The 70,477-nt window shown below is 32.0% G+C and overlaps 8 protein-coding genes and 1 pseudogene across 11 annotated transcripts in view; 5 read left to right on the top strand and 4 right to left on the bottom strand.

Annotated features, from left to right (window-relative positions):
- The window catches only part of LOC100778049 (oligopeptide transporter 4-like), a 4,170-nt pseudogene extending 1,512 nt beyond the window's left edge, over positions 1–2,658 (bottom strand).
- Positions 2,659–5,045: 2,387 nt separating this feature from the next.
- LOC100811003 (heat shock 70 kDa protein, mitochondrial) lies at positions 5,046–8,562 on the top strand. The gene is made up of 6 exons (XM_003530961.5): positions 5,046–5,243; positions 5,870–5,934; positions 6,049–6,127; positions 6,205–6,771; positions 6,864–7,484; positions 7,749–8,562. Exons 1-6 carry the CDS (start codon positions 5,166–5,168, stop codon positions 8,370–8,372), a joined length of 2,034 nt encoding a protein of 677 aa, XP_003531009.1. The 5' UTR covers positions 5,046–5,165; the 3' UTR covers positions 8,373–8,562.
- A 7,859-nt stretch (positions 8,563–16,421) lies between these two features.
- Positions 16,422–18,183, bottom strand: LOC100810467 (uncharacterized). Its single transcript, XM_003530960.5, has one exon. It carries the CDS (start codon positions 17,924–17,926, stop codon positions 16,496–16,498), a length of 1,431 nt encoding a protein of 476 aa, XP_003531008.1. The 5' UTR covers positions 17,927–18,183; the 3' UTR covers positions 16,422–16,495.
- A 5,217-nt stretch (positions 18,184–23,400) lies between these two features.
- On the bottom strand, positions 23,401–27,625 carry LOC100527095 (phosphoglycerate mutase-like protein 1). 2 transcript variants are annotated; one of them, XM_006584887.4, is made up of 9 exons: positions 27,391–27,625; positions 27,197–27,304; positions 27,024–27,103; positions 26,112–26,274; positions 25,072–25,146; positions 24,834–24,922; positions 24,113–24,232; positions 23,681–23,725; positions 23,401–23,602 (listed from the first exon to the last, which is right to left on the bottom strand). In XM_006584887.4, the coding sequence occupies exons 2-9, from the start codon at positions 27,245–27,247 to the stop codon at positions 23,503–23,505; spliced, it is 723 nt and encodes a 240-aa protein (XP_006584950.1). In that variant the 5' UTR covers positions 27,248–27,304; positions 27,391–27,625; the 3' UTR covers positions 23,401–23,502. The 2 variants fall into 2 exon arrangements, with proteins under 2 accessions (XP_006584950.1, XP_003531007.1); XM_003530959.5 differs by having other exon boundaries at positions 27,395–27,625.
- Positions 27,626–28,981: 1,356 nt separating this feature from the next.
- LOC102664482 (protein trichome birefringence-like 12) lies at positions 28,982–32,709 on the top strand. Of its 2 annotated transcripts, none has more exons than XM_041017979.1 (4): positions 28,982–29,655; positions 31,081–31,218; positions 31,484–31,733; positions 32,056–32,709. In XM_041017979.1, exons 1-4 carry the CDS (start codon positions 29,132–29,134, stop codon positions 32,344–32,346), a joined length of 1,203 nt encoding a protein of 400 aa, XP_040873913.1. In that variant the 5' UTR covers positions 28,982–29,131; the 3' UTR covers positions 32,347–32,709. The 2 variants fall into 2 exon arrangements, with proteins under 2 accessions (XP_040873913.1, XP_006584949.1); XM_006584886.4 differs by having other exon boundaries at positions 29,001–29,655; positions 32,079–32,245.
- Positions 32,710–36,675: 3,966 nt separating this feature from the next.
- Positions 36,676–39,481, bottom strand: LOC100777511 (glutamyl-tRNA reductase 2, chloroplastic). Its single transcript, XM_003532537.5, has 3 exons — positions 39,157–39,481; positions 38,773–39,014; positions 36,676–38,050 (listed from the first exon to the last, which is right to left on the bottom strand). Exons 1-3 carry the CDS (start codon positions 39,395–39,397, stop codon positions 36,926–36,928), a joined length of 1,608 nt encoding a protein of 535 aa, XP_003532585.1. The 5' UTR covers positions 39,398–39,481; the 3' UTR covers positions 36,676–36,925.
- Positions 39,482–42,318: 2,837 nt separating this feature from the next.
- LOC100806734 (K(+) efflux antiporter 3, chloroplastic) lies at positions 42,319–52,311 on the top strand. 2 transcript variants are annotated; one of them, XM_003530953.5, is made up of 19 exons: positions 42,321–42,763; positions 43,418–43,777; positions 44,506–44,607; positions 45,125–45,205; positions 45,437–45,538; positions 46,201–46,278; positions 47,149–47,217; positions 47,422–47,472; positions 47,982–48,095; positions 48,201–48,302; positions 48,401–48,535; positions 49,223–49,404; positions 49,498–49,633; positions 49,970–50,047; positions 50,128–50,229; positions 50,722–50,883; positions 51,330–51,419; positions 51,488–51,649; positions 51,819–52,311. In XM_003530953.5, the coding sequence occupies exons 1-19, from the start codon at positions 42,713–42,715 to the stop codon at positions 52,080–52,082; spliced, it is 2,421 nt and encodes an 806-aa protein (XP_003531001.1). In that variant the 5' UTR covers positions 42,321–42,712; the 3' UTR covers positions 52,083–52,311. The 2 variants fall into 2 exon arrangements, 1 of the variants encoding a protein (XP_003531001.1); XR_005892525.1 differs by lacking the exon at positions 51,819–52,311 and having other exon boundaries at positions 42,319–42,763; positions 50,722–50,953; positions 51,488–51,631.
- Positions 52,312–55,424: 3,113 nt separating this feature from the next.
- On the top strand, positions 55,425–63,306 carry LOC100776982 (probable sphingolipid transporter spinster homolog 2). The gene is made up of 16 exons (XM_003532536.5): positions 55,425–56,007; positions 56,335–56,463; positions 56,709–56,810; positions 57,880–57,984; positions 58,099–58,174; positions 58,854–58,928; positions 59,243–59,345; positions 59,424–59,486; positions 60,424–60,505; positions 60,772–60,863; positions 61,058–61,134; positions 61,345–61,458; positions 61,637–61,756; positions 61,940–62,068; positions 62,295–62,373; positions 62,989–63,306. The coding sequence occupies exons 1-16, from the start codon at positions 55,880–55,882 to the stop codon at positions 63,126–63,128; spliced, it is 1,614 nt and encodes a 537-aa protein (XP_003532584.1). The 5' UTR covers positions 55,425–55,879; the 3' UTR covers positions 63,129–63,306.
- Positions 63,307–68,261: 4,955 nt separating this feature from the next.
- The window catches only part of LOC100807263 (probable protein S-acyltransferase 23), a 9,877-nt gene continuing 7,661 nt past the window's right edge, over positions 68,262–70,477 (top strand). Inside the window, exons 1-2 of the mRNA XM_003530954.4 lie at positions 68,262–69,154; positions 69,665–69,805. Of these exons, the coding sequence (XP_003531002.1) occupies positions 68,918–69,154; positions 69,665–69,805 (378 nt within the window). The 5' untranslated portion in view covers positions 68,262–68,917. The remainder of the gene's footprint in view (positions 69,155–69,664; positions 69,806–70,477) is intronic.

The following is a 70,477-nucleotide window of genomic DNA, read 5'->3' as shown; positions in this document are numbered from 1 at the left end:
GTGCATATTCAGCCGCATTAAGGCATACACATCTTCCTAAGATTTGCCATAAGAAAACTTCTAATACTAGCTCATAAGAAAATTGTTCAAAAAACATCAGCTGTTCAATATGTTCTCTCTTTTCAACACAAACTTAAATCATATATCATGAATTTTCTCTGAATGATATTGGCATTCAACGCATTGGATGTCAGATAACCATTTTGTACATCATGCAACTGCAAAGTATCTCTAAATCCTACAAAATAATGTGGAACTCATAAAATTATAAAAGACTTGCATTTGCATTGTCTTGTGGATGGAGCACCGGTGTAAGTACCACAAATACCTAGAGCATGTAAGATCTAATACTCGTGGATGATAATAACTTCCACTCTAGGGGAAAGTTACCATGTGAAAGAAACTCACACTTGAGGGGGGGAAATTATTAGAATACAAGTGTGAGATAAAGTCCCACATCGAATAGAAGTAAAAAAGTTGAGCAGCATGATTTTGGGTTAAAATATGGTGTCAAATTTTCTTATGTGATTGATCATGACTCATTGGTGTAAATCTTTCCGGTGGTGTTTACACCCTGATAATTTTCTTGTGCAAAGACATTGACAATAGCAAAGAAGGGTGAGATAAGAGGGCTGAACAAGATGCCTGCAAAAATCTGCGCTCATCTTTCTCCTGCAAAGCTTTGCATATCAAGTTATCAACAAGGTTAATTTGTATGTAAGTAAATATATATAAACTTGAGAAGGCCACCACAACAACATTTTTTCCTTTTTGGCTACATCTGGCATGAGATGCATACTTAAATGACTGTGATAAGGAAATGAAAACATTGTTGTTATCAGAGTTTTGAGAGGTGATATGTGACACCAACTTGGTGTGGTGAATGGTGATAGGAAATCATGGTATTAGATTGGCATTGACCGAATAAGATGACATGAATATAGCAATACAGTATTTTTAGGAGATGAGTATGAGAATTAACTCTAACTGATCAATGATCCTAATAAATTGAAGCTGGTTGCTTAGCCAGCCTAACCACTTTGCTTATTTTTGTTACAAATATATATGACTCCTACTGAAAATTCTAAGGCTATTGCGCATTTTCTATCCGCTGTGATGCCAGAAATCATGTGAAATGAGACAGCAAAGAGACAATGCTATAGATTGCCACAACCATATTATGAGAAAAGGTGATGGGAGGCAATGATGGTGCATGCCACATTTCTCCTTTATATGGATTATTCCCAAACCCTCTAATTAAAATATAATAATTTAACAAGAAAAAATTGAAAATGACAACTGAGAAGAAATTGTTGTCTGCTACAACCCAATAAAGTTGTCTTTTAAGCTGAAGCACTTTGTTTCAATAAAGTTCCGCTTTTAATATTATACTATTTATTTTAAATTTTAATGAATTTTTTATCTCTTAAAAAGTTATATCAGTTTAAAACTAACTACAATAGTTTAAATTATTATTAGTTAAATTTTTTTTTTCTAAAAATAAAAAAAGTATAAAAATCATATAAACATGTTTTTCTATGTCATTTTACATTTGTTAACTAATTAATTATATGTACACCAAAAATAACTAATTGATTAATAACTAATTTTATGAAGCACTTCCAATTCAATAAATTTAGTTTAATATCTTTTAACTTTATATTTAAAATTAATTTTTTTAACCTTAAGCTTAAGCTTTATCAAGCATAACCTTATTGGGTTTTAACAAATTATAAATAAGTTTTAGTGCTTTATCACTAAACAGATCATAACTTTAATTTATAAGCAGAAAACAGCTTATAAAAAAATAACAACAAAACCTGTCTTGTGTGGGGAAAAAAATGCATACTTTTACCTTTAAAATTAAAAATAATTTAACGATGATGCATTAACATTTTATATTATTATTTAATTAATCATAAAAAGATAATATTTGATTGAATGATACTGAAAAATTATTTTACACTTGCATTGTCTTTTTTCTCAAATTAAAATACATCTACAGTGGCATGAATGAAAAGTATAGAACAGAAGAGCAAACAGGTAAAGCACATGCAAACAGGAAAAATAATATGAAAAATGTTGGGCACTACGTGAGTGAGAAGAAACCTATAAATAAGCCTTAAGTTAAATTCTCTCGTGTCTGTAAATCTTTTTGGTGTTTATTGTACTCGAATTCCCCGTGATGATGAGAAGCCATGAAGCAACCAACGATATCTTCATTCCATACAACGCCTTGACAATGGTAACAATCCCCACCGCGTAGGACGAGGCGGACCCAAAGCTTTAGCAAATATGGTAATTATAATGAGAACATGTTCCTTCATGTTGAAGGAGAATCGCTTCATCCGGAACCCGGGGATCCCGAACGTGGCCGAGGGGGAGCATGGCCACCTGCACGGTGATCTGAGTGATGAAGAGAGGCTCCGTTCGGTAGGCGAAGAACTGGTTGAGGAAGGACAGGAGGGAGCACGAGAGCAGCCCCGGGAACCACATCCGGAAGGTCCATACCGGCTGGGTCGGGTCGTCGGTGTTCTTCACTGTTAGCCCCTCTTCCTCTATTGGAGACTCCTCTTCTTCTTTTTCTCTCTTATTTGCATTTTCTGGGTCTTCACTCTTCACTTCCGCCATTTCTCTAGCTACCTGGTTGTTGTTGTTGAGTTTGTTGTGTTGTGTGTTACTATCTTAAGGAAAGAGAAGAAGGAAAATAAGAGTGAAAAGTAGCAGCAAAATGTTAGATATTAGTATCTATTTATTGATGGTTGAAACTGTTATGATTAACCGAAAATGTTGGGGTTGGACTATCCTAGTAACTTCCGAAACATGCACAAACAGATTGGTTGATATTTGGGAGCTAGCTTAGCTATACTAGTAACATATGCTTAAATGAAGGTTATATTACTTTATTATTATTATTATTATTACAAAATTAGAAAATGAAGATGGTTATTGATAAGCAACAACCTGACTTATAGGATTTGCCAAAATTTGGCAGCAGAACCATCGGAACAGGCGAGCTGAACTGATGTTGATTAGTGTGTTTGAATAACATACAAAAATTATTTTTATCTCACGAAATATGGGAATACTAAGAAAAAGTAAAAAAAAAAAGATTTTTCAATTGATTATTCTTTAGCATGAAGTTAATCCATACATATTTAAATATAAGAATAAGAATTAGGCAAATTATATGTATATGAAATTTCTATTTCATACTTGATTAATTTTTTTACCATGTCACCTTACTTTAGGGAGAGTTTAGTATGGGAGAAATTTTTTTTATGTCAAGAGATCACAAGCATCTAGTAGAGAAAAAGGTTTTTTATACCTGAAAATATCATAATCAATATGAAAATAAGACATTATGATTCTTGAGAATCATTAATATGCGTTTGGTTGATTATATATGTTTCTTGGAATTAAAGTTTTTCATATTTGATTATAGTAGAACTTGCATGGATGTATACGATTTTTTTTTTTTTACAAATATACCATTTTGTTAAAATAATTTTATTAAACTCTACTGTAAGGGAGGTCCTGCAACAAAATAAATATAATTGTTAAAGAGATTTTTTGAATTCATAGAAGAAATATTAGGTGGTTAATATAGAAATCATTTAATATTTACAAAATATTGTACAAGATGAAATAATAAATAATTAAATAAACTTAAATATAAAGTAGTTGGAGATTTACGTTTAAAAAAATATAAAATTATTTATAAAAAAAGAAAAATAGAGATTTTTTGCAAATTTCAAAATTAAAAAAAAGGAGATATAATCATGTGGATAAGTTGAATCACTGTTATACATATAACCTTTAATAATATTTTTTTCTAACTCTTAGTAAAAATATTGTTAAATTTTTTTAAAAAATATTTTAAAAATATTATTAAATATGAATAAATATTACTATTATATTTTCATGATATTTTATTAAATATTGTATATATCTCATGTTATGATGTTTATTAAATGCTATTAAAACTTTTTAATAATATTTTTACTATTAGATAAAAAAAATATTACTAAATGTCATAGGTCAAGTAAAGATGTTTAACCATGGAAATAAGCTTTTGGATAAAGAGGAAATCTATGTGAGGATATTTTATACTTAAAAAAGGGTAATGTAGTCTTGCCATATAAATAATTTTTTCCTAACCAGGAAAGTTAGAAATGATTCCGACCTCCCCTGTGGATTTTAAAAAAAAACTAACTAAAAACATTTCTAAAAGATAATATTTTCCAAAATTTTGAATTTTTAAAAATTAATATCAAACAAGGAGAAACTAAATTAAAATTCTCAAAAAATAAAAAACTTTTACCTTATTAAATGCGGCCTCGTAATAAAGTAATATCTCTCACGTCTGAACAACTACATGTTATTTGGCAGCCCTTGATAGCAGACTACTCTACCATCAACAAATTTTTGTGTCATGTTTTCCACTTACTGTAACAATATTATTACCAAGGAAACATTCTTTTTCTTATTTCATTAAATCAATTTTTTTATAAATATACTAAAATATAAATCATTATATTAATTTTTATATTATTATTCATTTTTTTACATAAACAATTAAATTAATATATAATTATAATTCAATAATTAGATGATGGATAAAAAACACGTTATATATAAAGTTATTGACGATGTGTTAGTGAGACCTTTTCAATATGATTTGATCTTGTTGAGATATGAAAGTTTTGATTAAGACAAAGTCATTGATATAAAAGTTTTGATAAAGATAAAGATAAGTGGAATGGAAGGAAAGAAGATATAAAAAAAATAAAGAAAGAGAATGAAAAAATAAATAGAAAAAAAAAAGATAAAAATGGTAAGATAATAATAATAATAATATACTTTTATCCAGAGTATTTTTTTTATTCAGAATAATAAATAATAATTCACTTATATATTGGGTATACATTTTTTTGGGTTGTTGTAAAAGAAAAACTTTTGTACGTCTTGAAGAACAGATACTTTCTTTAGAGAAAAGTATACTATACGAATACGAATACGATACCTTCATTTCCACCTCTCACGACCATCACTTCTTTCGTCAGCACAAAACCCTAAACCCTAATTTAAAGCCAAACCCTCCCATTCAGGCATTTCTCCAACGCCCAATTCCAAAGCCCTTGTTTCACTTTTTCCAATCCGATATGGCCGCCGCGACCGCCTTGCTCCGCTCTCTCCGCCGCCGCGACCTTCCCTCGTCTTCTCTCTCCGCCTTTCGTTCGGTACCGTCATCGCCCTCTCTTTCGCATCTCCATTTTCACTCGATTAACCTCACTTCTTATTTTCTGAGATGTTTGCTGAGTTATGTGACGAATATAGCGAATCGCTTTGTGTCTTGTGTTTAGAAACTGTAACTTTTTATTTAAATGATTGATTTTTAAGATCTGAGACGAGGCTCTATGTCCCGTGATTGTGCGACTTTGCTGCGAAGGTGAAATCTTATGTGAAATAAGAAATAAAATTTTAACCCGTCAATAATATTACTAGATCTTAGAATTTAACAGTTTTAGAAAGGTTCTGAGAACCGCACTTTATATAAGATTGAGAGATACTTGTTAACTTTGAATGTTACTGATTATTGGGTCATGTATTGGCTTGAAGTTTTGCTAGATTATCTGCGTTTTCTGTGCTTCTGACTTCATTGTAACTTGTATACAAGTACGAATGCTGTTTTTGATGTACGTAATCTATTTTTTTTTAGAACTGCTCATCTATTCGGGACCTAGTAAGTATATGAACAATTGTTGATATCATGGCATCATTTGTGGAATAATGATTGTTGAACTTGGTTGATCATGTCAGCATTGTTCTGAAGGTAATCTTAATTTTCTTTCACATTGTTGTGCAGTTGACGAGTGGCACAAAGACATCATATGTAGGGAACAAGTGGGCAAGTTTGTCTCGGCCGTTCAGGTGCCATTTGTTGTTCTGTTTTGATAATTGTTACACTTTATATAGAGAGAGATATGGGTAGTGGGTACTTCCAATCTCAGATTTATTCATTGTGAAATTCCATCCTCACTGCAGTTCAAAGCCTGCTGGTAATGATGTCATTGGAATTGATCTGGGTACTACCAATTCATGTGTTTCTGTTATGGAGGGAAAGGTAAGATTTCCTCTCTCTTAATTTGTTACGAATTTTTCAGTGGTGTCTGTGCTGACTAATATTTATTACATTTTCAGAATCCCAAAGTTATTGAGAATTCTGAAGGAGCTCGAACAACACCATCAGTGGTTGCCTTCAACCAGAAAGCGGAGCTTCTTGTTGGTACACCAGCCAAGCGTCAGGCTGTGACAAACCCAACAAACACTCTTTTTGGAACCAAGCGTTTGATAGGTAGGCGTTTTGATGATTCTCAAACTCAGAAGGAGATGAAAATGGTTCCATACAAGATTGTTAAGGCTCCCAATGGAGATGCTTGGGTTGAAGCCAATGGGCAGCAGTATTCTCCCAGCCAAGTTGGTGCTTTTGTTCTCACCAAGATGAAGGAAACTGCTGAGTCATATCTTGGAAAGTCAGTTTCAAAAGCTGTAATTACTGTACCAGCTTACTTCAATGATGCTCAGAGACAGGCAACAAAAGATGCCGGTAGAATTGCTGGTCTTGATGTTCAAAGAATCATCAATGAGCCCACTGCTGCTGCACTTTCATATGGGATGAACAACAAGGAGGGTCTCATTGCAGTTTTTGATCTTGGAGGTGGAACATTTGATGTGTCCATCTTAGAGATTTCTAATGGTGTTTTTGAGGTATTAACACTTGGTTATTCTATGCCTATATTTCACAACCTGTCATTAGAAATAACGTTGGAAATTGTTACTGATAACTATTTTGTGTCCAGGTGAAAGCCACAAATGGTGACACGTTCTTGGGAGGAGAGGATTTTGATAATGCTTTATTGGATTTTCTAGTGAATGAATTCAAAAGAACTGAGAATATTGATCTTTCAAAGGATAAACTTGCATTGCAGAGGCTTCGAGAAGCTGCTGAGAAAGCAAAAATAGAACTGTCTTCAACATCTCAAACAGAAATCAATCTTCCTTTCATCACTGCTGATGCATCTGGTGCAAAGCATCTGAATATCACATTGACTAGATCTAAGTTTGAGGCTTTGGTAAACCACTTGATTGAAAGGACAAAGGCACCGTGTAAGAGCTGTTTGAAGGATGCTAATGTATCCATCAAGGAAGTTGATGAGGTTCTTCTTGTTGGAGGGATGACCCGGGTGCCTAAAGTCCAGGAGGTGGTTTCAGCGATCTTTGGAAAGAGTCCTAGCAAAGGAGTAAATCCTGATGAGGCAGTTGCCATGGGAGCAGCTATTCAGGGTGGTATCCTACGTGGAGATGTTAAAGAGCTACTACTCCTAGATGTCACTCCACTTTCTCTGGGTATTGAGACTTTGGGTGGTATCTTTACCAGGTTGATTAACCGCAACACCACAATTCCTACTAAAAAGAGTCAGGTAATCTTTAAATATTGACTGATCATCGTTTTGCACTTTCCAGGTTATGGGGTCAGTCTTTCATAAGTGATGTAACATTCAAATCATAAAATTATATGCTTAAATCTTAATTGAAAATGGGTTCAAGGGATAAAAAAAATGTGCATAAATCCCCCCCTCCCCCCTAAGTAGATTAGTAATTTTAGATGTTTAATATATATAATTTTGGTAAATCTATTCTTCTCGATTTGGTAGAGTCTAATTCTAACTTGTGATATCATTCAGGTGTTTTCAACAGCAGCTGACAATCAGACTCAGGTTGGTATCAAGGTGCTACAAGGTGAGAGGGAGATGGCTGTAGACAACAAATCGCTTGGAGAATTTGAGCTTGTTGGCATTCCTCCTGCCCCAAGAGGCATGCCTCAGATTGAAGTCACATTTGATATAGATGCCAATGGGATTGTTACTGTCTCTGCCAAAGACAAGTCCACTGGGAAAGAACAACAAATCACCATCCGTTCATCTGGAGGACTCTCAGAAGATGAGATTGATAAGATGGTCAAAGAAGCAGAGTTGCATGCTCAGAAAGACCAAGAAAGAAAGGCTCTCATTGACATCAGAAACAGTGCAGATACAACCATCTACAGCATCGAGAAGAGTTTAGGTGAGTACAGAGATAAGATCCCCAGTGAAGTGGCCAAAGAGATTGAAGATGCAGTATCAGATTTGAGAACAGCAATGGCAGGAGACAATGCTGATGAAATTAAGGCAAAGCTTGACGCTGCAAACAAAGCTGTCTCCAAGATTGGAGAGCACATGTCAGGTGGTTCTAGTGGCAGTTCCTCAGCTGGAGGTTCTCAGGGTGGTGAACAGGCTCCCGAGGCAGAGTATGAGGAAGTCAAGAAATGACATTTAGGCGTGGTTTTGTAGCCATTTGTTTCTTATTAATCATCACATAATTGCAAGAATACAAGGTTACTTCTTTTGTATCTAATGTTGAAAACCATTTTTTGCTGGAAGGCTCTTTAATTTGTAGCACTTTTGGAGTCCAAAGTTCCGAACACACGGCTGTCTGAATAACGATTTTGAATTTTTTGCATAAAGTTTGTTCACTACGTTTGGCTCTGACTAGTATTTTGCACTTTGATTGGAGACTCGCATGCACCTGTTCGCACACTCAAAGTATATTCCGGTTTCAGTCACACTTTGCACGTCTTAGTCCTTGTTTTAGTGTAGTGGCACCTACAGCAGACTAGGGAGACTAATGGAAATCTTCTGTTTTAACAAAAATGACAAAGGGATTGCCAGCAGCAATGAGTCGAACTTTTGGTTGATTAGGAACGTAATCGAAATTATGTTCAATAATGGTACCCAAAAATGTTCCCTTAATCCCAAGGAATAATACATGTCCATTTTGCACACCAACATCAGAGACTAAAATGGATTTTTAAAATTTGAGGAATCAAAACCAGATTTACCTGAATTTTTAGGCACTATAAAAACACAATTAAACCTTCAATATATATGCTCTGCCAAAATAAAAATTTTATGTTTAACAATAAGATATTGAGTATGCCAAACATAATATAGAGCATTATGAACAAATGATGTTCATCCGGCATATGAATTTCAGGAACCAAGCTTGCTGTGGGAACCTATGAAATGTTAGCGTATGGTCTTCCTAGGGAGCCTAAGTGTGGAAACCTGTTGTGGTGGTAGGAGAGGGTGCTTTTGGGGGATGAGGAAGGTGGATCCGACATGGGTCTGCCTTAGGAGGCATGAATTATGATGGCAAGCACAAGAAGGATCAAAAGAGTTTCATTCTATGACTTTTCAATGGAGATGATGAGTACTGGGTTGAGAGAGGGGGGGGAGGAATATATTTTATATGTATTTTAAAATGATTATATAAATACTAATCTATTTAAAATATATTTTATATAATATAGTTAACAAAATATATTTAAAAATACACAGAAAATATATACAATTTTTGGTTTAGTTAGTTGATTAAGTATTTTTAATTTATTTACATAAACAAAAATAATATTTTTATTATTATTTAAAATATCTTTTATAAGATCAAATATTTATCAAGGGAACTAGTTATATCATTTCTTTATTAGAAGGAATCAAGTTAAAGCTAATAAATGAAGAATTTTTGTTTTGTTTTATCACTTGTTAATTTTTTATTAGTTGTATCTAAAAATGAGGTGTTAGGTGGATACCTACACAATGCATACACACATATGAACATATTAAAATAATTTAATTTTAAAACATTAATAAATAATTGTGACTTAGAAATCTAGAAAATTAATATAAAATTAATAATTAATATTATTTAAAATTTCTTTAAAAAAATTGGCCTGACACCTCTAAATACTTATACACAGCCCTGATTTCAGAAAATATTAATGCATCAAGTGTTCCAAGAATGAAAGATATATACAGAAATGAGTTTTCATTCTCAAGTTGACAATTTTCAAAGTAAAGTTACGTATAAATTTAAATTCAAGTTATAGATTTAGCAGATGATCTAGAATTTACTATTTCTCTCTCTCTCTCTCTCTATATATATATATATATATATATATAGTTTGGAGGGACATTTTGGGCATGGCTTGAGACAGTGATAAATAGAGAATCCCCACTGGTATGCAACTTGTTTTATCTTTAGAAGCTTCTTGCATTCACTTATAAATGAGTGAGACAAGCTTGGCATGCAGTCCCATGTGAGCACAATGCTCAAGTCTGATTAAAAGACACCTACATGATGAGCTTGGACGGCGCAAGATTAGACTAAGAGTGTCCGACATAATATAAATATGCCATAGAGGCTCCAGACACTCTCCTTTTCTGACTTTACACTCATTTTCTCTTTCTGTTTTTTGAATTTAAATGTCATAATATTTAAAATAATTTTACATTATCATTTAATTATAAATCATTATTAATAATATTTTTAAATAATTATTATAAAATTTAACAAATTTATCATATATTATAAATTTTGATTGAATACGTTATAAAATTATTTTACGTATATAATTATTTTTTTAATTTACTATTTATTTTTAAGCAATTATATCATAATTTATTAGAATTTAATTTTTATGCATTAACAATTTACCAAAAACTTACACCGTTAATTAATTTAAAATTATAGTTAATACTATTTTTAAAGAAATTATTATAAAAATTAATAAACTAATTATATATAACAGTTAGTAAAATCAAATTATATATAACAGTTTGTAATTGTTTGACAATTTACACAATCAATATATACACTATCTATTATCAAATGATTATTCAAAGTAATAACATAAAATGTATTTACACGCTTGAAATAAATGAAATTTGGCTTAAATTATTTTATAACGGAGGATAGAATATTATACCGCAAAATCATAGCCTCGAACATTCATCAAAACTGCCACATTATTTTCAAGAGACAAAATTATCTTTGGACACTAAACCCTTTTGGTTTTGGTCTAGTACAAATAGTGCACTTTTTGTTTTTGTGGAAATATTAAACTTGAAATAATAGGATAAGAACAAAAGTTTCATGGAACGAAGCACATATTATTGAGCCTCTTTCAAAAGTTACACTTCTTTCACAGCTTCGTATGGACCCAAAAAAGGTTTAATAGCCGTAAGCAATTGCTAATTTGCCTTTCCCTTATTTCTAATAAACTCCCTTTTTAATTTCTCATCTCCCCCAAACATCCCTAAAAATACATTCTCCCTAAGTCTTTCACCCAAAGGCTTCACCACCACTGCCCAACACATCGAGCAAGTAGAATTCCCCTGTCAAAATTAAATTGCATAATTAAAAGAAAATTGGTTAATTTGCAGTATGGTGAAACAGCTGCTAGTGTTTTCGTTTTTAATCTTTAAATGAGTTTTAATTTTAATATGGTTAAAATTTATTTTGAAGTGAAATAATTTATATTTAAATGTTTGTATTTTGAAAATAAGTTTGATGTAAAATTTAGTATAAAATTTTCAACTTAATGCAAAAGTTACTTTTTAACACTTGTGGCGGCTTGTGAGCTTTCTCCTTCGGGATGTTCTAGCTTGCAAGAGCTTAACGTTGATGACGGCAACGGATTTGGAAATTCCTAACAGAGCGAAAATGAAAGGTCCTTTTTTGAGATTATATTGGTTGTTAGGTATTTTGGTTTTCATGGCATTGACAATTTTCAACAAATCTGCACAGAAAATTCACGCCATTCAAAACGCTATATGCTTAATATATTAAAGTAATTTTGATGCTTCGTCAGTTAGTAGAAATTTTGGATGATATGGACCACCCTAGCATAATTATTGATTTACTGTTAACACATGTATTTGTTTTGTTTCTTGCTTTTCTTAGAAGGTACTTTTGTCTCATTTTATTTGTGTCAATATTTATCTATTAGGAAGAGTTAAAGGGTTTAAGTGTGATTAATTCGTTTTGACAAATTTCAACACCAGGGAAAGACGATAATTAAGCACGCCTTTATCATCACTATAGGCTACACCCACTTTGATTAATTAGTGGCACCCTATTTCTAACTTTGCAAATTTTAACATGGTTTGTGATTTTGTGTACGAGATATATTTGGTTAGGCAGCTATCAGCTATGTTATGTGGCTTTCATACCCTAAGAAACAGTTTCTGCACTGAAAGCATTATTCTCCTATGCTATATATGCAACGCACCAAGGGGAAGTGTTGAAAAATAAATTTCATATTTTTGGATTAGAAAAGTTAAATGGTATATATGAACATGATTCCAAATTCCCAAGCATTTGTAGACAAATAAATCACTCAAGCTAAAAGTTTATACTCTTGCGCACTCTTATAAATGGCTTCTTGTTGTTGGCCTGGTAAAGAGAATTTTAACATGTGTTGAAGAGATTTTGAGAAACTTTATTTTATTTTCAAAATTGAAAGAAATAATCATCAAGCATATTGCATATTTATGAACTGACACGAAATTATTTCTATTTAACTAATTGTCAAGTCCTACTTTCTTTTGTCTAAAGTCTAAACCAAAAATTGAAACAAGCATGTGAAAAATCTAAACTTAGAATTCCAAGTTCGGAATTTTGAAAAGGTAATATGGGAGGTCAAGAAAAGTCATTGTAAGTTATGCAAATATGGGGCATGTGTAATGGCATTATTCAAAAGATCGAAGTTGCAATTATAAGCATGATATGTGTCCAAATTTCAGAATTTTAACCTTGAAGAGTAATAGTCTATAAATGGTTGTTCCTCGATTAAAAAAACATTTAATCAAAATTCTCTGCATGACAAATCACATTTTCAGAATAATTAATTATTATGTGAGATTCGAATATATAATTCCACGATCAATTTAATTCAATTTCATCTACTTTTTTTTTCCTTTTACTTATCTTCTTTAACTTTATTTTACACTTTCTAATTATTTCATTTCATTCATTATTTGTAATACTTGGTTTGATTTAGCATTTAAAGACTCTTATTTCGTTAGTTTTGATTAAACTTATAAACTAACCTCTACAAAAATCTTATTTAAAAGATTTGATTTTAATTTATAGAAATTCATTTTTTTTGAATTTTATAGAAATTCATTTAGAGTCAACAATATTTTTTTATTATTGTTCTAAAAAAGTTATTCACCGTTGACACCCGCATAGATTCTAATAAATGTCTTGCAGAATTCAGTAAAGCTAGATTTGGTTAAACGCCACTCCTTTTTGCTCCTTTGCTTTAATGCTCCAAAAACAATTGCTTTGTGTTTTCTACTTTTTATATTAGCCTTTTCCTATTATTCTGTTTACACTGGTGGGAATTGAGTGATGAAACTTATGAGAACTGGGATTTTAGAATAGCAGGATTCAAATATTTGTTCTTCAATTATCCTTAAAAAAATGAACTGTGTATGGTGTGATGTAGATTTTCTTTTTTACTTTTTTTACATGGATTTTTTTTAATTGCTACCCATGTGAATGGTAAAATAAATTTTATTTTAGAATTCTACACTCGTGACGGATAATATGTACAATAAAAAAATTATATTAAAAATTAGCATACGTATTTAAGACAAAGTTCTAGTTTTGATTAGAAAATAACAATAAAAATATTTAAAAACAACACATATAAGTTTTGCACCTGATAGAATACTCAATCCTCCCAATTAACCGCCCACAAGGTTGTGCCCCATCAACCTTGGATGCTAAAAATATGTTCTTTTTAATGATTATGGAAAATATTAATTATTTTTTGAAATGTTCTTTTTACACTTATTTTAATCTCTTTTTTTTTCAAAAAAAATATTTTTACATTATTTACATCTCAAATATTTATTATATATATAGCCTAGTATTTTCTTTTGAAATTATATTTTATACTATTAATGTTTTAAATTTTCTGTTAATAATTATGTTTATCTTCCCTTTTATACATACACACACAAAAATACTTATAATTTGTGATAACATGTAGGTTTATAAATGAAAAATCGCCACTGAGTCGCACCTTCCGGACTCCGGTAGTATTACACAGCCGTAAGATTTTGGTAGAATTCAACTAAATTCGAAGGTCATTGATTAATAAAAATGGAATAAAGTCGTAGATGCTACTCCATTCATGAACAAAATAAGCAAGCCTACTCATTTGCTGAAGAGTTCTAACTAACATTCATTTTTCCTACATCTCAATACACAAAACAAAGATAACACAGAGGAGGGCTAATTCATTAGTATCTTGTACTAGTTCTATAAATAACTTCCTTACATACATGAAATCAAGGAGTAGATTTTGCGGTTCATAAATTAAACCAATTGAGGTGAGATTGTAACAACGAGTGTTTTTTTTTTTTACATAATATATATATATATATATATATATATATATATATATATATATATATATATATATATATATATATATATAATAAGTTATATGAATGTTATAAATATTTTAGTAGGTGTTTAGTTCTTACGAATATATATATTTAAAACAAAAAAGGCAATTGTAAAACTAGACAAGGTGAAGGTAGTTGTGGTTGCAACTTGTAATGAAAAGTGCTTAATTAACTCACAAACGTAGTTATGCATAAGTTAGTGGTCCACTCGTATCTTGCCTTGATAAAAAGTCAAAAAATATAACAAAGACACTTTTCCAAAATAGATTGCGCCGCGCTAGAGTGATTCTTCCGTACATGAGGTGTCCATAAAACATTTAGTTTAATTATTTTTTATTTGGTTAGAGTAAAAATTTGTACACTACAAATATATTATAGATATTCTTTTTTATGAATTTTAAGACAATGATTATAAAATTAATAAATTTATCATCATAATTGATTACTTAAAGTAAATGTTTTTTGGTAAATATATTATAATTAAATTCAAAAAATATTTTGTCATTTGTATTTATAATTAAAGAAAAGGCAGAGAGAAGAATTATAGGTAAACACTCATATTTACTTCGGGAAAATGTCACTTGATAGGAAAACACATAATAAGAAATTTTCTACCTCCATCGGGTAAAAATATAACATGTGAAATTTACAATTATATAAAATATAAACACGTCCTCACCAACAACTTATTATTTATTAGTTTCATTATTTGGACATCAAATGATTGATATTATATCTAATTATTTATATTTACTTACTTTTTTTTTTTATATTTTTCCATACATGTTTCAAAGATATTTTATTAAAGTAAAATGGGAGGGATGTATCTCACTTTAGAGATTTTTCCTAATTTAATAGTTCCATTGGGTATAAGAATTTTTTTGCCATAGCATGTCATCAAGTAGTTGCATGTACCAGGGTGAAGCTGCAATGAAACTTCGAGGAAATTCGGGGGGAGAGTGGAGACTGATCCTTCTTTAATTCAAAGGAAGTAAGTAACAATGGGAAGCGGAAACAATCATGACATTTTTTTTATTATATTATGGGTAAAAAAATATTTATTATATTATCTATTAATTTTTGTTGAAATACTTAATTAATTGGTCTTTTTAGTGAAATTCTTTTATCTTTTCTGTTATACTAATTTATATAAAAATATATTACTAAAAAAACTAATACAATTATTTTCAATTTATTTTATTTTCTTTAATATCATTTAATATAATAAAAATTAATTAAATATATTATAAATTTATATTCTCACCTAATTATAAATTATCATACAACTATTAACTGTTGAATTTTATAATAATTTAACTTTGAATTAATTAATACCGATATTTTATCCAAATTAAAGTCCATAAATAAATGAATGCACACCATAACATTATCCGCAAGCTCAAGAAAAGCTGGCATTATGGAACGGTGGGATCCAAAATTATCTTAATAGGCCATAATAATATCATGCGTGCATTCAATATTTGATTGCTACATTTTTGTTCCCTTGAGTGCCTTCTGGTGCACACACTCAAGTGTTGTTTTGAAGGATGATTGAGTGAGAGGCCAAGACAAAGCTTTCAATTTCCAGATGTAGAGATGCCTTTGCACACTTTCTTCTCTAGTTTCTTTTTCCCTATGCATGCTTAATTAGTGTTTTTATTAACTTATTTGTTGCTAACTCCTATATTAATAAATTTTAATCTCTCGTGAAGGACTACAAATACATAACTTTTGTAATTTTAAAAACACTAAAAATAAATTAAAAGAAATAAGAAGCATTGAAAATCTAACAAAACACATAACAGCATAATGACTAATGAGGATCTCCAACAAACCCAGAACAGCATTATGATGATCTTACGGTCCCTCCACAAATTATTTTTCTACATTTTATCATCTCAATAGAAAAATTGATAAATTCAGATTAATGTATAATCAGAGGAGGGAGAGGGAGGCGAAAACAAAGTTAGAAAATTAATCAGTAGATTGAAGGAAATTTAAACAATAACCATAAATTATAAGCTAACAATATTGGTATTATATATAAACCATGAAAAAAAAAGCAAAACATATTTAGTGTATTATTTATTTCAAAATTAACATAATGACAATCTCAATCACAGCTATTATAATCACACAGAACCTTGGTTAACCTTGTTAACCACCTTACCATCCTGCCCCACCGAAACCCCACCCGGCCTCACATCCTGAGGCGGACCCCCCTGGTACTGCGGCGGCGCGTGCACCACTCCTCCCTGCGCAGTATAGTAAACCTGTCTCCCACTCGCGCTATCATACGCCACCTGCGCATACGCCGCATTATCCGGCAACCCCGCCGGCCTCACCACGCCGCCACTATATCCCTCCGAATACGCCGGCCCCTTAACCATCCCCGCCGTCGAAAACCCCGCTTTCGGCGCAGCCATGCCTCCGTACACCGCCTGCTGTTCACGGTAGCCATCAGAACCCATCCTCTGCACAGCGTAGTATCCCTGCGCCGCCGCCGGAGGTCGCATCACCGGCGAGTGGTGATAGAACGTCCCCGGCGCCGCCATAACATACATCGGCTGGTCACCTCCTCCCGGAGCCGCCGTCGTCACCGTCGTCTGATATCCCTCCCCGGAAAACTGCTTCTCCGACCAGTACGCCGCCGGAGGCGGCACCGCCGCATTCTGCGGCGGAACCTTCTCCTGCACCTTCTGCATGTAATAATCTCCTCCGGCTGCAGCAGCATAACCAGTTGCAAATCCATCCTCACTCCTTCTACGATATTCATTCTCCGCAATCTGCAATCGCTGCATCTCCTGCTGCATCTGTCTCTGAATTTCCATCGAATTCACATTCGGATCCGATCCAACAACCCGATCGGAAACTCTCGATTGATACTCTACCGGCGTCGGAGCGACAGGTTCCGGCACCGGATCGTGGAATTTAACCGCTGCGAAGTTCGGAGGAAGATTTGGAGGAGCAACGGCTTTATCGAGACCGAAGAGATAATCAACATTAGAAGGCGTAACGGGTGGGGTTTTGATCGGATCGGGTTGAGAAGGAACCGGACCCGAATTAAGAGCCTCAACGAAACGGTCGCGTTCGGAGGAGAAAGAGGAATTAGGGTTTGAATTAGAGAGTGTGAAAAGGAAGAGTCTCATTCTAACAGGTTTTAGGTTAGGGCGATAGAGTCTGTCGTATTCGTGCATCATGTGTTCGAGGTCGTCGTCGTTGGTGACGGAGATGAGGGCGTCGAGGTCTTCGCCGGGGAGCTGGTACTTGAAGGTGAGGTCCTGTGGCGGGGAGTCGCAGAGGGCGGAGAGCTTGGAGAGGAAGGCGGAGAACTTAACGGAGCGGTCGACGGCGAGGATCTTGGTGTCGCCGCCGACGTAGGAGAGCTGATTGTCGTGGGTGCGGGGCTGGATCTTGCCGCCGTAGCTGCACATGAACTTGGCCTTGTAGTTTTGGTTCTGCTGCTCGTCCCACGGCGGCGGGTTCTCGAAGTCGATCTCGCGCGAGCGCGGGGAGGACTCGCCGGAGTCAGGGTACGACGCCGGGTACTGATAGTTCTCCATTTTTTTCTGTCAGATATGTGGAAATGAGAAAGAGTGAGGACCCTTCACCTTTTGTGAGTGTGAGGAGGGGTTTATTTTTTATTTTTTATTTTTGGGATTTATTACTTTTTAATTTAATGGTTATTTACAGTTAGTGACGTAGTGTTTAGTAATTTTACTATTTTAGAGTGTTCAATAAATCAAAAAAGATTTTAGATGCTTCCAAAGTGTGTATTAATTCTTGTAAACTTCTTTCAGTACTTGAGATTTTATTTGATTCTTAAGAACTTCAAAATAAAATATTTTTATTGAAATTCATATTAAGAATGAGTTGAAAATCACAAGAGATTTTGTTGATATCATTTTTAAATTAACTATCATACACATTTTTTTATATATAATTATCATACATTTTGATATTTGATATATAAAATTATTTGATCAAATTATAATTTTTTTCCTTTTAATTTCTAATTCATGATTTTTATTTTTTATTATTCTTTCATAATTTTTGTTCCCTTGGGTTAGAAAATATTAATTTGGTTATCAAATCATAAATTTTACATGTTTTATTTTTATTTTAATTAATTAAATTATTTTTATTAGTATCTTAAACAAATTTGTTAGATATAGAGTTTAATTAGACCTAAATAAATAATATATATATAATTGGTAATTGATAATAAATTAATCTTTAAAAATGTAAAATTTAAATTTAATATGTAAAAAATACAATAAATTAATCTTATAAATATTTTAATAATAAGTTATTTCTTAAATTTTATAATTTAATATTTTATTAGTGCTAAAAAAATATGATTTATGATCAAATTATTCTTCAATTATTATAATTTAACGATAAATTAATCTTATATGATTAAATTTATCATATTTTTTCACATTTAATAATTAAATTTAAATTTTGTATAGGATTAATATTATCTTCTTACACTTTTAGTATAAAAATGGATATTTATCCTGGTTAGATAGATTATTTTTTGCTTATTTATTTTCGGGTTTGAGGAGTTGGGGAAGAGGGTGCGTGGAGTTTTGGGTGCTACTGGCTGTTTAGTCGTGTCACGTGGCTGGAAATAAGGTTGGGAGCGTGTTTGTCGCGGTGACAATAACATTTGTCTTCTGGGTTGTGATAGCTGAACTTTTGGGCGATAGAGGGACCCGCATCGTATTGATTGAAGGAGTGTGCGATAAGGGATAAGAGAAGAGATAGTGTTGTTGTATTTTATACTTTTTTTTTTTTATTTGTTTGCTACACACACTATCGTTTGATTTTGTTGAAGAGCATTTGATTTTATTGCACACTACATTATCGACTAGAATTCTAAACTAGAGCTCCTTTTTTTCTCTCTAGATTTCAGGTTTGGAAGCAAGAGGTTTTGCAACTTGCATGCCATGCATTGCGTGGATAGACATCACATTAAAATATACGTTGCCATCAGAAAATTTTGAATAAGTTAATTTGAAAACTGTTTGAAAGTTGAGAAGTCTAATTGTTCAATGTATTTCCCTTTTTCCCATTAACAGGAAATAATCTAAATATACGTTGCTATCAGAGTTATTGACTGTGATACTGTGGAAACCCGTAAACAATATCACATGATTTTTGTATTTAGTTACAAATTATCAATCGAAGTGGTTTTTGATTTTTTTATTTATCATAATATTAGTATTAAGTATTTATCGTCATAAATTATGATTAATTTCATCAAAAACCTTGAACACATCCTATGTTAAGATTCAAACATTGAATTAGTTGATTAAAATATAAATTTTTACTAATTGGAGTGTTAGTTTTCACCAAAAGTGATTATTGCTTGTTAATTAATAAACCCAATTGGAATAGCTTACCTCACTTGATTCCTCATTATTGGAGTTGTATGGCTTGCAAAAGTTGTAAGCTGCATCAAATTACCAATAAGCCAATATGTATTATATATACTATTATGTTCTTGTTTGGGTAGTTACTCTATTTTTTTCAAAGACACGTAAGAAAATGCAACATGTACATGGGTAATTAGTAAACATGCATGTAATTGATGGCATCCAAATCTCCTCGATCTAATGCCAACTTATATTGAGTGATAAATGATTTTAGTTAATAATACAACTTTAATTTAAATTTTTAAGAAAAACTAATCAAATAAATTGTTTAATTAAAATGAGTATTTTTGGACTTTAGGTATATAAACAAATATACGAACCAACAAACTAAACCAATCCATCAAGGTGATCTGAGAGAGTTGACATCCTACCATAACTATATCCACTGACCAAGCATGTTCAATGGCTTGAATTGATCAAATATCTTGAATTGACAAATTATACCGCAATAGCTAGAGCAAATAAAAACAGAAAAACGTTGATTGCGATCTTTAGGTGGAAATTAAACACGGATACCAAATATTGTTAAAACTTAAAAGCAAATTGTATGGTCAATATATGAAGAATAATACTCCACTTATCGTCGATGGCGCTCTTTGCATATATAGTTGTCAATGTTATTTTGCTACTTTAGTTTTTATATATGGAAGAAACAAATTCTAGAGGTAAAAAATTTAAGTAGATATACATAGAGCCAAAATCAAGGAAACACATGCAACAAGAATGAAACTCTGACTAGGAAATCCTCTTTTCTTTTCTCCTTCCTTTTGCTTCTATGTGGTGGACTATACACACATATATATATGGTCCTAGAAAAAGGAAGCATGGTATGGCTTTTTATTCATCATCAGGATCATTTTGTATTTGAAAGCTAAGTTACTAGATACTTTCTAAGTTGTTTACGAACTTATATTGCGCGAAACTGATATTGCACGGAAACCTCAGCTTTGATCTATAATACATAATAAAAAAAGAAGTGAATGCATATTTTTAATTATAATCTGTTAAGATATAAGTAACTCTAATCTGATTAGGTTAGATTTGGAAATGATGAGTTTAATTAAAATTTTGAAAATATATGTTTGTCCAATTATGATAAACAACTCATATTTTGAAAATTAAAGATTCACAAAATTAGTGGAATAGAATTTGAACGGATGAACTTTTTATCACTTGAATCCTTATGTCCAATAATTGAGCATGCCTTTCGTCAATTAAGGAAATAGAGGGCCTTAACAAACTAGTCTTCGTTTGGATATATATGTAACATGGGTGGAGGATGCTCCCCCACCGTGAAACTATTTCCATGGCTGTCATATGTAGATGCTTGTAATTCCCTTGCTAAAAAGTAATCTCCCACGTGAACAAACAAGTGCTCAATTTCAATTGTGTATCACACAAAGTGATCCAATCCAATGAAAGAGAGACAAATTTAACTGTCTTTTACTTTTTTTAAATGTCCCTTCTGCAATTTATAGCTGCACTAGCATAGGACTCACGTATTCATCAGAAGAGTTATTCCCATTGGATCAACCGCAATAAGAATATGGGGAGTACTGTTCTTAGCTGTGACAGGCACAAATTCCTTTTTCTTGCAATATGCTTATCTGATTTAACAAGTATTTAGGTGATTGTTACTAAAAACAGATTATTTTTTAACTGTTACTAAAATCAGATTGTTATAGACCATTTAATTAAGTGAAAGGTAATTTTATTTTGATAAATTAGCACAGAAAGAGAGTTGTTCCTTTGACTTTGAAGCAATTGAAGAAAGAGCAAGTGAACCTTTTTTCGGTCAAGATTCGTTTCCCTTGAAATTTGAACCAAGAGCAAGTGAACTTCTCTTTGACTACGTGGACATTGCTATTGCCGATAGAATATTATACTGATCATACTATTACAAATTAATGAAAAGAAAAATATGATTATAAATTAAAACAATAATCTCAGGCTTGAATATCTTATTATTGTAATATTACATAACTATATCACTAATGTTTTTTTAACTATGTTATCGATTGCAAAATGATTATTTCTGCTGGAGAATCTTATTAAGTATTTTTAATTAAATTTCTTCTTTTTAACCACGTTTATTTTATTTATAAGGTTCAAATTTAAAATCTTAATTAAAAAAATCAAACTCAATTTTACTTTCATCAATGACTTGTTAATAATGTTTCATCTTATTTGAGTGCGAACTACTAAGCTTGATGCTTTTGGTCACATAATCACTGTGTGAATGTTATGTTTGCTCGTGTCAGTACTAGAAACAGTGTGAAATAAACATGTTATAGTTACTACCATGATTGAAGTCAATAAACAAATAATTAACTTAGTTGTTTGGTGGGTTATCCCTATAATTTATAAATATCTTGCATCAAAGTTATTCTGGACTACTTAATGTCTTGAATATGGTTCAACAGCATAATAGATATATAAAAATAATAAATATTTATAAATTATCAAAGAGACAATTCAAATAAAGTTTAATTTGACCTACAGAATTGAGCTTACCAATATATTTAATAGGATTTAGGTAAAGTTGTTTTTACCAAAAGAATTTTGGTTATAACAATTTAGGAAAGTGTTTTGTCTCTAGGTAATGAAATTAGGATAACATAGTAAAAAACAGCTCAAAGTGTTTTGTCTATAGGTGTCCTAATTCATCTAATTCCTAGCAGTTCATCCCTGTACAGTTTCTGCCTTTTGTGTTAATATGAATTCCTAAGAAAATCCTTCCCAAAAAAATTGCTCGTGTTATATTTTAGAACCCTCTTCATAACAAAGATAAGTATATTTAACTTACGAAGTTGATACAATACAAATACATGAGGACAATACTTGATTCTCGCTGTTTTAGTATACGCAACATCTAATAATACACTTTCCAATTTCGTGCCATTTGTTTACTAGTTTTGAATATTGTTCACTTTAACAATAGTGATTCAATAACAAATTTAAAAAACTAAACCAATCCAATAATGATATGAAGAGTGTCGTAAATTCCAATTCCAATTCGATGTTTTAATACTGCCATAACATTTTATTATTTTATTTAAAGTTTATACTATGTCAAATGAGAGCATAAATTAGAAATTTGCAGCCTCGTTCTTTCCACCATCTGTCTATTTGTTTGTTTCTTTCCCCGTTTAGTTGATAAAAGGTGAAAAGTAACGGCTCGTGTTCTACAAGTCTGTCTAATTTTGAAAATGGGGGAAAGGGCGACAATTGGACAATTGGTGCGGGTGATAGATGTTGACTTGGCCGGGGTAAAATATGAGATATGAATTCAAGATTGATTTGATACGCCATTAACTAAAATATAAGTTTAAATTATAAGTGGCTAGTTTTAATATTGATCGATTAATTAATTATTAATTAATTTAAAACGGAACTTGCCTAACAATGAATTTGTGACACGAGTGAGGCAACCAATCCTCTTCCGAAACTGTTCCATCAACAAACAGAAGTGTTTTGTGACTGTGTTGCCACACATGGGTCATCTGATTTCCAACAAGGTTATAATTGTTAACAAATATTTTCTGCAGACAATAATTGATAAATTTCAAGACAGAATCAGCACAGTTTGTATAATCTGACATAATCATGTTAGATTTTGTAATAGTGAACTTCAAATAGAAGAACCAATGCTTGAATGGTCCTGAACACATACAAACAAGTAGAAGAAGCCAAATCCATTATTTCTCAGACTTCTCATCTGCAACATCACTAGGGAGGTCCAGCCCTGAAGGTATCTTGCCTGGATAGTTAGTGGTTGATTGTTCCAATCCTATCATACTGGAGAAAAAACAAACAAATCTCGATTAAGATAAAAAGAAACCTGTTTTTTTTTTATGTATATTTTCACAAACTCACCCTCTATCCACAATGACCATGGAGCGAAGTTCACAATTAGCAAAGCTGTAAGGACATGTGAAACGAATCAATCATTTACTTCAAAATATAAACTGATGAACATCACCCAGGATTGGCTAGATTGGTCAATGGTCATCAATGTTTAACAGTTGTAGGAAAATGATCCCCTACCACATAAGAACAACATATGCCTCACATAACAAGTGCAAAATATGGCAATTACCTTCTACATATCTAAGATAGATAAGTGATAACAAAGCCAGTAATGATTTCTTTCAACAAATGTAGACATCAGGAATAAATCATAAAATGTTTTCAAAGAAAGAAACAGAAAGATATTTTCTCAAAAATCGTGCATATTCAACTCGGTTAACTAAGAGGAAAATGAATCACAAATATCTAAGTCAGAGGTATATGATGATGGGAGCTTACTGCTTGGATATTTCTTTCTTTACCAAGGGGTGGCAATCACTTCCAAAGGCATTCAGAGTATGAAACAAGAATCCACTATGTGTCACAATTGCTATCTCCTTCTCTTTTCGTGTCCACAACCTGTGATGAAGTGAAAAGTAGAAACACAGTCTCACAGATTTGAATTACATCACATTTGATGGCAATTTCCTGTTTCTTGCATACAAGTAATGGGAGGTTAAAAGTTAAAACAGAAAAAGAAAATTACCACTTTTTTCCTGAAGAGAGAGAATTACATAATTCTTCAACTAAATCACTGGATATCAAAATTGATACCAATATACCAATTCCAATAGCCATAATACACCAAGTACATATGAACTTATTTCTCACAAAGAAAAACATAAACATAGTTGTTACCCACTGAAATATCAGACAAAGGAATCAAGCAAATTAATTTGTCTTCCAATTTCAAGGGTCACAGGTGAGCTCAGTGACAGCCTTTTGAGCAGCTTCAATCACATTACATTAAACACACTCAGCTATATATAGTAAATTTCATAAAATATTTTTTAAAAAATGGTTTATTTTATCATCCTATAGCGAAGAGCCTTACATAGTAGAATTATATTAACTTGCTACACATCAAAGTCCAATTTTAGTGTGTTTCCAATATGTAGTATTGCTGGCATAAACTCAAAAAATAAACCTTTAGAAGTTTCTAATTATAACAAACTCATACCAGTTAAGGAACTTCATCCCCCTAGCTGCAAGTTCTTCCTTTGTCTCTCTAACATTGGCCTTCCACCAGGTATCCTCATCACTATCTAACTGAAACAAAAACTTGAAGAGACTAACATAAACCCAAAGAGAACAAAATAAAATTCTGGCCAACTTTTTAAAGCTAAAGAAAGGAATTATCTGTCTTCTATAAAATCATAAACCACAAGCATTCAGGCATTTGAAGTCTAAGCACTTGCCAGTGAAAAATCAACAGCGGGAAAAAGAAATTGATACTCGCTAACACTTCTTCTTCTGTCACAGGGATGAACTCCCTGCATGAGGAAAACATGGGTAAATTTGTAAGAACCATACCCCATATGCCAATGTACTATCAAGCTTTAGAAACCTTATAAAAACTTGTACTAAAACGGTCTCTGCTCATAAAAGGTAAGCTTTTGATAATTTTATGGTTGGAAAAAAAATGAAAAGGCTGCGAATGCCTGAATTGATTGCATACTTTCTATCTTATCAGTAATTACATGAACCTGAAAATTCAATTTATTTTTCATTTTTTTCATCCATTGTTTTGATGCATCAAGCATTAAGTGACCTGTAGTTAGATCACTGCTCAATAATTGATGCTCCCACCATCAAATTGATTACTTGTAGTTGATCCCCTATGATGCATGGGTAATTTAACTGGTAGTTGTACCTGTACTAGGTACGTATTAGGTTCAGATATTGATTGGATACACATGTGTATGCCATGTCCAATGCTTTTTTTTTTTTTTTATCTTTCTGAATTTTGCAATGAAATTCTTTTGGTTTCATTTTGCTTAGCACACATACGAAACATTTGGAGGTTCTTGTCTGTATGTGTTCATCATGAGTAAAGTTCAACCTACTATGGTGACATCTGGAGAATTTTAAAAACTAATATCAAAACCTAATGACTTTCCAAACTCCAACCAATATGCCAATATATAAGCAAGACTACAAAAAATAAATTGGGAATCGATCTCACTAGTTACTCTAGCTAGTGGGTCTGAATATATGCATACTCTAGCTATTAGACTATTAGTCATGAAGTAACAAATTTCTGAATTCTCCCTCAAATAAGTTTCACAATTTATGATGGGTTTGCAAGCATTATCTTGATGACTAAAAGATTTTTAAGACCAAGACATAAAAATTCCCAATGCTGAAATGGTGATTGAACTTGTTAACAAAAATACATGTAGCAACAAGATGTACTCTCTCCTAAACAGGTAAAAAGATGTTCAGAGTAATTCCATACCAAATGTTCACGACAAAGTTCAACAGTAACAATTGGTGGGGAATTTAGACTTGAAATTGCAGCACGGTAGCTATTTCCTGCATTTGCAACCATAAGAGGAAGGACGTCTGTTTTATCTGTGTAGCCCTCACCTCCAAATACCCCAACAGTTGTTTGTAGAGTCCTAAAGCCATAAATTGTACCATACAAGTCAAAGGCCATGTTTTGCCTTGATGCAGATAAATGCCAATTTTCCCAAGCAGAATATAACCTAAATACCTTTAGGATTCATGAGAGAAAATTCATATTGAAGTTAAATACAACCTGATCCATAAATGTGTTCCTTATAAAGCACATCTATATAAATTGGTCCTCAAAAAGTGACAACTTCATATCAAGTGAATCCCTCCATCACTCGGTGTCAAAAAGACATCATGGAAGCGCCAATGTAGAGTGCTATACACACACACACACAACATTATTTGCCAACTAGATTTCCGTACATGGAATCCCTAAATGATACATTACATTGATTCAAGAGATTAGGGAATTTACAAGTAAAAAAAAATGTTTGTTTGGGACATAATGGGTGAGAAATTTCAGTCTTCTCCAATCATACAAAGTGATGACATTGTTTAAGGATTCCAAGTAAGTAACCTAGTTGTCAAACAACATCAAATATGCGTACATAACATTCCACATTGGCAATTTGGCATTTCCATTATATCTGTCAAACACTAGCTGAATATAAGATAAACTTGTTATGCTGTCAGTTACAGCAACCAGATTGTATAAGCACACACTTTCCGGGACCAAATAAACCAAGTTGCAACTTTAATGGATCAAATTGTACATAAACTCAAACACATTATATTCGAAAAGTACATTTTTATGACATCTATATTAGCATATTATGTAATTAGAGAGAAAAACCTCATCAAAGGAGATGCAATGACTAGATCAATGGTGTTGATAAGGCCAGAGTCGCGAACATGCTTACGCAAATTGTCAACCTGTTCACAGAGGCACAATGGAGAAACGACAAATTAGAACAAAGCAAATAAAAATAAATGAAGGAATTGGTAAAAAAATAATTTTTTTGAAACCTGTTGCCATCCCAAGGGAGTGAGATGAGCATCGAAGTAATCGGGGTTCATGTAGGCTTTGTAGTTTTTGTCACCCTCCACATTGTGAATCCCCTGCGCGTGCCTCACCTGCAATAGGGGAATGAACGAATCAATGATTGATACGAATGAGAAGTCGCGTGTGCGTTGAGTTGAAGAAGGAGAGTGAATATTACCAACCAGGTGAATGGTTTTGCAACGGTGCAACGGAAACAGACTCGAACCAGCACTGTAATCCATCTTCTTCGATTGAAGTCGGTGAAGAGCTTCCTTCCACGTAACGTGCCCTAGAGATATAGATCCACAGAGAACGGAACCTTCGTGGTGAGTGAAGATGCTGATGGTGTTTTTATTTTTTTTCTTCTTCGCTGCAAGTGAGTGAGTGCTATTTCCATTTCCATCATATAAAGTTACATTACATATATTTATCTACTCATTCTTAGCCAACTAAATTATGCCACCCAAATTTTATTCCAGATATTTTCATTATTTTATCCACTCTTTTCAGTTTTCAGTTTTCACAACTGTCCTTTCCTTCATTTTTTTTTTTTTTTACTATGGTATAGAATTAATCTTTGATGCACAGTCTCACAAGAATTGTATTTTTCTTTTTTAATACCATTTATTTTATATTTAAAGTTAAGATTTAAATTCTAAATTATTTGATTCAGAAATATAATTCATTATACTTATATCAATCATTATCGGTTGTCTTTACCTCCATTTATTTATTCCAGACCAACATTATTTTATAAGTATTTGTAATGTTCCTTATAAAGAATTAATTGTACTTTTATCTTGATTTTTTTAATATTTTTAGAAAATTTTATTTTAATAAATTAATTTGACATAATTTATCTCATTTTTTTAAAGAACTTACAAACTTTACTTTCTAACACTTGTTCGTTATTAAGCATCAGAATTTGGAAATAAAATTTGTAAAAAAAAATTAAAAAGTTGGATCCAAAATTTGTAAAAAAAAAAAGTTAAAATAAAAAATATAATTGTATTAGGAGTAAAATATGAAAGATAAAAATCATATTTTTTTAAACTAGGGAGTAAAATTAATTACTTAAAAATTCAAAAACTTGAAGTAAAAAGTAAAATTAAACCCGTTTTTTATTAGGATATTTTTTATGTAATAATTACATAAATTAAATTTTAAAAATAAAAACAATTATTAAAAAAGAAGAATTCATTACATTGGTAATAAAAAAAATCGTTGGAATTTTTCTATTTCTTAACTCTTGAACACATATTGCATTTGATGCGTGTGGGAGTAAGTTATTTTAAAATTAATTTTATAATTTTACCATCTTAATATGATATAATTATAATTAAATGTGAGATTTATAAAATTTAATATTTTTTCAATGAGATAAAGGTGTTTGAGTTTATGAATTTATGTTAAAATAATAATACCTTTAAAACAGAAGAAATATTATCTAACTCACATTAAATATGTGATATAATTTTCTAGAAAAGGAATTATTAATAATAAATTAACTTAAGTTTTGCCTAAATTAACAAATACCAACTATTCTAAAGATACTTATTAAATAATTAAAAATGTTACTAATATAATTTTTTATGGATAAATAAGATATTTTTTATATCAAAAATTAAATATTAATCACATGACATATTGAGATTTATTTAGAGGAATTCACATCTCACAAACAAACTTCAAAAGAAAAAACAAAAAAAAACTATAATCTTACCATACCTAAAAGATTACACATGTGTAGTTGTTGTTGTTTTTTTTTTAAGCAAACGCATTTGTGAATGCAATTTGTAAGTTTCAAAGTAAAGAAGAAGAAGAAGAAAAAAATGAAAATGAAATATGGTTGAGCTAACCACTTACTCCCTTAGTCGGAGCATGAATTGGATATCGACATCAGACGGCGGAAGACGAGAATGTCTCCAAAGCTCCCTTCACATCTCTTCCCTTGGCTCATCCTACTAACATTCGCATCTCTCTATTTCTTCTCTTCATTCCTCTCTCTCAGCACGTTCTCTTCTTCTTCTTCATCCCTCTCAATCTCCAACACCTGCAACCTCTTCAGAGGCCAGTGGGTCTCCGATCCCAACCACACCCCTCTCTACGACCAAACATGCCCCTTCCACCGCAACGCATGGAACTGCCTCCGGAACGAGCGCCAGAACATGACCCTCATCAACTCGTGGAGGTGGGTCCCACAAAGCTGCCACTTGCCCCGGATCGACCCGGTTCGGTTTCTGGGTACGATGAAGAATAGAAATATTGGGTTTGTTGGGGATTCCCTCAATGAGAATTTCTTGGCTTCATTTCTCTGCATTCTTAGTGTCGCTGATAAGGGTGCGAAGAAGTGGAAAAAGAAGGGTGCTTGGAGGGGTGCCTATTTCCCCAAATTCAATGTCACCGTCGCTTATCACCGTGCCGTTTTGCTCTCTAGATACCAGTAATGTTCTCATTAAGCATTTTTCTTTTTCTGTTTCTTCTTTTTGTTCTGAATTTGGCAAATAGATATCTACTACTTTTTTCTTTTTTTACTGGGATTTCAGTAGTGATTCATTGGTGTGTATGTGACTCGTTGCTAAATAGTTTGTCAGTGCATTTTACATGAAGGGGTGGCTGCAAGCATGCAACTTTATGTATGTCAAGTTTAAAACTTATTTTGGGGTTGATCATGTAGAGAATTAGCTTAGATTCTTAGAGATTTGTTAGGATGAGGTATTAAACTTTTGGCGGGAAATTGTTGGCAACCAGGTGGTACTAGGTTGTATTGGGTACCTAAAAGCTAAGCAAAAGTTATGAGATTTAAGGTATGATGTGTTGTTGATAGTCAACACTCATTCTTGAGAGGCGAGTGCCAGTGGAATCATGTTTGATAAGTTTCAGTGGTTAAAACAATAAACTTGTTCATGAATTGAAATAGTAGTGTTTGAATTTTAAACAGGGCAAGTGATGCTCTAGTTGGCAGATGTAGTTAATGACTGGAAGTTCTTGCTGGGTTGCAAGTTGCAACTCTGACCCATCTTGTCTATACATTGTCCTGCTGTTGGTTCACAGTTTTACCTATATTTGTGAATAGGATGTTTCTATTTTATGGTTAATTATCCTTTACTGACTGAAGCCCACACAGCTCATTTTATGGATCAGAAACACATATAGGCATGGGATGAAGCCCTTCTTTTGGAATAGTTTATTATGATTCATTAATACGTTAGAAACACACAAATGCAAAGACTACTGCATCTCAGAAATCTAAGCAAATACATTTTATCCACCCTTTTATTTTGAAGGTGCATAACATTCCTTTTACAGCATCTGCATTGTATTTGTATTGAAAAATTCACTTTTCTGATCCATCTTATTAATTCCTTTATGTTTTTCTTCCAAAAAATCCATTATACTACGGTATATACATGCACCTGAACAAAGATATATTGGGCTTCTTATTCCTCACATTTCCTATTTTAGGATTTTAAGAATAGATATACTTCATTTTGGCTATTAAAATATGTTTGTGTATATTAGATGGCTTCTATTTGCTTTAGTTTCAATACCACTAGTATGTTTAATTGTAATTTTAACAAGGCATTGGGAACTTTTAAATTAGGCAATGATGATTATATTGGAGTCTTCGAGTAAATCTTTGTTATTACTGAATTTGATAAAAATTGGGAATAAAGATGGCAATCAAAAAAGTCGACCATCTCTGTTTCCTTCTTTCTCCTTGTTTGAGTATGTTCTTGACAGTTTCAACTTTCAGCGTATTTCTCTGAAAATTTTCATCTACTGGCTCTATCTTAATTACTTGTATTATTTTACTTTGTTTTTTTTTATGTGAATTTTGAAATTTGCTCATTACTGATTAACATAGGTGGCAGCCAAAACAACCTGAAGCTGGGGTGAAAGATGGATCAGAAGGCTTTTATCGAGTTGATGTTGATGTTCCTGCAGATGATTGGGCTAAAATTGCTGGTTTCTATGATGTTTTGGTGTTTAATACTGGCCACTGGTAATTCTTTCTTCATTTTCCTGAATTTTGTAACTTCTGGATGATGCAGTACCAACTTGATTATTAAAAACATTGTTAAAAAGCAATCAACTTGATTGAATTAAATAAGCAATGATAGTTAAAATTTAAAACATTGAAAAGAACTTGGAGTATTACCTATGTTGCAACTGGTCTCTAGTTAATTTTTGGGTTACCCAAGTATTTTTATGAACTGTTCTGATGATTGAAAATTGAATAGATAGTTACTTTATTTTGCCTTTAATAGGTGGAATAGGGATAAATTCCCGAAAGAGAAACCTCTTGTCTTTTATAAAGCAGGACAACCAATAGTTCCGCCACTTGGGATGTTGGATGGACTTAAAGTTGTTCTTACTAACATGGTCACATACATTCAAAAAGAATTTCCTGGAAACACACTTAAATTCTGGCGATTACAATCCCCGAGGCACTTTTATGGTGGTGACTGGAATCAAAATGGGAGCTGCTTGTTCAACAAGCCCCTTGAGGAGGATGAGGTTTGTATTTCTGAAACTTGCCTTGATTTTTATGTCTCCTAGGTAAAGTTTTTCCCCCCATACAATGCTAATCCCTTTCATGGTCCTCCCAACTGGTTGTGCTATGAAATTGCAACACTTTAGGTTACTTTCCTTAATTTCATTGTCATGTACCTGTGTAACATCTCACATAAACATCCAACTATGGCTGGCATTTGATAGAAGTTTTAATTTAAACAACTTGAATGCTTCACCGTTTTCTGAGGTACCTGTTGAATTGTGTTTCATGCCCCATGTGCTTTTAAGCATTAGCTTAAGGAATGATATACTAATACCTGGACAGCTTGACTTATGGTTTGAACCCAGGAACAACGGAGTTAACAAGGAAGCGAGACTGTTGAATTTTGTAATTGAAGGAGCATTACAAGGCACTAACATTCAATTGCTTGACTTGACTCATTTAAGCGAGTTTAGAGCCGATGCTCATCCGGCAATTTGGTTAGGAAAGAAGGATGCAGTGGCAATTTGGGGTCAGGATTGCATGCATTGGTGTCTGCCTGGTGTTCCTGACACATGGGTTGATATATTGTCACAACTGATCCATGATGGCCTAGGAAGAACTGGTGGGCTATAGATATTGAAGAAGCTGTTCAAATTGAATCTTACATACCATGAACTGTAAACTTCCACCGAGACGTTGGGGGGGGGGGGGGGGGGGGGGGCATGCTGCCAAGTTCTGGGACCAAGATATGAGAATTTTGGGTTGTGCTTGAAATGTTCAAGGCTGATCTTGGTTGGAAGGAAAGGTTTGATGAAGGAAGGAAGTGACTGATTGGTCGAGCATAAGCTATACTGAATGCTTCTCTGATCTAAATACCATTCATCATAGGGCCTTAACTTGTCAAATACAGCATTTTACCATTTATTCCTTTCATTCATTCAGATGATTATTGTTGTTGTTGATACGTAATCTATTCAAAATTTTGATATTTAGCAAGTGCAATACATATTTACGTCAGACTAACTAGCTTGTGAGGGAAATTTTAATAAGCAATGAGAGCATTATTCTTTTTATTTAATTAACTATAAGTTGCGTGACCCAAAACTGATGGTGTTGCACGATTGAACAATCAAATCCATAGAAGATATTAATCAACAAAATGAGATGGGCGGGCCAAATGAAATCCGTAGAGCCTCCTTTAATTGAATCTTTATAACCACAGCCACACTTTGTAATTATACTGTGATCTAGATGGCACACATACCATTCCTATTTGTGAATGCTTTGAATTATATTACCTCTAGTGTTATTTATAATAAACAAATTATGTTTTCAGTTTTTTTTTATACAAATAAGAAACGATGACTAATTTTTAAACTTATTTAGGGTTAAATTTTTTTTATAATTCTAATTTATTTTTAATATTATTTACTAGACATTCACTTATTGGATTATGAGTTCTAATATTAAATTTGACTATCACTCACAATATTTAAACTTAAGGGTATTTTTAGAATAAGAATTAAATTTATAGTAATATTAATTTAAAACAATTAATTTAATCACTTTCATTGATTTTGATGAGTTATCTTATGTTTTATATATATAGGACTAGAGGTAGTACCATTCTAAACACAGCTAGTATATATATCCTAGTTCTTTTGATGAGTTATCTTATGTTTTATATATATAGGACTAGAGGTAGTACCATTCTAAACACAGCTAGTATATATATCCTAGTTCTTACAAATGATTTCATTTAAACATGTTCTCCCAATTTTATCCATTGATGTGGTCATATTGTAAAAGAGAATTTAGTAAGCATGTTTATATAATAGTAGTATATTCAAACTACACAACTAGGGATGGTAAAATAGACCCCAAGATTCTATGGGCACCCGCAATAATATCCACAACTAGGGAGAGTAATTACTTATTTATTGAGGCTAAGGATGAGGGTGTGTATTTATTCACAAATTTTTGTAGGGATCGGTGTGGGTGTGGGTATGGGTATTATAATAACCACCCTGTCCCGTCCTGCACATCCCATATATATTACATATTAATGTAAGCAAAATATGTTACCAAAGTAAATAATTTATATTATACATATATTTCTGTGTAAAAAAATAATTATATTTTCTAATTCAATTGGTATTTTAAAGTCAAGATTCATGTTTTTTAATTCAAGTGTTAATGTCGTAATTGAGGTTATTAGACTAAGAATGTGTCATATTGATTTTATTTCACATAAGCACTTTTTTATGTTGGAAAAGTGAAATACAACCATGATTTTGGTTTGTAAATTTCATGTTAACACTTTTATGTTGATGCCAATATTATGCCTATGTTTTCAAATAACATTTTGGTTATCCCAAATATTATTTTGTGTAGAATGATGTTATTAGATTTAACATACATTATATTATATTTGATTCACTCTATTTAAAAATATTAGATTATTATTTACTTTTATGTATAAATTTATTACTTTGTTGATAGGTCTTAAAAAATATCGTCGCCACATGATGTTCAGGTTTAATTAAAAATTTTGTTAAACAATTAGAACATTAACTTTTAGAATCATTATGCTGAAACGATTATCTTTATGATGCTATTTATTTATAACTTAAAGTTTGGACGAATTATGTTATATTTACTTACTTTTAATATTATATGTGAATGCTTTTAATGTTATTTTGAATTATATTGAGAGTGAATTTTCAATTTACCTGTACTAATTTTTAATTAATATGTTTTTTATTCATTAATTTTATATATAAGTAAACTGTGGATATGAATATTTTTTCAAACACACAAAACCAGTATTATAGGACTTTACCCAGAATCTACCCGTTACTATCCCTACACGCAACTGTCAGAGCTGTACTACACTCTTAAAATATATAGAGATATTCACAAACTCATCAAAAAAAGACCTGTCTGCATGGTCCAATTGTGGCTTCTGCTGGACAGTATGGAGCATAGACACTTAAAATATTTGCACACCACTTTTTGATAACATCGTAATTGATTGATGTGAACATGGCAGAACCGTTCTGGACAAGTTTTTCTGGTTGGCAGAGATCCATGTGAGAGCATGCTATAGGTTTATATAACCCTCATAGCTTCCAGAATATGATGCATTTCCAAGAGTTAAGTGAGATATTAGTGTAGTTGCATCAGGCTCACTAGATTAATTTATAATGCTATCTCCAAGATCAATTAAACCTTGGAGGTAAAAATGGATTGCAATGATCTGTTCACAATGTGAGCATCAAAGTCAACATTTCTGTATTCGTTCCACCTTAAGTCCTTAATCAAAGGCGAGAATGACTTGAAAATATAACAATTGGGAAAAATAAAATGGGAGAAGGGTTGATTTTTGTGTCACTCAGTCAGAAATCCAACTTGCGGCGTCAACTCGCTTGTGTGCTACCTTTCTACCCTTTTATCCATGGGAAGTGTGAAACATGAGAACATTAAAGTCAGCTAGAGTTTTTTTAAAGTCAATTAGAGTTTAGCTTTACAAAAAAGTCAAGATTTGGTGCATAATTCAAGTATTTTTAACGTTGTTCTATAATTTAAATTACAGACTTAATTTTAATAATTTGTATAATAAAAAAGATTAAACATTACACAAGTTATTAAAAACTTACCCTATAAACCAATCAAAAAACATTGTTGATTTGACTCTTAAGGTCATATTTAACATCATTGTCTTTGAGAGTTGCTTCAAATTAAGTAACATTACTTAATAAAAAAAATTACCATTGAAGTACATGATCCGACTGTTTATTTAAGCATCATTGCTTAAAAATTGTTTAAAAAAATGTTCGAAAGGAAAAAATTTAATGGATTATAAGATCACAAAATTAAGTTAAATACTCATTTTAACAACTTGATATTGAAGTGATTTTTTTAGAATGTTTCAGTTTATATGACATTATAAGATTTGCAAAATTAAGATAAACAATTTATTTAAACAATCATGTATTATGGATGCTATAAGTAATTATCGTAAAAATTAATAAAATTATAATACATGTTTATTATTGTTGGATTTGGTTACAGTTTAACACTACTGTCAGTGTCATCTAGTGTCTCTATCTTTTTATGGTTTTGGAAATTAAGATCCTTGCCGACCATTAGGCATTGGTATGTGCAGGTCATATTTTGTGTCTATTAGTTTGACTATAACCAAAATTTGGTAACTGATATTAAAAATATTGATTCTCCACGTGCACAAGACTGAAAAGGAAATTGATTGTCATTGAACCAGTAGGTGAGTTTTAGATTTTGTAGGAAAGGTTCCTACCATGGTTTGAGCAAACGCGTGCCTAAATCATAATTTGGAAGATTTCAACTGAAATCCCGATACACAAGCATGGACGGCAAATGCAAGCCATTTATGGACAAAATCCCTTTGTTGTTTTCTGTTAGGTGCTCTGGCAATCCAATAATGGTTTGATATAGAGTCTTGTGATCCACTGTAGCACTGTTATGCATCTTTGGTATTTAAGAAGTATAGAATGGTTATAGAGTTTAAAATATGGGAAAGACTGAAAGAGCACACACGTTGAAAATACAACACTGACATATTACCAGTAACAACGGAACCAGATGCCGATAGCCAACCGGAGTTTGAGTTGAGAATGAAGATATGCATATTGAAACTGGTAGTACTGAAAAAGCACAGATTTTGACGAAGATAATGAAGTAAAAACGTGTATTCAAGAGTGTTAATTAATTACAGAATACCCAGCACTCATGCAATTATCATGAAAGTCTCCTATAACAATCGGCAAGGGGTTACTATCTCTAGTCCTTTTTATAAGAAACAATTGATAGTGTATTTTACACTATAACTTGTTTCTTAGGTAAATCATGACTAAAAGATAAACAGGATAAGAGATCAAAACCGAGAATCAAATACACACTACTTGTTTGACTCACTTATACTCCACTCTAACATTGATGTTATTAAAAATACAAGAATCATCTGTTGTCAAGAGGATCATGAATTTACAACTGCTCTATATCAAGCTCATTGAGAAAAATATAACATGTTGAATTCAATTACTTATAATGTTAAAAATAATTGAAAAAAATTAGCCTTCAAAGGGCCTCAATCAACTACTGTAGTGTACAAAATGGCGAGGATTGCAGCCCCCACAGTAATCAAATAAAACTAAACCAATTGAAGAAGAATCTACTTCTGAACCCGTTCCATCTTGACTCTGATCTTTTCTTCGATCAAGGAAGTTTCTGTCTCAAGATCATACATTCTGTTAAGGGCGCGCATATTCTCAAGTACTTCACTCAGACTACTATCATTTTTCCCATCACACCTTAGGTGCTGCATGGGACCATGAAGTAGCTTATTCACAATACCCATACTAAGGGCATAAATTGCATCTTTGTGTTGCTTTGAGACATCAGGGCCCATCTTCGACAAACACTTCTCCATCTCAGAGGCTCTTATCCTCTCAACATAAGCTCTAAACTTCTTAATAGTAGGAACAGTTTCCAGAGAGTCTTTCCACGCTTCAAATTTATTCAACTCCTCTAGTATAATTCCTCGGGCTTCCTCAGCTTTCTGAAGCCTGTCCTCCTTGTTAGCTGCAACAACTTCCTTCAGATCATCCACATTGTACACAAGTGCAGTCTCCAGATCCGAGACACTCGGTTCCACATTCCTAGGAATAGATATATCAACAAAAAGCCGCCTTCTCCCATGACTAACCAGAGGAAGCATCTGCACATTCTCTTTAGAAAACAACGATGATTCAGACGTCGTGCTGGTGAAGATCACATCAGCTTCGGCAGCACACGCCAGCATATCTGAAATTGGTCTAAACAGAATCTCAACATCCTTCAACTCTTTCCGAATGGCATTAACTTTCTCTTCAGTCCTGTTAACAACAACCATCTTTCTGCAACCTTTGGCAGCCAAATGCTTAATCACAAGCTTCCCCATCTTCCCAGCACCAACCACCAACACTCCAGAATCAGCAAAGGAGGAATCCGGTAGCTTCATCAGTGCAAGCTCCACAGCAGCCGAGCTTACAGAAACTGATCCAGATGAAATGTTAGTCTCGGTTCTAACCCGCTTCCCAACCGATATCGCCTGCTTGAACAAACCACTGATTTTCTTATCAAAACCAGGCACTCCCTGTCCAGCTTTCACAACCTGCTTCACCTGAGCAAGAATTTGACCTTCCCCAAGAACAAGTGAGTCAAGCCCTGACGCCACTTCAAATAGATGCTGCGCGGCGTACGCGTTATACAGCAAAACTTGGTGCTCCCGAAGCTCAGGTATTGAAATCCCACTCACCTAAACAAAAAACACAACCATGAGTTTTCCTTTCCAAACAAAAACAAGAACTTAGCATGGGTAAATCACCTATTTCGTCCATGATCCTAATCCCTGAAACTAAAAACTCATAAAAAAAGTCCTTGGGATTACAATCCGTCAATCATGTTAGTCCAACTGATGTGACCTAAGTGATAATATTAACATATGTTCAGGGACCAAACTATTAAGTAATTAAGTTTGACAAATGTTAACCAATGTTCTTAGGGCATTAGTTAAGGAACTAAAAGGAGAAAAAAAAAATTAGAATGCGTGAAATTGCCTTATCCATAACTTTTTTTACGCTCTTCTCTTATTTCTTCAATAAATACTTTCTCTTTTCAGTTCTTTAACCAAAGCTCTAAGCAATCAATGTCCTAAGGCAAATGGTTGGCAATTTTGGGTCATACACACACACATATATATATATATATATATATATATATATATATATATATGAGTTAGGACCATTATTTTATTAGCCAAAATATTAAAGTGGTCTCATCAATATAAAATTATAGTCAAGGGCATAAAATTATAGTCAAGGGCATATATGTCATGAAAGGCTAACTGTGTGTAGAGAGAAGCTAAATTATAATTATCAAATTTTGCTTTCTTTTTCTCTTTATCCCATTTTGCTTTCTTTTTCTCTTTATCCCATTAGAAGAGAAAATTCAGAAAAGAACATAAAGCTCTCGACATACCTTAGACATCCAATCAGTAACCTCCTTAACACCACGGTGCTGAGAGAGAGCCACAACATAGATTTCCATGCGATTGCACGTGCTGAGAACCGCGGCTTCTTCGATGTGATTCAAAGCGCAAAGGTCCTTGATGACCTGAGCCCAATGCGATTCTGGAATGGAAAGCTTCTCACGCATCTCAACGGGAGCAGTGTGAATGTTCAGCCCTATGCAAATAATGCTACTCTTTTCCTTCGTATATCCTAATAACACAAAACAAATCAAAGCAATTCAATTTTAACTCCACATTCTGTGATGCATTATTTAATATTTATCAATCAAATGAAACGGATAAAAAATGAATTTTCAGAATTTGTGAATGGAGGGAGAGGAATGAGGACTTACTGTCGGCGGCGGAAGTTTTGAGCAACTCGAGAGGGGAGGGTTTGGAAGCGACGACGTCTTGGGGAAGGGAAATCTTATTGCCATTGTTATCGGAGAAGAAGGGGCACGTGGCGTTGACGGAAAAGCGCGCGCGCGGGAAGGAGAGTTGGGAAGGCGGTAGGTGGAGGGAGCGGCGGAATCGGGCGGAGGAGGAGGAGAGGGAGGTGGTGGCGGCAGCGGAGGATCTACCGAGGGCCGCCATGGGAATTTGTGTAGGAAGGAGTGAAAAATAATAAGAGTTTTTGAATGAGAAAATGGGTGCGCTTTGTTTGACCAACCAAAAAGTGAGGTTGGGTTTATATTAATATGGGATTATGGGATAGATCATGGTGTGCGACTTGTCTCCACACGCTCTCTAACACACCGACCCATTCTTTAACAACTATATTTTGGACCAAGCTCAATTATCTTTTTTTTTTTTTATCTTATCACTAATCTTCTACTTGTTCAACCTAATTTCTTTGACCAGAAACTTTTAAAAAAAATTAGGAAAAGAAACTATATTTCGTTTCACCAAAAATACGGGATTTGAATTTTGAAATAGGTATCTTTTACTTATCTTTATTTTCTTACTTCATGATAAAACAGTTAAGGGATTAAGGAATTAAGTATATATTGAATCGATCTTTTACGGTACCTACCTGTTAGTTAGAAGGATTAAGAGTGTTTGTTTCATGATAAGTATGCAAGTTCATATCTTTTTTTTTTCTTCTTCTAACTAAATCAAACAGATAAATATTCAATTTTAAATTTCCTAATATACTAAATCAATCTTTTATAATGTTTGTTAGAAGATGACATGCAAGAGTGTTTATTTCATGATAAGTAAGTATATAAGTTCATTTTTTTATATAACTAAAACAGATAAATATTCAATCTTAAGTTTTCCAATATACTGAACCAATAAGGAAAGATTGGGCGAGGAAGAATGAAAAAAAAATCAATAACACTATATCTTTATTTATAATATACTCCATTTTTTATTTAGATTATTTATGTCATTTTATATTATATTTCTTGTCCTCTAACTTTCTATACAACTAAACAAGTGAAAATAATTTTTTTTATCTTATTCTATTTTTCTTTATCTTTTATCGGACAATCTAACAAATTGTCTTACTTTTTAATTCTTTTTTTTACTTTCTTTTCAAGATCAAATTTATTTTTAAGTTTTGATTTGACTTGATTATACTTATGATCTTTCAGATCCAATTTCACAAATTAGATTATCTAAGTATTACAATGGTATAATTTTGATCTTTTCATTTATCTTACAATAAATATTATTAGATTTTAATAACATGAGGTTAAATGATGGCATGACAATTGATTTTGGATGATTTATTGATTTTAAAATTTCTTATTCCTTTTTATGATAGTTGTATTGTATGAGAATGGCTTGATTTATTTAGATTTTAGAGTGTAAATGTTGATTTTGTTTATGATATTTAATTGGTGTGTTATTTTAATTTGATCAATTAATTAAACGAGTTAATTGATTTATTTGGATATGATTTCAGATATGTTTTTTTTTTAATCATGAGATATGTTGAATGATTGTTGGGTTAGGAGTAAGGATGTAGGATAGATATTTTGGGCCTAGAAAATTAAAGAAACAAAAATTCTGTCAGGAGGGTATGTACAGTAGTAAAGGAGGTGAGACCAAAAATAGTTTGCTGCCACTAATCTGGGACACTATTAATAATTATGGAGGGTGCAAACAGTGACAATATTGAACTTTCACATGTTGTTTTAACCCTTGTGATAAATAAACTCTGCAAAATTAGTCTCATGGGTTAAAGGGTAAATGGTGCCAACCCACTTGTTGGGACCAATAGTTCTAGCTCGCTCACCTCCATAGATGCCAAGCTATTTGTGATGGTGAGGAGGGTATATATCTCTTGTAGGAATTCATCCGATTGATTACACATAACGAGATGATGATTATTGATATAAGTGTATTATGAGTTTGTATAAGATATATACTTACTCCTCATATGATGACGATGATCGATGATGGTCGCTATGAATAGATAAATCTTGAACTCTAGGATGGATTATATATGTTTTGCTTATGTGTTGGAGTTAGAAAACATCTCGATTCTTTCCATAAAAATGATAGCAAAGGAACACAACCTCACACTCTATACCTTTATGTTTTCTTTTGTATGTTATGCTTTTTGAAGATAGATCAGACGTTCTAGAATCTCGAAGGAGTTCGGCTTAATGGACCATTAGATGTACTTCACTAAAGAGAGATGACACTACTATTGTTGTGATATCAATATCACTATACGCTTCCTACCCATATTTTGAGTTCCATTAGCACCAACAAAGATAACTTTTCACACATGTCTTTCCATGCTCACTAAAAGCGAAATCCTATCAATTAAGATTAAAATAATCTTAAAATTAGAATTATCTAGAGTAAAAATAATCATCTCTTAATAATAGTGAAATAATATTTTAACAAATATTTAAAATATCTTGTATTCTTTTAAAAAAATATCATAAAATATTGATTAATATTTATAATATAACAATTATATATTTATGTATATTAATTTATTATAATCTTCAACATATATAAAGTAAATAAAATAACACTAATAATGAATATAAACAATATTAATCAAAATACTAAAAGATAAAAATAATGTTAAACTAACTCTATAATCTTAAGAAAATTTAAAAGAATTATTATATTAATAATATAATAGTCTAAAATATAAAATAATAAAAAATATTAGAAAATAAACATAATAAAAATATATACTATAATAAATTGTTATAATAATAATAAATGAGGAAATAATATTATAAAATGAAAAACTTTAAAATAATTACAAAAATAAAAAAAGTACACATGTGCATCACACATATATCGATTTAATATTTTTTTTCTTAAAAACATTTTGCTGCTTACAATAATATTGATATAGGAGATGAATATTTTTCTGAGAAGGTGATGTATTCTTTAGACAAAGCCAGAATTCAACACTAAGTATTATATCACTGGTCCTAACAGTTGTTAACATTTGTTGGTAGGGTATATTTTGTTTACCTTAATATAAATTTTTACTTTCCGATAATGAAATGGGGAATAAAAGCAGTCGCCACGTAGAGATTATGTATCTGTCTGACTTGAAAAATCTGAACATCGTTTGTGATCCACGAAAACCACATCAGACTCAAGTGAAACCAGAATTGTTGTGGTCGCCAACCATTCACAAACACTTATAATTTATCTAAATTAATACTCCTAAATTTCAAAGCTCGTCCAAATCCTCTCTACGGCGATTTCATTTTCAGCATAGTTTTCTACCTTTCACAGCTTCCTACGTGTACGTGTGCCTTTATCCACCTTTATTTTCTGAGGCAGCGAAGTACAGAACACTCTAAAGATCGATTGTTTTCTTTTGCTTTCTTTCATCATTACTCAAATTCCATCTGGGTGTGTCTATAACCGGCACAAACAAACACAAATGAGCTTTCCCAAGTTGGGTTTCATTGTTTCATGAGCACTTTCATTATGTTGGAGTCTTTAGCTTGGTGCCAAAGCTTTAAGGTAACAACATCTCTTCTTGTGTTTTTTACAGTTTCGTATGTTATCATTGTTGGGTTAGTTTGAGACTGGTGAAGGGAGAAGGGAGGGGGGAGATGTCGTGGGTTCGAATGCCCACTAACTAAAATCTAACAACTAACATTTGCCAATAAAAAAAAGTTTGAGACTTTGAGTCATGCAGATATGGGTTTGGTTGATTTTGCTATGTAGTGTTAGCAACACAGTGAGAATCTTTGTTGTTGGTTAAAATTTATTAGAAATTACAAAATCACGAGTGAGAATCTTTAAATAAGTAGTGAGAGCACACAAATTTGTTATTTCCAATAGATTTTAGCCGATTAGAAGGAGTGTGATGTGTTGTTTGCATTTCTCATGCAGATATCAGCTGCAAGAATTTTTCCCTTTCATCTTTCCTACATTTCCCTTCAAGAAAATGTAGTAATATAGAAATTGAAGATGCTTAAACTTTGAAGTTGTAGCTAAATCCTGTTTATATTCAAAAATAGAGTCAATTCATACACCCCTTAAGAAGCTAGGAACTGGGAATTTAGTATTGACTTAGTTAAACAGTAAAATCAGCTTGTTGCATAATCTAATCCATATTAAGAAAGTTGTTGCTCGTTCTGAAATTTTCTTTGCAATATTATTTCCTTGCAGGGATATGACCTTACCAAACAGAAGAGTCCGGGTTACTCCCATGCCATTTCACGAGTTTATAGAAATTCTATTTTCATGCTTTACTCAGTTAAAAAGCAAGTGCCACTACTACCACATGGTGCTAGTCATGGGATATTTCATAGGACGTGTGTGTCAGAAAAATTCTTTAAAAGGTCTCCTCTCAATGTTCCATCATGGAGAGGATTGTGTAAGTCGCGTTGGGAACGGCTACAAACAAATGTAGCATATGATGTTGCTGGTGCTGTTGAAGTCATCCATGATTTAGGATTGGATACTCTTACTTTCTTGGCTGTGACCGTCTTAATTGTGCCTACATTCAAGTCAATTAAAGCCAGTCCTGTAAGAAGTTCTTGGAGTTTACTTGATTTTCTTTCTTTTCTTGAGTTATGCTCTTGAAATTATGATAATCTCTCATCTCAATAATCATAACCATCACTCATTACCATGTAATGCTCTGTATTAGTTTTGGTAAATTCCTGCATTAGTTTGACTAATTAAAATGGACTAAGGCATTCTTTAAGTAAATGAGACAAACACAAGCATCAAGAATGAGAAGGATGCTCAACTTAAGTTTTGATGATAATTTGAATTGCTATAGATTGGACATACTACGATATACAGCAAAATCAATATCTGTTGTCATTCAGTTTCACTTATTATACACCGAAATAACTAATCAGAAGTCTTGATCTTCAAGTTATTTTTGCAAATATTGGTTTTGGAGTTTGCGTATGAATTGATTCCCATCAGTGATCAATATTATATGTGTTGTGACCATTGTACTTAATAAACAAAATTTGAAGTGAGCTTTACTATTCTATGAATTTACGATGATTCTATTACTGGAAAAGTCTAGATTTGTAGTTGATTGAAATTTGAAACTAATTGTTGTACTGCATAAATTAGTTTGAATTGATTTTAAATTTTAAAAATAAATATCTTAAGCTACTTAATATTTAAATATGCACGTTGAATCTCACACAGATCATAGTAGAATTACAATCAGTGTTATCTATTTACTTTCTTATATTAATAATTGAAATAAATTTAATGGTTGTTATTTTCAGATACTTGGTTTCTTCTGTGCTGGTGTGGTACTGAATCAGTTTGGTTTAATTAGAAACCTTACAGATGTCAAAGCTTTATCAGAATGGGGGATCCTTTTCTTGGTAAGATACATCATTGCAGCTACTCTGGTTATTTTCTTTTCTTTTTTTCCCCATTTGTTTGTCACCCTCAAATGAATCATTGAAACTTTGATTTATAAACATATTTTAGCATGTTATTGCTCTATTTTGTAAAAACTAACAATCCAAAACTCCTAGGTATTAGCCTTTTTTTATTACTCCATTTCATGAAAATTCTTAATTCAAGTGACAGCCATAATATTTACTGTATTGACTGCTTTTATTTTCTAAAAGCTCCTGAAATTCATATTTATTAACCTTTTTCTTAAAAAAAAATCAACAGTAACATTGTTTGATCCTAATCGCTTTTATGTTCATATTTGTTGTATGATAAGGTATCATGCACATTAAAATATGATTGGAAGTTATGGAAGAACCTTTTAAAAGTCTAAAATATAAGTATGAATAACCTATATTATTTTCATGGTGATAATCCACACCAAAATTTCTGATAAACATGTTGTATAATTACTCTGAAGTAATGTTTGTCTCTTTTCAGCTGTTTGAGATGGGTTTAGAGCTTTCACTTGCTCGTCTGAAAGCTCTTGCAAAATATGCTTTTGGGATGGGATTGACTCAGGTATGACACTTTGGGTGTGATAATGGTTGTGCAAAGAAAATTTCTTAGGCCATTTCATTCATTTTATTCATTGGTTAGCTTCATCTATGCTAAAGATTATTATAAACTTATCATAGATGATGGCTCTTACCATTGGATTATTATATTTAGTTGTTTATTCTTTATAAATTGTTCTAGAACTTGTAAGGAAAGTACTAATTTCTTCTTCAATATTTAAAAACACTTTTGAAGGTTGTACTGTCTACTTTAGCATTTACTGCTTTTGAACTTCCTCCAAATGGAGCTGTTGGAACAAAAATTTTGGAATTCCTTTTCCACTCTAGGCCTGATCTGGTAAGTTTTCCATATCTAAATATTTTGTTCTTAGTTTCATGTTTGTACCTTTTCTTGATTATAAATTACAGTCATTCTGGTGAGAGACAGACAGACAGAATGCACGCATGCAGAGTACAGACACTTTCAAATGCGAAATTTGATAGTGAAGCTTCTAAATGCTGAAATAAATTGCTACAGACACTTGCCTAAAACTTTAGCCTTTAGGATGTGGCTCCCACTTCCTATACATTCTACAAGGTCCTAGTTGACCAGATATTAGATAATCCTTTATGCTCTACATTAGTAATTAAATCCTTATTCAAAGTGGTGTTTGATAGAGCCCCAATGACATGGCTTGATCCATGTAGCTGATCTCACTTAGTAGGACATGGACTATGGAGTTCATTCCTTACTACCCTATTCTTCTAATTAAATTATAGTTTTTGCTCAAAGTCAAGTGGCCATGTGTTTTTTCCACACTTGAATGGCTTTTGCATTTGGGGACATGTTTCACATAAAAACCATTTGTAGACTTGCATCTAACAGCTTAGTCTTTTAAGATGATTGTTTGCTTACAAAGATAATTAATCATAGCTAGATATGAAAAGGTATAATATCAATAAAACTTGAAGAGGCTTCACTGCTTTAATCTTTAATTTATTTTGAAATCATATTCATAGGTGAACATCAGAAGTGTCGATGAAGCTGTAGTGATTGGTGCTGCTCTCTCTCTGTCATCTTCTGCATTTGTTTTACAGGTATTTGTTTATTTTGAATGTCTATTTATAATTGAAGATAAACAAGGATAATTTCTGCACCTTGTTTACATGAAAGACACAAAGACAATGTTGATGCATCAATAATACCTTGAGTTGTATCTATACTAATTATACTTATATATCACTTTATTGATGTATGAATAGTACCTTGATGTATCAATATCACCTTGTTTTGACTTATGCAACTAATATTTTTCACTACTAATTTTATTTTTCATATTTCCAATAAATAGGAACCATTTTTATGCATTAAAAGAAAAACAATGCACGTAACTAACAAAAATAAATATAATTTCATGACTATTGACAGATCTGACAAACACATTCATGCTTTTATAAAATATTTATGAAGGTATTCACATTCCAACATACCATGTAAGTTTTGGAGAAAAGTCTCGGCAGAAAAGCTTGTGGTTGTTATTTTTTGTACTTAATACAATAAAAAATATAGCTAATTTTGATAGCTGGAATTCTTTGTGTCTTTCCTTCCCTCCTTTACAATCCAGTGATTTTGTTATGGATCCCATTCATTTTTTTTTAAGATAATATTGATTTAGTAGTACTAGTTAGTGACTATGTCATTTTCCTCCTCTAGCCCTGCCACATCATTTTGTTCCTTTTGCTTCTAGTATGCAATCTCTTGGGTTGTAAACTTTTTCCTTCCCTGTTCTTTTATATGCTATTATCATCTTGTGTACTGCATTGAAAAGAAATCGTGGTCAAAATAAGTTTAATTCTGCTTTATTTTAATGGTTTTAGGTGTTCCCCATGCATGAGTCCATTGTGATATGTGAGTGACACTAAATATGGATAATGTAACTTATCAAGCATATATGCATATATTTGTAGCTTCTTGCAGAGAGAGGTGAGCTTCCTACAAGATTTGGCTCAGCAACTCTTGGAATACTTCTTTTGCAGGTTTTTGTCTTAAACTCTTACTAGGTTACAGTCTCATTCTCCAAGTATGCAATTTTTTATAAAAGGAAAATGTGGTTGTTAGAACTCATTTTGTATATAAGTTACCTATTGATATCTTCTGATTTTGTATATTGATAAATAAGATATCAGTAAAGAAAAGCTTTGATATAATTAACTTTGTTCCTTTTCTGCTTGCTATTCTAGGATTTGGCCGTTGTCCCTCTTTTAGTCATACTTCCAATACTAGAGAGCCAGGTGAGATGTAAACTATTGCTATTTTTAATTTCACATATTGCCTTTCTGGTTACTTCTTTATAAACTAATGGAGTTAACAGTTTGAGATAATAGTAGAGCTCTTTATCATTCTTTGAGTTATGGTTAACATTTTCTGGTCATCAACTATTTTGTGGCCCACCTACCACTTTGACATACATGCAAAATTGCTTTAGGCCCACCAACAAAAAGTTATCTACCTTTAGTTTTTATAAAGAAAAAATGCCACATTTTTTTTTAAAGAAGGTCCTATATGTTGGCAAAAAGGCCCAACATATGATTCTCTCATTTAAAGTAAAAATATTTTCTTAAAATTTTCTTTAGGCCTCACTTGTCGTTGGGTTGATCCTAGTTACAATAATGTCCTGATTATTCTTTTTTTACTTACTGTAAATTTGAGGTTAAAAATTTGGTTATTTGATAATCAGATGCATGACGCATCAACTTTTGCACTCATTCTTCATCCTATGCTTTATTATTTTTCATTCTAGAATATAACTGAGGGAAGTATTTGGCCCATGCTTGCTCAAGAAAGTTTAAAGGCATTAGGTGGATTGGGTCTGCTTTCACTTGGGGCAAAGTACATTCTCAGAAGAGTTTTTGAGGTCTGTATCACATATATTTCAAGAAAGATTTTTATCCAAAAAAATAAAATGTGTCCAAACTCATTTTTGATATGTGCTAGGCAGTAAAATGTTGGTCAAATTCAGGTTGTTGCAGATACAAGGAGCTCTGAGGCTTTTGTTGCTCTTTGCTTGCTGACTGTTGCTGGGACTTCACTAGTCACACAGAATTTGGGATTTAGTGACACGGTTCCGTATTTTCCAATGCTTAGGATTTTAATTTGGGATTGTGGAGAATCATTAAATTGAATATTAACTTGACAATTGTATGAAATATCATAATGCAGCTTGGGGCTTTTTTAGCTGGAGCAATTTTAGCAGAGACAAACTTCAGGACCCAGATTGAAGCTGACATAAGACCATTTAGAGGATTGCTTCTTGGGTTGTTTTTTCTAACTACGGGAACTTCAATCGACATGCAGGTTAATATGATATCATTTATGATATATGTAGCATGGTTTTTAGATTTTCTAAGCATGGCTATTATGTTAATTTTTCTGTTGTGTCTGTGCATATATGCAAACTTTGATTTCAGATTCATCAAACTAGATATTATATAGGCCCAAAATTTTGATCACCTGGCTGCGATGTAACTTTCTGATAGGTATTGGGTATTATGGGGTGTCTAAGTCCCACATCGAGTAGTATGAGATGTTTGATGGAGTATTTAAGTGCTTGGTTCTTTGCCCTTAAGAGCTAAGGGAGGATTTCCCTAGTGCTTGGGTGCTTATCACATTTTTGTAAATCAAAACATACTGAAGTTGTAAATTGGATAAATCCAAATCATAGTAAATAGTAATTGCCTTGTGTTAGCTTGAAGTGAGGATACTCACCTGCCACCCATTGTGTTATTCTATTAAAAACAATCCTCGACTGAAATCTGAATGACACCCATGTGAGTGATTTATCTGTTTTCGTGCAATTGGATCCATGAATTTATGAAGTTTAATGAATATAAACTTTGTTAGATCCATGAATTAAGGAATATATAATAAGATATCCTTAACAACCTGCTGTTTGCATGAAATTAGGAAATTTACACACCCTCCACTGTGAAACTATAGATAGATGTATTTCTTCCCCTCTATAATTATTATTTTTTGTTGCAGCTCCTTTTGCGTGAGTGGCCAAATGTACTTTCACTCTTGGGAGGTTTAATTGTTATAAAGACATTGATCATAACTGCAATTGGTCCTCGAGTTGGGCTTACTTTAAAAGAAAGTGTAAGAATAGGATTGCTTCTATCCCAAGGAGGCGAGTTTGGATTTGTTGTTTTCTCTTTAGCTAATAGGTAAGTAATTATCCAATATGATGCATTGGTGTTATTTGAGTTAGAAAATTGGGATTGTTTTTAGTTATAAAATTTGTGGCTTCTTGTAAGCAGGCTTGGGGTGCTTCCCCTTGAGCTCAACAAGCTGCTCATAATTGTTGTTGTATTGTCAATGGCATTAACCCCATTTCTGAATGAAGCTGGAAGAAGGGCTGCTAGCTTTATTGAAGAAAATTTTGACCCTGAGAATGTATGTCTTTTTCTGTAAGATTTACGGTTTTGGCAGTTACTTGCACACAAACACAAACACACATGTGCTTGCATATAAGGATTGTGAGTAGCAATGATGAATTATTGGTGTATTTGAAAGAAAAAATATCATGCATATTCATGCCCTGTGGATTATATGCTTCAAGTCGTCAATTCATTTTTAACTATTATTCTTTAATCAACTTAAGATGTTAAAGGAGAAACTATGGGATATAAAAAACAAAATGGAACATTTTCTTCACTATATGTGTGACAATCTTATGCCAGTGATTTCATTTTAACTGCAAGTTTACATTGAGTACTAAATTATTTGCAGAAACAGAATGTTTCTGAGACGGTTAACTTCAACATTAGTGAACCCGTTGTTATCCTTGGATTTGGACAAATGGGCCAGGTAGATCAATTAATACATTGTAAAACCTGCCATTAATATTGCCCATTTCTAAAATTTATCCTTCTGTTCCATATATAAAGGTCCTTGCCAATTTCCTGTCCAATCCATTAGCTTCAGGAGGAGATAGTGATGAAGTAGGATGGCCTTACGTGGCATTTGATCTTGACCCCTCAGTAGTAAAGGTCAGTGTATTTGAGCATTGTGCGTGGCTATTGTCTACCAGTATCTGCATGAGAACCTTTTCTTTTCCCTTTTTGAGGAATTGTTTGAAATTCTTGAGTAGAGATCTGCTGTTTAGAATATCTGTAATTTGGTATGGATTAATTAGATGCTGAGACATTCTCTCTGATGCCTTACACGAGGCATGGAATAAAAGGACAAGCTTTTTTATATGGACAAATTCTCTATTTTATATTTGCACCTGATGCACAGTTTTCTTTTTTCTGAAAAATAAAATTTCACTGATCTTGTGAATAGCATGATATACAAGTATAAATGTTCCAATTGAGTGTTGACTCATCAATCATTTTTTGTTTCTTTGTTCTTATGTTTTCCTTTTCTTTATTTTAAGAGAATGAAAGCATTATTTCATGTCATTTCTTACCCTTCATATTGCAATCTCTTTTATATACCTTTCTTTTAATTTATTATTTCCCTTTTGAACTACTGAACAGGCAGCTAGAAAAATTGGCTTTCCTGTACTCTATGGGGACGGATCACGTCCAGATGTTCTTCACTCTGCCGGTGTCTCTTCTCCAAAAGCTTTCATGATTATGTATACTGGGAAGAAGAAGACAATTGAAGCTGTTCAGAGGCTAAAATTGAATTTTCCTGCAGTAATAATCTTTTTCCCACCCCTACCCTCAGTGCAAGCCCCTTATCTCAATTGGTTGTGTGTGAGAGAATGTATGTGCACAATAGGGGAGAAATTACGGGTTTCTATAATTGAAAGCAACCATGGTAGTATGATGTGACTAGCTTAGTTTTCATTTGTTTATAAAATGAATGGTGATAGACTCCAATATTTATCATAAGAAGCTTGATCATTCTGTAATTGGAGATCTCTTGCATACATCATTACATCATACCCCAAATTTACGTGCACACAAAAGCATAAACAGAAGCAAAGGGTATCTAATGCACTAGGACTTGTACATGTTAGGTTTATATTAGTGGTAACTTGTCTAATAAAATTTTGTAACTGTATGTGTTTCTTATCTTCCTTTAATTTTGTTCTCTTCTCTCTTGGTTTAATAGTATACTTAGTGATGAAATTTCTCAGATCCCAATCTACGCCAGAGCTCGTGATCTCAAGCATCTTTTAGATCTGAAGAAAGCAGGTGCAACGGATGCCATTTTGGAAAATGCAGAGGTACTGTCAAAAAGTTATTTCCCTCCCCTGATGCTCGGAAACTGGGGCTAAATATTTTATTCTTGCAGACTAGCTTGCACCTGGGTTCTAAGTTGCTGAAAGGCCTTGGTGTGATGTCTGATGATGTGGCATTTTTGAGTCAGCTTATTAGAGATTCCATGGAGCTCCAAGCTCAAGAAGGAATCGGCCAATCTGATGATCGTGGATTAGATATTATGAAACCGTTGCAGGTACTTCAAAACAATGATTTGGCTCGGGTAAATGCTAAAATATGGTTGAAATGGGATAACTTGCACTATGGCCCCATTTTTTTAATTTGTTCTTTGTAATTTTTAATGGCTGCTATTGCGGTGATAGAAACTTGCATAACAGAAGAAACTGATGTGTCTATATTGTAAGGTGAGAGTTGCTGTCTCGAGGGAAGCACGTGTACTGGCGGCAACAACTTCACCAGAAGCTGAATTATCAGAAATGAATCAGAATGATCAAGCTTCATCAGTTAGAAATCAAAGAGAAGTAGATCCAGAAGAACAAGATTATGAACTAAATGAAGCTGTGAATTTAGAAGGAAATGGTGTTTTAGTTATCAAACATAGTGAAGAAAGCTCAATGATTGTAGACCAATCAAACCCTTCTTCCCATACTGCCACTGAGGAACCCTGAATAGGGCTTCTTCCCATTTATTTTGCTCCTCTAACCCCCATAACTTCTGAAAGATTTCAGGAAGTTATCATTTTCATTGCAGAGCTAACAATATATGTATAGGAAACATCCCAATGTAAGAGAGTTTGTAGAACAGCATCATTCCAACTCCGATGCTTCAATTCTTTTGAGAACCACAAAATGTATAGTAATTTAACACCAGTAACATAACTTTTATTTCTTGTGGGAAGTCCTACACAGTTTAAGCCTTTATGGTGATATCAAACTCTAGAGGTTAAAATGTAGCAATGGCGTGTGAAGTATTTTTTATGATGATAATGCATCATGTTATAATCACTATTGAAGTATAGGAATAATAGATTTGAAAAATTTAACATCGTTGATAGATAATCTTATCCTGTGGAACATGTGGTTATGGATTTGATTTTTAGTTCTAGTATATGAAAAAATATTCATTAAGAGAAGATAATCTCTTAAATGAATTTTAATTTCTCATATGATTAGTTCTTCATTTCGACCAAAGAATACACTTTGATTAACCAAAAAAAATAATAGACTTGAAAAACAATAACATCCTACTTATTGACATAATTTGTAGTGTTCATGATAGACTTCTATTTGTAAAAACCTCACCTCAACTAATGTAGCTAGTGTGCAAATTAATTTTGGACTGCTTTACTGCTGAAAATTAAAAGGAAAATAAGTCCAAATTGCGTCTCACATGCTAAGTTTAAAACTTAAATTAATAATGCATTGCTTTTAGTCGTAACTTATTCAAATGAAAATAAATCTGACAAAGCAGTTGATGCGTATTTTTGCTAAATCACATGTTACTCACTGTGCAATGCACAAAATCTTGTTGGAACCGTAACTTTCGTGACGTAAAATCGGACGCCAAGATGCTTTATGTAATTCTCTCGGGATAAGAGATATAATATCATCGCATTGATTAAAAAAGACATTTTTTTCAAATATAATTTACAAGTCTGATTATCAATCAGAATAGATTTCTTTTTGTCTCAAAAACCTCAGTCATTATATTCTCAAATTCATTCTTTTCAATGGAAGTTTCATATTTTTTACACTGTGCCAGAAGTGAATGTCTGATATTTTTGCGAAGAAAACTTCCACTTAGTGTGACATTGAGTTAAAAGGTTGTCCGATGATATTATTGTCTTGTGTAATTATATATGTGCTTTGCAGTTTTTGTTCACTTGTAATTCTGCTATTTATTTTTTCTTCATTAATAAAAGAAATTAATTATTTTCAATAATGTAAATTTGTATTGATATTTGTACTATTTAATTATTAAATGAAATAATCACATGTTTTCACTTTTTTTGAGATTGCAAATCTTTTTTTGGTGAGAGATAGCAAATATATTTAGGCTATCTTTGTATAAATTTTTCTATAAGCACTCATGGGAGAAGAAAATAAAATAAATAAATTATTTTTTATAAATTAAAATCAACTTATATCCTTTTATAAATATATATATATATATATCTTCTTTTATTTATATTTGATAAATTAAATTATAAAAAATTTATTGATTAAAAATTATCTTATATCATATTTTAAATATAATATAATTTAAATATTCTATAAAATATTTATTATGAATTTTAATTATATAAAATAAGTATTTATCATACACAGCGAACATATTAAAATATTAGTTCATAGTTTTTTTGGTATATAAATACTAGATCATATATAATTGAATTTAAATTAATTTTCGATAGCCATATATAAATTTGTTTTCTTTTCGAAAAGTAAAATTGAAGGTAATTGGAAACTCTTTATATTACTTGATTTCTCTCAAGAATTTTGTTTATTAGGCTTTTAGAAAGAATGTAAAATCATTAGGCATCATCATCTTTTTCTTTTTTGTGTGTTTATCACTAACTTACTCTACCATGATCTTACCATTTTTTTTATCATCGTCATTATCAATCAATTACTATATTTTTATTCTACCATTATCTTATCATTTTTTTTATCATTATCATTATCAATCTATTACTATATTTGTTATGGACTTTCACTGTTTTAGTCTTACCGTAATCTGAAGGGGTGAATTTGCCGTTCACGTTCGAGGTAGACTGAAAATTGTAGAATTAGTATTCAACGTGGTTTTAATTTAAACGAAAATACAAACAGGCACCGAATCTTATTTTATCTAAATTATCTTAAAGTTCAATTTTCTGTGATCAATCAATTGCATTGTTATCATTTAGGATTCTAAATTTACCAACCTACCATCGTGTAGCCTTTTTCTTATGCACATTTTATTAGTAATAATAAACTATAAAAGTATCCCTAAAAAATAGAACTATAGAAGTATATACGAATTAGATGCCAAAATAAAGGTATGTTCTAGATTCTAATTAAATGCTACAACTCACTCATAAAAAAAAAATCTACAACTCAACCTCTTATCTTCTTTTTTAACAAGTCAACCTCTAATGAACCAATAAAAATTGATTGAGTAGATATCAAACAAATTTATTCTAAAAGATATGAATTCAATTCTAGTGTGGAGGTTAACCTAATGAATAATCCGAGAGGTCTTATCCTTCCGGATGTTGCTAGGTGCACCCAGCATTTAATGGTAAAAGTAAAAAATACTTCTACATAAAAGGCTTATGGATTAAGTTAATTCGTATGTCTAAAATATCAATATACAGATCAACTTGATCTGTATGCTTAAAATATCATCATATGGATCAATTTGATCCATAAAAGGCTTACGGATCAACTTGGTTCATAATCTTTTTACAAATCAACTTGATCCGTATGCTAAAAATATCAACATACGGATCAACTTGATCCGTAAGAATTTTACGGATCAACTTGATTCGTAAGAATTTTACGGATCAACTTGATCCATGTGTTTAAAATATCAATATATGGATCAACTTGATTCGTAAAAGGATTACGGATCAAGTTGATTTGTATGCTTAAAATATCAACATACAAATCAACTTGATCCGTAAGGATTTTATATATTAACTTGATCCGTATGTTTAAAATATCAGTATATGGATCAACCTGATCCGTATGTTTAAAATATCAACATATAGATCAACTTGATCCGTAAACCTTTTACGAACCACTCTCTAACACACACACCTAACACAAATGAGAGGCAATTTTGACATTTTGAAAAAATGCTGGGTGCTCCAACAATAATGCTGGGTGCACCTAGCAACACCCTAAGATCCCGAACCCAATTCATGTAACATTTTCATCATAAAAGAAAAAAGAAGAAAAAAAACTCAGCATCTTATAATAGATAAAGTTATAAAAGAATATTAAAATAATAAACTTCAAAATCACGAGCTCCAGCTAATCATGTGCTGAAACAATCTATTTGACCTTAAATTTCGGAAAATTTTATAAGATTACAAAAAAATAGCAACAGAAAATGAGAGAGAGAGTGAGTGAGTGAGTGAGTAGGACAAATAAGGATTCAGAATCACAAAAGCAAAATCGTCGTTAACAGCAAACACCACCTGGACTTCTAATTATATAACACAAATCCCATTTCTCAGCAATTCTGTTCATTTATGATAAGGAGAAAAAGTGTCATCTCAGCACGTTGGTGAAACCAAGAAGAAGAAAAAGAACTTTGGGTTTTGGGTTGGGTGAAGGAAGAAGAGCAATGCCACTGCTTTCTCTTTGACCATTGCTCTCATTACTTCAACCACCTTTCAATTTCCAATTTTTAACAAAAGGGTCTTTCTTAAACTATATAATATAGGATTTTTAAAATTATATATTATTATATTGGTATGGCACAACAACAAGAACATGAAGGAAAACCAGAGTCTTCTTCCTCTCAACCTGAGTCTTCTTTGGAACCAGACATGGGCACCAAGTCCACAATGATTCCGTCAACTTCATGGTTTACACCAAAGAGGTAAAAAAAACTTTTTTTTTTTAACTTTTTCGTTAACAGATCTGTGCTTGAAATAAAAGGAAGAAAATTTTGAATTTTTGTGATATGGGTATGTGTTATGGAAAGGGAGTAAGTCCGGGTATGTTCCTTTTTTTAATTCTTTTCAATTTTGTGTGATATTGGGGTGTTTTTTGTTCTTTTAAATGTTGGTGATGGATTTGTGTTGTTGAGTGTTGTGTTATTCGTTTTTGATGATCAGGGCAGGTGTAGATTAAGTTGAAATTTGAAAATTCAATGCTTTTGTGTATTTGAAAATTTTCTTGATCTGTTTAATCTTGTGCTGTGTAGGTTACTGGCTATATTTTGTGTGATCAACTTGTTAAACTATTTGGACCGAGGAGCGATTGCAAGCAATGGGGTTAATGGAAGTCAACGAACTTGTGAAGGCGGTACCTGCAAATCTGGAACAGGAATACAGTAAGTTTAAGATATTCTAGGATCTTTGAAATAAACAGTGACACCTTATGTATTTGTCTTAAACTTTGGTATTAAGTTTTAGATGGAAAATTCAATTTATACTCAGCAAGTTAACTATTTGCCTATGAGTTTTCCTTGTGTTTTGTGCTTATGACATACTATTGTAGTATGATAATATGGAGCATTAAATTTTCATAGCTTAGTAGTTGTAGTCTTGACTTACATCATTCTCTACTTCCATACAGGGGGGATTTTAACTTGAACAATTTTGAGGATGGAGTTCTATCATCTGCTTTTATGGTTGGACTTCTTGTGGCTTCTCCAATATTTGCTTCTCTAGCAAAGAGGTAATGATTGTTCTTACCGAAATAGTTGTTACATATTCCTGCTATGTACCTTTGATACGACACATAGTCTTGTGGTTAAGTCTTAATATCTCATAATACTGGATAGATTTTATCTTGGTACCAGGGTCAGGGGCCATAGATTTTATCTCATCATTTTAAATACATTTCTTTTTTAAAACTGATTAATGATCTTACAGACATTCACACATAATAGTCCTGTCCCTGATGATTGAGACTTGAGAGATTTACTATTTTTTGTTTGTACCAAAAATTCCAAAGGTGTACCATATCCCACTTAGATGCCACAAGGTGAAAGAGGAGGGGGTGGGGGCACAAAAAAAATAATTTACAGCAACTTTTGTACTCTTCACCTCCTGTTTGGCATGTTGTATGTGAAGGTCCTTTGGCATTATGGTGATCAAAGTAAATAATCTACTTGAGACATAGTTTACTTGAGTTCTTCCCACTCAACCATCCAGCTTTGTGGTCATCCTTCTTTAGACTCAGTTATGCTGGCAAACTCTGGTTTTTGTCTTCTCCATATAACTACAGCGTTGTTACGGTTAAAAGATTAACATACGGATAACTAATTTATTATATATACATTAAAGTTCAAGCCTAAAGGCTGCTAATATTTTTTGTTTAGTTTTCTTGAACTATGTATCAGCTACTGCTTGTTTGCCTGTTGGATTCTTTTAGCTTTATTTAACTTGAATATTCAACCTCTAATGCTTCAGAAGATATATTGTCAATTCATGAAATTATGAAACTTCTGAAAACTGAGCAAGCTTTTGAACAATCATTGATCTGTTATATTGAAGTCCAAAATGTCCCCTTGGTATGACTTTTATAATGTTTTGCAGATTAAGCCACACATAAAGTTTAGCTTAACCATTTTTTACACCTATTTTCCATTAAATTTAGGTTCCTATGTTTGTTTGACATAATCATCCAATAATGAAAATTTCTGACCTCTGTCATGCACACCCACTATCATTTATGTGATTTGTAATTGTCATCATTGGTATAGATAAATGTTTAATCATTATATAATTCATATATTTTGCAGCGTAAACCCATTTAGACTAATTGGAGTGGGATTATCAGTTTGGACCCTTGCAACCTTATGTTGTGGTTTCTCTTTCAATTTCTGGTCCATTGCAGTCTGTCGCATGTAAGTGTCTTCAGTTATTTATTGAACTCTATGGTTTTTGCATTGAATACATTCATAGTACATGATGTAAGAATCTTCATATTTTTTTCCTTATACTGTTGTATTTTTCTACAGGCTAGTTGGTGTTGGTGAGGCTTCATTTATGAGTCTTGCAGCACCTTTCATTGATGACAATGCCCCAGTTTCACAGGTTTGTTTCTGTCCCTAGTAACGATCTTAGAATGCCTTTATTGTCTGCTATGCTCATGTGTAGCCATCTTATACAGTTTAGTTATTGAGCATTGAAGTAATTGTTTTATGGAATCCTGGTTCAATTAAAGCTTCATCTACAAATATGATGTGAAAATATGTTGTCTCCAGTGGGTCATAAATAACTGTGATGCTATTTGCTTTTTGCAAATGCATCTTCTATTCAATCCTTAGAATATCTGTTTTAATAAGTTGTCAGTGCTTTTTGTTGGTTGTCCATTTTGGCAAAACCTTCATTATCTAAAAAAATGGCTTATGTGTCAAAAACATGATCCAGCTTGGACATTACATAACTAAAAATGTAACAAATACTGTTTCCAGCGTTTAGAGAATATTAAAGCTAGCACTGAATATTGATCAAGTTGACTCAACTTTTTATTGCCATTTAATGTTATTAAGCATTAATGTGGAATATTAGCTTTAATCATTATAGAGACTTGATCTACATTAGTTGTATGTTTGCTTCCTTTCAACATTTTCATGCTTTATAGATATAGTCTCTGATAAAACCGACTGATGTTTTCCTTGCCCTTCTTGGTAGTTGAAATGTTATATTTCATTATGATTGTTATCTGTTTTCTTTATGGTGGAAACCTATCTTACAATGGTGTATGTCTCAGAAAACGGCATGGCTTGCTATATTTTACATGTGTATACCAGCAGGATATGCAATTGGCTACATCTATGGTGGTTTGGTAAGATTTCCTTTGGTTTTAATGCCAGTATTAAATTCTAGTTGTAAAACCTATAATGTAAGTACAGAGGAAATATAATTCTCTATATAAATTTTGAAAACTAAATGAAAAATAAAATGTTTTAGATACGAAAATCTTAAATCGGAAGGTCCTTAAAAGTAGAAAGGGAATGTAGGTAAAGAAAATCTTGGATGGCAAGATGTGGAACCCTCTTTTATCAGTACTTATACTTTAGAAACAATCTTGTATATCTTCTATTTTTCTTGCCATTAAATTGCTTTTTCTTATTTTATCCTTTCATTGTTTATAAACAGGTTGGAAACCATTTTGGTTGGCGTTATGCGTTTTGGGTGGAAGCTATATTGATGTTTCCATTTGCTATTTTGGGATTTTTTATGAAGCCTTTGCAGTTAAAAGGTGCACATTCTTCTCCTGCATTGATTTCTTGCAGCTCCATAACTTCGTTTCCCATCACTAAACTACTTGTGCATCCAGGTTTTGCCCCTACTGATTCAGAAAAGGCACTGATACTGGAGACAGTGGTATCAGAAGTTCCAGGTACTGTTATGTTTTAGAGTGGAGCTACATAGCCAATGAAGTTCCTATAATTTGGAATTTATTTACTGGACTTGCATCTAATACAAATTTATGCTGATAAAAAATCTACAAAGAAAGAGTAGTAAGACTCAGGTTCATGATCTACCCTATACATGGCAGCATCTCCACCATTTAACATATAATTTAAAATTATAAATATGTGCACGCTATTAAATTTAATATTAGATGTACTACTATGCATAGGGTTCACCATGCACCTAAGTCTATAATAACACTACTTGTATGTGGCAGCATATCCCCTTTAAACATATAATTCAAAGTATGTTCTTTATAAAGATGTCGGTAATCAAGAATTTTTACTTTTTAGCTGTAGACTCTTACCAGCTTATCCCTATGTTATTCCTTCATTGCTCCTTTAAACTTATTTTTTCCCTGGTTATTTCTCTTGTACCCTGTAATACCTTTTATTATTATTATTATTATTGGAGGATTCCTTATCCTTCTTTTCTATATTTCTGTGGTATTATTGTGACTTTCCTTTATCTGCAAAAATGATAAAATCTATTCCTCTCCTATGAAGCCCTAGTTGTTGAGCAAACTTTCAGATTAATGTTTTATCAAACAGCTAGGTTTACTTGTTTTCAAAGAAAACAAGTAGGGAGAAGAGACATTTTTCTTTATAAAGATGTAAATGTATACTAATCAAAATTCAAAACTACTCTTTTGCTCAAAGTTTCAAAATTGTCTATGTTTGAAGTGTTTGTAGCCATTCCCCTCATGATTGTGTGGAAAGTAATATACTTTTTCTCTGGGGCAGGCTCAACTCTCACTAAATTTCTTTCAGTTAACCAAATTTTATGTTTCTATTTTGTTTATCTGCTTCTGATTCACAATATCTTTTGTTGAACTTAACAAAATTCACATATTTGATGAAAAGATGTCGGGGTTTCAAATGGAAAAGATGAAGCGTTGTCCTTGAAGGAAGAGTTCAGAGACAAAAGCTCACATGAACCTTCCAGGTGAGAACAGTACCCCTATCCTATTTAGTGGTGTTTTTATATGGAGTGTATGGCCTATTGGTCATTATAGTTCATTGAGGCATTTTTCCTGTCAGTGTTTCTTGTCTTTAAGAATAAAGCTCTCTCCCTCCAGCTGACAATGATTATTTCACCATCCTTCTAAACTAATTTCTTTTTCCCTCTATTGATTTATTGTATGTATCTGACATCACTCACTGACTGATTTATATAAAATTATATTTTGTTTGTTTCCTGTCTTATTTTAGGTCAAAATGTGCAATATTAGATCAGTTCTCAAGATTTCTGAAAGACATGAAAGAACTTTTGCTTGATAAGGTTTTTGTTGTCAATGTTCTAGGTACTTCTTCCTCCTTCTGATCTACTATATGCATCAATTTATTTATTGATTTAATTTGTGTTGTTAAATTCATCTTAGAAGCTGCCATTTGACTAGCTTACTTCTTTGTGAACTTCATATATCAATCTCCTCTACCTATATGTATAATCATATTGTTTTGCCACATCAATTAATTCTGTTGCATCTATTTACAGGTTACATAGCATACAACTTTGTAATAGGTGCTTACTCATATTGGGGCCCCAAAGCTGGTTATAGTATATATAACATGGTGAGATTTTATTTCGGCTATTGACCACAATTAGCTTAAGATTTTATTAACGTAGCTGTTCCTTCTTTCCTTTATATCTTTTTACTTGCTTAAAAATTAACCCAAATAAGTATATACCAAGTAATTTTATAATTTTCTGGTGAAATGCAATATTATTGTTGTACTATTATTATATTAAATTATTGCACTAAGAAAAATTTACTTTGGCAGACTAATGCAGATATGATGTTTGGAGGAATTACTGTTGTATGTGGGATATTGGGCACCTTAGCAGGAGGTCTTGTTCTTGATTTCATGACTAACACAATATCAAATGCATTTAAGGTTGGTATTTGAATCCAGAGTGTTTTTTACTTTTTTAACACTAATTTTCTATAATACACCCATCTAAATTGTACATGTGCAATGATTCAAGCTGTAATGATCTCCACATAAATGTCGCTGCTTCGATTCTCATAGAAATTCCATTGCTGTTTCCTGATCATTTTCAATTCTCTTGCAGCTTCTCTCATTAACAACATTTATTGGTGGTGCATGCTGTTTTGGTGCTTTCTTATTTAAAAGCGAGTATGGCTTCCTTGCCCTTTTTGCTTTTGGTGAACTACTTGTATTTGCCACTCAGGTAATTCACTTCCTCATGTTTACCTTTTTATAGTAAGACATGCTAGACTATATAGGTGCTTATCATGTTAGTATTTCAACTACTGTGTTTGAGTATTCCTTTATTAACTGAGTATCTTGAAGTTCCTAAGTTATATTCTTAATGAATTATTATATTTCAGTGATCTTATAATTTTCTTTTTAGGGTCCTGTGAATTATGTATGTCTCCATTGTGTTAAACCAAGTTTGAGGCCGCTGTCTATGGCTATGTCTACTGTTGCTATTCATATCTTTGGAGATGTGCCTTCCTCACCTCTCGTTGGACTTATCCAGGTTAGCTTTTTTTAAGTTGTATTCATTACAGATTTAGTGTCCTCAGGTTCAAGGGAAAAAGTTTGGCAAATGAGCTGATGCCTTTGAGGCATTATTTTGTAAAACTTTAATTGTCATTAATTACCAAACAAGAGGGATGGATAACCAGATATGCAGAGAATAATGCATCATGTCATGTATATTGTACAATACTAAAATGGTTGCTCTATACATATTGATAATGCAGGACAAAATTAATAACTGGAGAACGACTGCATTGATTCTAACAACTATATTCTTTCCAGCAGCTGCAATATGGTTTATAGGTAAGTCATTATGACAACTTCCTATTGATTTGCTACTAAAATACTACCTCCGTCCTTAAATATAAGATTCTTTTTCAATTTTATTTGTCCTTTTTTATAAGATTTTTTTAAAGTTGTCTTTTACATTAATTACTTTTTTGACTCAAATACCCTTAGTTACTTTATAATAAATGCATTATTTCTCTTATAAAGATGGAATAAAAAGACTAGTACAGAAATTAATAAGGTCGGAAAATAATTAAGTGGAAAGAGAGAGATTATAAGTCTCAATAATTTTAAGAGTAATTTTCACAAAATAATATAAATTATTAATAAATTTAATATTATTAACTATATTAACTAACTTTCTTAAAAGCTGTGAATTAATTAAAAGAGTTTTATATTCAGGGAAAAAGGTAATATCAAATTACTAATTTGTTTGACGTATCATTGAGGGTGTGGCTTTAGAAATCATATCTAAAAGTAAATAAAAACAAGTCATATTTTCAATCATACCATGATGGATGTTGCTTTGCCATATTAGAATTAGTGAAAGTACTATGGTCATAATGAACTCATAAATGTATAATATATGGAAGAGCTTTGTGAATGGACTGTGTCATGGTATTATTGCAGGAATATTTTTGCCCAGTGTGGATAGATTTAATGAAGATAGTGAGCATGAAGTATCAAGCGTGGAAAGGACAAGCACAGCACCATTGCTTGAAGAGGGCACTGCTGAAACATCAGCATCTGGTCAATCCCAAGAATGCTGATTTTTTTTTGTATATTTTGATGTCTGTCCAGCTAAAATTTGTTTCACACAATGATGGCACATTCAAATGTAAATAGCATTCTTTTTTTAATAATATTATTATTATTTTTTGGAAATTTTGCATTTTTTTTGTGTAAGTAACTTTTTGCTTTTAGTAAAGGAGAAATTAATCACTAGTCTATATTGGTTGTACGTGCCCTCTACTCTGCTAGATTATTCACCATCTTGGACATGACGACGTAAATACATGTGATATATCAATTAGTCCAAAATTTACTTTCTTCAGTAATGTATTTTTTATTTACCCTTCTGATTTTGTTATCTTTGACTGAATATTCTTACTAGCATAGTTATGAGATCAATTCATTGGGTTAGGATTTTTTTTGGTAATGATCATTGGGTTAGGATGATGTTTGAATAAAGTTTTATTAAAAGTGACAACTCTAAATGAAATATTGATATTGCTGATAAAGTTTGCATAGAATTGTAGTTTTTTTTTTATATTCTTACTAAATACTTCCGGGTACATCTATATACTTTTTTAAAAATATTTAAGGTATCTATTTTATTTTTATTTTTTTACTAAAAAAGGGTGGATCCTAGTGTTTTGATGTGGGTTATGAGTTCGAAGTCAAAAAGAGTCTTTTAGTTTTTTAGCATGCGCAAGGATAGGACTTGGTACAATGATTATTGTACTTTTGCATAATAAGGAACCTTACATTAATTATCTATATATATAAATCTGTAAAAAGAATTCTTATATGGACTAGAATTGAAAAAGCAAAAATTTGTGGGGATTAAATTTAAAAAATATAAATTTATAGGGATTAAAAATTTATTTAAACATAGTATTTAATATGTTGTGAGGATTTTTTTTAAGTGTAATTCTATGTTCGATTGCAAAAGAAGCTACTAATTTTTTACTTTGCTGTTATTGCTAATTAAGATGCAAGTGTTTTAAAAAGTCATATTTTTTAAGTTATCAATACAAAATGCAAAAAAAATAAAAATTAATGCAAAATATATTTATTTATGTTTTAAAATGAGAACAATATCCCTTTTCTCACAAAAAAAAATGTATTGTTATAATTTATTTTGCCTTTTTAATTCCTTTTAAATATAGTCGATCAAGTTGTATTGATTAATAGGTGTTATATGCTTCTGTTTTGGGTCGAGTTATATGTATTTTAGATTTTAGATACGAAGTCCTAGACTGGCTTATCACCAGATATCAGACTCTTGATCTAATGCCTCTTTGAGGTCTCGATTCATTAGCATTTAGCGAGTACATTAGTTGTTATATGACTTATATCAAAGATTTGATAGTTAGAAAGATTTGATAAAATCTAAAATCACAAAAGATCCTTACAATTTGGATAATTGTCAATGAACTTGTGTTTGAATTCTCTTGATATCTAAAAAAGCAAGAGATAATAACACACTTTTGAACACTCTATAGCCAAAGACAATCTTTAGGCCGGCTTTTGGAGGTTCCCACTTGTCCAAATAGTATAATTAATTTTTGTTGTAAAAAAGTATAATTATTTTCTTTACATAAGGTTTTTACTGTAGATCTTGTGTATAAAAAAGGAAACTTTATTTGAAGAATTTGTCTTATCATTTTATGAAAAAAAAAACACCCGTAGTCTAAAGACAAAAAGTTCACCTATCAATTTTTTGATTAATTTTTTCATTATTTATATGTGATAGTGGGCTACTCCGTCATAAAAGATGGATTATATTATATCTACGGTTAAAAAAAAAAAATCAAATTATACCAAGAATAACTTTAACAAAGATACTCCGTAATTTTTTTTTACTATTTTGCTTATAATACTTATCATATTCTTTTAAGTCTAACTATTCTAAATTAAGTTTTCTCAAGTGTACCTGACTGTCTGAGTTATATATTTTTTTATCTTGACACACTTAGTTCCGATGAAGTTTTGTCATTATGTATGGAAAACAATTAATTTATTTTGAAAAATGTTTTACCGTGTATAACTATTATGTTATGACATTCATTGTAGAAGTTGTAGAAGCTAGGCCATTCATTCGAATAAGTGACAAAATCAGCAGGAGTAGACAGTTTTCCATTTTCCATGGTTTTCAAAACATTAATTCTAAGAAACTACTATTAACGAGTTGCCCAAAGACTGTTTTTAAAAATTTTCGCCAAACACTACCCTCTCTTTAATGCACTTCGGTGACTTTTAAAAAAATAAAAAATAAAAGAGGGAGAGACCGAAAAGATAGAGGTTAAATAAGAAATGATACTGTACAATTACTTTAATTTTGGATTTTATATCATGTAATTAGTAGGATGGTTTTTTTACGTATAATAATAATAATAATAATATAGTTTATAATATTATATGTTGTTACAAATGTTATAGATGAACACAAAATAATATTACCCTAATTTCTCCTATGTGGCTTGATTTAACATCACTTTGGCTTATCTATGAGACTATGACACCTAAGCAGCATTGCTCTTGTTCTCCTGCAAGGACAAAACACGTGTCCTATCAGTGACTATGATACTCTTATCCTCTTGTGCAATAACTTATTCTGGGTTGAAGGGTTCTGCACTAAAATGGGTTACCAAATGCAATCCTGTTCCCAGAATAGGATTATGGAATATCATTCAAGCTCAAACTCACTGCATGGTAGATTGGACCTTCGAAGAAGCCTTGACACTTTGTAATGTTGGTTCAACTTTTTCTTTTAATGGATCGGCTATTTTTTTTTTTATTAGACCAGGTATCTAACTTCATTTTTTTTATGAAAATATGTGTGTGATCTAGTCTAGACAATAAAAAATCATGTTATATCAATTTTCATTTTTTATTATGTATTTATTATATGTGTCGGTATTGTAATTTGTATTTATTGTGAATTATGATTTTTATATATCCTGTATAACTCTTGTGACATTCATTATTGGACCTGTAAGAGCTATTTATTAAATTTAAGAAGTACCATTTATATGATACTAGTAATTTTTATAATTAAGAAAAAGAAAGAAAATATAGAATAAAATAAAATGTACTCCCATTTTAATAGAAAATAAGGTTATTGTATGAATATCAAATAACTTTAATTAAAAATTTATAAACTCATTTAGAAAAGAGATAAAACCAGTCAACGGTTTCATTTTTCCATGGTTTTACACCCCTTGAAATTCCACCCTTTGCTAAACAATCATTCGTCCTAGAAGAAACAGGGTAAAGAGTAGCCCACAGATACTCTGATGCACTTTCTCTGAGTATAAATAGGAATAGGAACTAAAGAACTTTAATAATTTCTTCCCCCCAACGTGGCTTGATTGATTCTCTTTCACATATTCACATCACTTCGGCTTTATCTTTATCCATGGCACCTACAGCAGCAATGCTCTTGCTCTCCCACAATGGCAAAACACCCATACCTTCATCATCATCATCATCATCTGCAACAACTTATTATTTTAGGTTGAAAGACTCTGCACTCAAATGGGTTTCCAAATACAATCCCGTGCCCAAATCAGGATCAAAGAATAAGAGGTTCGAAGAAGCACTTCAACTTTGCAGCTGCTAGTCTTGTTGCTTCAACTTTTTCTTTTAATACTTTATTGCTTCTTTTTTTATCTCCTGTTGTGTTTTCTTCTACTGCTGATGTGAATTTCATATGAGCTTGTAATTAAGTACCCTCTATTCACAGAAGTTTAACATGTAGATATAACGAATTATTTTTTATTCAAGTTGCACATGCAAAATTAAACTAATCTTATAAAGTGGTTAGTTAAAAGTTTTTTAAGAAAAATGTTTTTTTTTGGTAATTTAACATTCAATTTTTGTTATCTTTTAGCTTTTGGCTAATGGAAATTAATTACAGGAGTGTTTATCTCAGTTAGCATCATGTTACATGTACTTAGGAATTAGGATTATGTTTCATCATCGTGGGCGTAACGTGGTTTCTTTGAATAAAATTTGAGTTGGATGGATGTGAATTTGCATTGGATAAGATTGATTTACTCATAGTATGAGAAATAAGCTTTCTTTTATGTTGTTTAAAATTGATTTTACTCATAGGACAACACATCACGCCATACATAACCCAAGTTCCATCATGACTGTCTTAAGAGTTTGGTATCCTGAGCAAAAATAAAATAAAATTAAGTCCTCATAATTATTGAAATATTATTGATCTTAAAAATTTTTGTTGCAAAACTTATTAATAATTTATTCAGTATTGATAGTTATTATATTATTTTACAAGTCATTATTAATAATTACATAAGTAATTAATAATCCGTGAACAATAACATTGATAGCTAATTATTTGGTTTATGATTTCAATTTGAATTAAAAATCTTAAAACACAATTTAGAACGTGAATGAGTAAACTGGAATGAAGAAATGGGAAAGGTGATCACCTTAAACACACATAAATCAAGAAAAAGGGAATCTCGCGTGAGAATTGACCCTATAAGAGGCTATGTTCCAACAATTTTCCAAATTCCTTCAACATTTCCTACCTCCAGAGAAGCCTTGGATTAGAATTAGGAAGATTAGGAATTAATTAGGAAAAAAGTGTCTTTTAATGAAATATTAAATTAAAAAATATCAAATTTGTAAAAAGTTCTTTAAAATTTAATTGCACAAAAATAAAAATTAAGTTAAATTATCTAATGTGGTAATATAAATCATGTGATGTTATATATTTCCACAATACACAAATCATACTTATATATGAATTATTTTAAAGTCACATCAAAATATAAGTCAAAAAATAATTAATGTGACTTTACAAGTAATGTGGTAAAATAATTGATGATTGATGTTATAAAACTTGAATCAATGATTAATTCAGTACAAAAATTGGTTCAATGAATTATTAGATGAACTCAGTTACTAATTTATTTAACATGTTTATCAAATTTATCCTTTTTATAATCAGAACCAGCCTAATAACTTTGATTAACTTTTTTTAAAACATTTAATTTGATAATTTTTTTTACCGAGAAACATTTAATTGTATACATTTCAGTCTTTAGCATTCAAACATTTCCTCCATTTCTTTTAAAAAAAAGAGCATTTCCTCCATTTTTACCTTATTTCCATTTATTTGACTTTTTATCTAATACTATTAAATGTCTATTATTCTGTTTACTATCTATCTTTTTATGCTACTAGTAATTTATATAACATAAAATTGAAGTGGTAAAAAGCTATATATCATTTAAAAGTAATATTAATTATTGGAATCTTTTTTTTTTGTTTAAAACTATTGAAGAATAAGATTTTTTTAAAATTATGTTATTGTTATTGATCGTCTCTTAGATCTTACTTAAATATCTAAACTCAATTCTATTACAATCAACTTGTTAATAAAATTTTATATTTTACACTAATATGAAAATTCAGTGTAATTAATATGTAACAATAAAGCTTAGGAAATATAACATTTTTTAAAGACTAATCTCAACTCAATCTTAATCAGCTTAAGTTGGATTTGATAATCTGAAAAATTGAAATAAAAATAACTGAACCCAAAAAACTAGAAATTTAAACTTTAAAATATATTTCAGAAAATTAATAACTTTTTCCTATTAATTTAAAAATAAAAATAAAAAATTGTTTTTACTTTCTTGTTGAGGGACTATTCTTGTTGTGGAAGAATCAAGGATGAAGTGAGGGAGAGAGAGGGGGAGGAACTATATGGGGAAGGAAAAGGAACACATATTCACATTCTCTCACATTTTCTTGCCCCAATCCCAATCCCAATTCCAAACCCTAACCAATTTCCATGGCTTCCTCGGAGATCGAGGTGGTTTCATCATCATCATCGGTCTCCAAACCCAACAACGACCAGCCTCCAATCCTCGACGTTTTCACCGCCTCTGCTCACGGCGACTTCAACAAATTGAGAACCTTCGTCGAACAAGACGGTGCCTCCGTCTCTCTTCCCGATTTTAGCGGCTATTACGCTCTTCAGTGGGCCTCGCTCAACAACTTTCACGACATTGCGCACTATCTCATTCAGGTAATTTGCATTTTTTTTGGGGTGTTCGTGTAAGTGCTTTAGCTCAGAATTGATGATAGCGAAATTGTGCGTTTCATTTTTACTTTTTTAAATTTAAGTTGGTTTCGCCTTCATATGCAGCAAGTTTGGATTTTTTCTTCTTTGGGTGGTTATGTGTCGTTTAAGAAATTAATACTTTTCGTAATTCTCAGTGAATTTAATTTATGTAGAAGGACTTTGTGTTTGATTGTTATAATATTTATTATTACATATTATATTGTGCATACTTGAGGACGAGCCCTGGTACAGCGGTAAAGTTGTGCCTTGGTGACTTGTTGGTCATGGGTTCGAATCCGGAAACAGCCTCTTTGCATATGCAAGGGTAAGACTGCGTATAATATCCCTCCCCCATACCTTCGCATAGCGAAGAGCCTCTGGGCAATGGGGTATGAAGTTTTTATTATATTGTGCATACTTGTGAATTAATTTAGGTTGAATGTGCTTTAATTTTGAACTGTGCTTGTTATGAAGCATGGGGCGGATGTCAATGCTAAAGACAACATGCAACAAACGGCATTGCACTGGGCAGCGGTTCACGGTTCAACTCTAGCTGCTGATGTGCTTGTGGAGAACGGTGCTCGGGTCGAAGCTGCAGATGTAAATGGATACCGGGTAGTGCATTCTACTCTTACATGTTAGTCAACAATTGTTTAAATGGATTATGTTGTTGCATCAAATCTTCAGGAGGATCTGCTTATTTTTTGGAAGTAGGGAAGTCAGTAAGGCAGGCATGGGTTGGGGGGTTTTAACAAAAATACAAATTCTTGTGTTCAAAATCATATCCTAGATTGAATTGTTGGCCTCTTTTCAACTTATGCCCCCAGCTGTTTTCTAAAGTTAACCACCCATATCCAAATCCTTACGTCTGAATAGTGTTTGTATACCCAATTTTATTCTTTATTTTGTATCTGGATGCCTGAGTATCAAAACTTTGCCTGACTTATTGATTAAAGTTGTAATATATATATGAATTTGCTAATGTACACACACTTGTTTTTAGTTGGAAGTTGGAGTACATTAGTAAGTCATAACTAGAGTTTTCTTAAAATACACCAATGGTGTAGCTTGCTAACGTACTCCAACTAAAAAACAAATGTGTGTACATTAGCAAATGTTTGTGGGGATTGCTAATGTACACATACTTGTTTACTTTAGTTGGAGTGCGTTAGCAAGTTATAACTAGAGATTATCTTAAAATACATTGATGTTGTAGCTTGCTAACGTACTCCAACTAAAAAACAACTTGGTGTACGTTAGCAAATCCCTATATATATATATATATAT

This window comes from Glycine max, chromosome 8 (assembly GCF_000004515.6).
Source record: "Glycine max cultivar Williams 82 chromosome 8, Glycine_max_v4.0, whole genome shotgun sequence".
Lineage (NCBI taxonomy): Eukaryota > Viridiplantae > Streptophyta > Magnoliopsida > Fabales > Fabaceae > Glycine > Glycine max.
The sequence above is the reverse complement of the archived record's forward strand: the minus strand, read 5'-3'. Positions and strand labels throughout refer to the sequence as shown.

Bases quoted from the DNA above. Each gene is read 5' to 3' on its own strand.
- LOC102664482 (XM_041017979.1), top strand. From the start codon at position 29,132: ATGTCTCCAAAGCTCCCTTCACATCTCTTCCCTTGGCTCATCCTACTA. The intron at 29,656-31,080 runs GTAATGTTCTCA...TGATTAACATAG, and splicing joins GTTTTGCTCTCTAGATACCA to GTGGCAGCCAAAACAACCTG. The intron at 31,219-31,483 runs GTAATTCTTTCT...TGCCTTTAATAG, and splicing joins GTGTTTAATACTGGCCACTG to GTGGAATAGGGATAAATTCC.
- LOC100811003 (XM_003530961.5), top strand. From the start codon at position 5,166: ATGGCCGCCGCGACCGCCTTGCTCCGCTCTCTCCGCCGCCGCGACCTT. The intron at 5,244-5,869 runs GTACCGTCATCG...ATTGTTGTGCAG, and splicing joins CTCTCTCCGCCTTTCGTTCG to TTGACGAGTGGCACAAAGAC. The intron at 6,128-6,204 runs GTAAGATTTCCT...TTACATTTTCAG, and splicing joins TTTCTGTTATGGAGGGAAAG to AATCCCAAAGTTATTGAGAA.
- LOC100527095 (XM_003530959.5), bottom strand. From the start codon at position 27,454: ATGGATTACAGTGCTGGTTCGAGTCTGTTTCCGTTGCACCGTTGCAAA. The intron at 27,305-27,394 runs GTTGGTAATATT...CCCCTATTGCAG, and splicing joins GTTGCAAAACCATTCACCTG to GTGAGGCACGCGCAGGGGAT. The intron at 24,923-25,071 runs GCAAGTGCTTAG...TTTTTGTTTCAG, and splicing joins CCGCTGTTGATTTTTCACTG to TTAGATAGTGATGAGGATAC.
- LOC100810467 (XM_003530960.5), bottom strand. From the start codon at position 17,926: ATGGAGAACTATCAGTACCCGGCGTCGTACCCTGACTCCGGCGAGTCC.
- LOC100776982 (XM_003532536.5), top strand. From the start codon at position 55,880: ATGGCACAACAACAAGAACATGAAGGAAAACCAGAGTCTTCTTCCTCT. The intron at 57,985-58,098 runs GTAAGTGTCTTC...ATTTTTCTACAG, and splicing joins TCCATTGCAGTCTGTCGCAT to GCTAGTTGGTGTTGGTGAGG. The intron at 61,459-61,636 runs GTTGGTATTTGA...ATTCTCTTGCAG, and splicing joins CAATATCAAATGCATTTAAG to CTTCTCTCATTAACAACATT.
- LOC100777511 (XM_003532537.5), bottom strand. From the start codon at position 39,397: ATGGCGGCCCTCGGTAGATCCTCCGCTGCCGCCACCACCTCCCTCTCC. The intron at 39,015-39,156 runs GTAAGTCCTCAT...TTGTGTTATTAG, and splicing joins CAAAACTTCCGCCGCCGACA to GATATACGAAGGAAAAGAGT. The intron at 38,051-38,772 runs GTATGTCGAGAG...TTTTTTGTTTAG, and splicing joins TTACTGATTGGATGTCTAAG to GTGAGTGGGATTTCAATACC.
- LOC100806734 (XM_003530953.5), top strand. From the start codon at position 42,713: ATGAGCACTTTCATTATGTTGGAGTCTTTAGCTTGGTGCCAAAGCTTT. The intron at 48,096-48,200 runs GTCTGTATCACA...GGTCAAATTCAG, and splicing joins TTCTCAGAAGAGTTTTTGAG to GTTGTTGCAGATACAAGGAG. The intron at 51,650-51,818 runs GTACTTCAAAAC...CTATATTGTAAG, and splicing joins ATATTATGAAACCGTTGCAG to GTGAGAGTTGCTGTCTCGAG.